Source organism: Polistes fuscatus, unplaced genomic scaffold (genome assembly GCF_010416935.1).
Source record: "Polistes fuscatus isolate 324 unplaced genomic scaffold, CU_Pfus_HIC Scaffold12, whole genome shotgun sequence".
Lineage (NCBI taxonomy): Eukaryota > Metazoa > Arthropoda > Insecta > Hymenoptera > Vespidae > Polistes > Polistes fuscatus.
In genome coordinates this window covers 1,544,788-1,616,876 of record NW_025113020.1, presented here as the reverse complement: position 1 = coordinate 1,616,876, position 72,089 = coordinate 1,544,788, and the positions used below count along the sequence as shown (strand labels likewise).

The 72,089-nt window shown below is 32.5% G+C and overlaps 3 protein-coding genes and 1 non-coding gene across 5 annotated transcripts; 2 read left to right on the top strand and 2 right to left on the bottom strand.

Annotated features, from left to right (window-relative positions):
* Positions 1-30,498: 30,498 nt before the first annotated feature.
* On the top strand, positions 30,499-30,718 carry LOC122513635. The gene has a single exon (XR_006302812.1). It is a non-coding gene; the product is annotated as a small nucleolar RNA U3 (small nucleolar RNA).
* Positions 30,719-35,770: 5,052 nt separating this feature from the next.
* Positions 35,771-36,436, bottom strand: LOC122513571. The gene is made up of 3 exons (XM_043629981.1): positions 36,155-36,436; positions 35,902-36,042; positions 35,771-35,818 (listed from the first exon to the last, which is right to left on the bottom strand). Exons 1-3 carry the CDS (start codon positions 36,434-36,436, stop codon positions 35,771-35,773), a joined length of 471 nt encoding a protein of 156 aa, XP_043485916.1.
* Positions 36,437-37,514: 1,078 nt separating this feature from the next.
* Positions 37,515-42,059, bottom strand: LOC122513570 (fatty acyl-CoA reductase wat-like). The gene is made up of 9 exons (XM_043629980.1): positions 41,890-42,059; positions 39,447-39,540; positions 39,115-39,360; positions 38,835-38,980; positions 38,457-38,759; positions 38,229-38,358; positions 38,065-38,168; positions 37,721-37,978; positions 37,515-37,638 (listed from the first exon to the last, which is right to left on the bottom strand). The coding sequence occupies exons 1-9, from the start codon at positions 42,057-42,059 to the stop codon at positions 37,533-37,535; spliced, it is 1,557 nt and encodes a 518-aa protein (XP_043485915.1). The 3' UTR covers positions 37,515-37,532.
* A 13,131-nt stretch (positions 42,060-55,190) lies between these two features.
* Positions 55,191-57,822, top strand: LOC122526688 (fatty acid synthase-like). 2 transcript variants are annotated; one of them, XM_043650231.1, is made up of 4 exons: positions 55,191-56,520; positions 56,601-56,843; positions 56,931-57,338; positions 57,526-57,822. In XM_043650231.1, exons 1-4 carry the CDS (start codon positions 56,410-56,412, stop codon positions 57,610-57,612), a joined length of 849 nt encoding a protein of 282 aa, XP_043506166.1. In that variant the 5' UTR covers positions 55,191-56,409; the 3' UTR covers positions 57,613-57,822. The 2 variants fall into 2 exon arrangements, with proteins under 2 accessions (XP_043506166.1, XP_043506165.1); XM_043650230.1 differs by having other exon boundaries at positions 56,601-57,338.
* Positions 57,823-72,089: the final 14,267 nt, after the last annotated feature.

Here is a 72,089-nt window from a genome sequence, read left to right as displayed (position 1 = left end):
TAGTGCAGGCGCCAACGTGCACGAACCTGCATAAGACGTTTACATTAATAAATTTTTTTTTCTATTTTCTCAGTTATATTTTATAATCATTTTATAGGAAATATAATTAAAAAAAAAATGCATTTGTATTATAAGCAGTGCGAGTTTATTTTTGGCTAACGATATAAATTTTATTAAGAAAAATTTATTAAGAAAAAAAAAAGCTGGTGTGTATACTTATGTACGCACGTAAGAAGTTATACTTCCTTGGCGTACCAAAATGAATATAGCATCAGAAACCTCGAAAATATCTTCAAAAAAATAAGTATAATGTTATTTATTTATACATGAAGAAGAAGAAGGGCTTAATTAAAATAAGAAATAAGATAAGAAATAAGAAATAAAAAAATTCATCAAATAATAAACTTTGAGGTAAATTTTCTTCTGCAGGTGCAATACGTAAATATTGTTTTTCATCCCACATTAATGTCTGTTGATACGCAGTAAGACTCTCTTCTAAAGGAATGTGCTCGCTGACATCATTTTGTTCAACTTTGTCGTGAATTTGATTATCATTAAAAAATGAATCATCAATTTTAATATCCTACATTCTATACAACGGTGACGGTATTAAAAATTGTAGCCAAACTTTAATTGTACACTTGTTAACAATGCCATGTAAGTAACTAGATCGGTGAATTTTCTTACGTTTAATATGTACATTTATACAATAATCGTTATCGATATTTCTTTGAAGAGATTTGACCATTGTACTAACTGAAATAGGCACGTTTATTACTTGACCATAAATGCCGTATTGATCATTCACATGTCACAGACGTCTGATTTGCATAAAAGGAATACGAAGCGAAATTAATCTTTCAGAAACTAAATCTAAAGGTGATAGATGCTGAGGTACATCTGGATATTTGAAGCCGTTATATGTTGATATTAAAGGAATATTCTTCTTGTTTAAAGCTTGTATGCATGTATTATAAAGTTTAGTATTTTTCATAGGTACATTAGGTATAAATTGACTTAGAATATCCTCATGTTCATTAGATGGCTCTTTTAAATCCTTTTTAAACCACAATCTGTCACATACTGAGCATGGATGTCCAAATGAATTGCCCAAGAATTTTATTTTAAATTCCTTATGAGCTCGTTTAAATTGATGATAATTGCTATATGGTAAAGAACGATCTAAATCCATATCAATTTGCTCGCCAGTGGAATGATTAATTACTAACTGGTCTGAAGAGTTAGAATAAGTAGAGGGTACATCTGATTGAGGTAATTCCTGATCCATGATTGTGTCTTGGTTTAACGAATTGCGTTCTTCATCCGGTACAATGTCTTGATTAGGCAATACATGTATAATCGAAGCGTCAGCTAAATATTGATTATTTCATGCTTGAGATCGTGAACTTTGCTCCATGTTTGTTAATGTAATGTTTTTTAATGTTATACGATGATGACACGGCATAAAAGAATTTTTCATATGCACACCAGCTGGCACAGTAATGTAGTTGTGATAGTCATCTTTTGCGGTAGACAAATCTTGAAAAAGTAAATGTAAAAAATAAAGACCCAATTCCCAAACGTACCAAAAGAAGTATAAGTTCAAAAATAATAATTAGCAGTACTATTCGTTATTGCTGTGAATTTTAATTTGTATAAATTTGTACCGGTAATCATAGGCTGAACCGATAGTTCAGAAGTCACTAGTAAATTCGATGTCGATGGGGCACATATAGTTCCATTCGCAGACAATTAGTTGTCTTTATGAAATAAATGTAAAATAAATGTCAAATAAAATAAATGTAAATAACTTCAAATAATTTCAGATAACTTCAAATAACTTCAAAACTTAAAGACCAAACAAAAAAAATAAATAATTAGCAATAATATTAGTTATTACTGGGACATTTAAATTATTTAAATTTGTACCGGTAATCACAGGCTTAGCCGATGGTTCACAAAGTAAATTAGAAGTTGACAGGGTACATAAAATTTCATTCTCAGGCAATTCATATCCTTTTTAAATCATTTTTCTTCGCAGCCAATAAACCCTACAACGTTTCGCATTAGCGTGCATTATGTTTTCCTTATTTTCCTCATTATTTTCCTTATTTTCTTCATTATTTTCCATATTTTCCTTATTTCTTTTCCTACGAAGACGATAATCTCTACATTTCTCTGCACTAGATTTAGGCATATTGAAAACTTAAACAGAAATTTAAATGTATACTGATCCTGGTCAATAAGAAAGCTGCAAGAGATTATAGTATAATAATAACTTCAAAATTAATATAATTAAAATAAATAAAATAACATAAATAAATTTTCAACAATAATTAATAACAAATAATTAAATTTAAACTATAGATAAATGTGAACGCTTAATCTTAATTTTTGTATTGTTGCTAAGGAGAATAGTTGAAAATCTATATACGTCCGATCGGCACTATTGTTTTATTAATTTAAATCGAAACGTTTCTAGCAACTTTCTGTACGATTTTCTGGCCAATCTTTAGTGAATCTGATAACTTAAGCCACACAACATTTACTTTTCCATCTTCATTGTATTCAATATGAAATAACTATAATTTTCCCGAATGCCAATATATACTCTACATTTGTAAATAAAATAAAATATAACTTCAATAAAAAATTCTATAAAATAAAGATATTAAATACAAATTAAATAAAAAACAATTATTAAAAAAATTTTTTAAATAAAATAACAAATAAAAAAAAAGAAAAACACTTGGTTAAATCAATACAAAGTATAATACTATATTGGCTCGTCAGGAAAAAGCCTTGTAGCATAAAAGCTCTGGTTGATAAATTAAATATAATAAGGAATTGCGGTTTTAACAAAAGATTAAACACGTATCTCACCTCTTGCTCGCTTCGTTTGTATACGGATTCAACAAAAAGGTTCGCCTCGTTTATGGAAGTTTAAGGAATACTTAAACTTTTCTTATTTCGCTTCTAGCTTAAATCGCTTTGTTCGTCTCTTTCTTTGTAAATTCTTCGCTGGTTAATCTGAAACCTGACGTCGTAGTGGAAGAATAGGACGAGTGTCTTTGTTTTGAGAGCCCAGCAGGTCGTGCTTAGCGACGGTTTGAAGAGTGAGGAGGGACGATAACAAAATTTCGGTATTTTCAATATTTTCGAAATGATTGAGTATTGTTACACAAATATCGATTTATTTTTTTGTTTTTTATTTTCTTTATGAAGTGATTCCTGGAACATTATATATTGTCATTTTATTGTTTAATTATAGTAAAGAAAATAACTAAGTGTAGTACCTTTCTATCGTTTCTATAATTCGTTATATAAAACGATAGCGAACGTTACAAAATTTCTCGATTAATCAAAATACGTATCAATGCTATTTTCGTTAAAGCTCACTTGCCTTTTCGATAGAGCTTAAAAAACAACGGAAAAGTATTTTTTAATTTATAGAGCACTTTTGAAATGTTAAACCCAAAACACACAATTTATGTTATATAATATTTTTACTATTTCTATTAATCTGATAATATCAGAAGATATTAATGTTCAGTATCAAATACATTTCTCATATAAGAGTCCTCTCTCTTTCTTTAATAAGCATACGTCATGCACGTATTTTATTTTTTGTTATTTACATCACACATTCCTAATTTTCTAGGAGTTACATAGAATCCACTTATTTCAGACACACACATTCTTTCTCAGCAGGCACGCCTTTTTTCTTTCATTCAATACTTGATATCCTAAACAAACATCCCTCCTGATACATTTCTGGCTTTCATACTTTGTCTTATCATCGGTCGCCTACGTCATACACTCCTTGTCGTTCGCTTCTTTTCCTAAACACGTATCCAACTAGCGACCACTAACCCTTAAATTTTTTTTACACACATAAATGTGCCCTTGTAACGTTACACTTAGCCTTTTTCTCACATAGTCTACACTAAGCATAGTTAGTTATCCATAAGCATTTATACAGTCCACACACATCAAGCATTCATATAATTGGACTGCAGTCGCCAAGACATAACAATAAAAAATCATTGTTGACTAAAGAACTGCCTTTAGTATTACTACAAAACCATCAACACCGTATTAATTTTCTGTCGTCGGGATTCCGTACAAGACGAGCGTATAATTCGACTTAAAAAATTTGTACGTTAGTTTGAAACGGATTCGCGTTAGCATAGATACATTGCGCGCGAACAACTAATATTTATTTTAGTTTTCATTGACACTATTATATTTTTAAAGTAATCGTCCAATTGTCACAGGAATACCATCAGAGGCAACATCGAATATTACTATTACAAAAGTAACTGAATAAAAGAATTGTGTACGATCGGAATTGATCGTGACCAAAATCGATATTCATAATACGCGCCCTAGTCGATAGGGAGTTACTAGACACTAGCGTCTATACCCCCACCACTCGACCCTCCAGTGCGTGCACCCTGCAGGGCCCATTACCAAAGACATTCGAGCTATTCCATCGCTGGACGCCTACGAGGATAATTGGAGACAACGAGCGAGAGCATTATTAGAAGGGCAAAGAATTCACATACTAGACAGAGGCGATAATTAACGGTGAGAGATATTATTTCTATTTCTTTCAACTGGATTGCCCATCCGGGTTAATCGTGACGAGAAGTAGATCACGGACATAGTCCGTGATCCATCGTCGCCCATTGTATTTGATACCAACCAGGGTTTTTATGCCGCAAGACTTTTCCCTGACGAGCCAATAAAGCATTGCACTTATTGGCTCAACGAAGTGTTTTATTTATTTTAATTCACCTTTTCTCTCTCCTCATAATTAGCTTAATCCAATCGCCGGAGGACTCCACGTTGGGGGAATTTTGGCATATACAAATTGAGTCGTCTCGATTTTTGAGAAATTTTTAATTTTTTTTTTAATTTATGATTTTTGAAGTTATACTTCTTTTTAATTTTTGATTTCTTAATAATTAAATCGTCTTTCATAGATATTTCGTGTACAAAATAGTTTCTTTGTCTCACGTTTGCCAAGCGTCCCACGACGGCCTTAGCGTTTTTTTATATTTCATACATAAACTATTTTCTTACATAATTTTAGATAAGTATGCGATTCTACACTTTTTATTCCATATACAAAAACTGTAACACATCCAAGAAAAAGACTCCACTACAGCATCGGATCTATGCATATAAATTTCATTTTCAATGGTTCACGATATAAAGATTTCTTTCAACTAATGTTTCCTCCGTAAAGAGTCTATGTGAATTATTATGCGAATAAAAAATGCAGCTGCAGTTACAAGGAATAATCAATACCAGAATCTGTTAAAAAAGGTAAACATTATATAATTCTCCTAAAAAATAATTATTTATAGCATTATTAAATTTATTCTTTCTTTATAGGTTTTCAATTATTTTACTGGAAGAGAAAGCGTATAACTTTCAACAACAATGAGAAGAAGCTGACAACACTTCAATCATGATAGATTTTGGAAGATACCGCCTTCTTTTTACGTATAATGGGAAAAAAACAAATCTATTAATATTCTATCAAAGAAAGTGAAGAAAGTATGCACCTTAGTTATTATAAATTTGAAAAACTAATAGCAAATACAATATATTAAGAAAATCTATACTTGTGCGTAATGATTCTCCAAGCGTCATACCAGGTATTGAAAGAGATATTATTGCTTATTAACTTGCAAAAAAATATTGTAGACTTGCATCAACTAATGTCTTCTTCATAGAGATTCCATTTAAATTTTTATGCCAATAGAATGCAGCTGCAGTTACAAGGAACAAGCAAGACATGTATCTGTTGAAAGGTAAAAATAAAAATTTTGCTTCTGAAAAAAAACCAATATTATAATTTTCTTGAAAAATATTTATTTATAGCAATAATAAACTTATTCTTTCTTCATAGGTTTTCAATTATTTTACTGGAAAAGAGAGCATATAACTTTCCACAACGATAAGAAAAAGCTGACAACAGTGCAATCATGAAAGATTTTGGAAGACACCGTCTTCTTTTTACCACACTGCAAAGAAACCATGTGCATTTATTTTCTATTGAAAAAATTGAAGAAGGAATGCATCCTAGTTATTACAAATTTAAAATATAAATAGGAAATGTATTATATTGGAAGATTCTTTAATTCGCAGAGGTTTCATGTGAATTATTATGCATATAGAATGCATCTACAGTGACAAAATATAATTTAAACAAGAATATATTAATAGGTAAAAATAGAAATATTGTTTAAGAAAAGAGAGAGAGAAACAAATATTATATTAATGTTAAAAATTATTTATTTAAAACATTGTAAAATTTATTTTTATTGCATTAACTTTCATTCTTTTTACAGGAAGAGATTGCGTAATCTTTATTTTATTATCAACAAGTGAAGTGAGTATACCCACCTCTCTGCGAATCCAGCTGGTACCAATGGAGAATGTTGTTAGTCGTATAGGCTGTGAAAAAAAATGATTGCACAAGCATACCAATCGACTGCGAATGAAATTTTATGTACTCCATCAACTTTGAATTTACTAATGACTTCTGCACTATCGCCTCAGCTTGTGATTATTGGTACAAAAATTGTTATGAATTTAGCGGATAGCAATTATCATCAATTTGATACTTTCCATTATCAAAGTCAGTGGGCTCACTCCGATGAACTGCTGATTGATTTAATTATACAAAAATCTCAAATTTTAATGTTGAGGAAAACTTAGTTATATGATTATGAGTCCTTTAGTATACCAAATTGCAATTGTTTAATTCAATACAAACGATTAAATGTTTGAGCTGGAGGTATTGCTATCTATCACAATGCGAATGATATAACTAGCATTGTGACCACTACCATTGACATGATTGTGAGGGTTCTGTAACATTTCAACCAACGACATTTCATCCGTGACTGTTCAACCGCGACATTTCAACTGACGACTTTTCAACCGGATGAAAATTCAACCGACGACTTTTCAACCGAGTGATAGTTCAACTGACGACTATTTAACCTTATGACTATTAGGATGGGATTGAGAATAATTACTTCTTTGGCAGTCGAACACAATAAATTGAAAAATTACTGACATTTTATTTTAATCTCGGTATTATCAATAATAACTGAAAAATTAATGGATAAAAAAATTATAATGACAATACAGCAGCAATATCATCATGAAGAAACTGTAACTTTTTAGCTAGATCATAATCAGTTACAATATTTTTAAGCCGTAAATCAACTTTCCACGTAAATCCACTTCTTTTTAGCAGCAACCGTCATCCTAGTATTCATTTGCACTAATAATAATAATTATATAAATTTAAATAACTAATAACTAATAATTCAGTAATGGACTGCTCACACTTCAGGACACTAATATACTTGGACAATGATGCATGATTAACACGAACTTTACCGTTAAATGAGTTGTGCCAACCCTCGAGTGAATTGTTTGTCCTCATTAGGTCTTGAAGTACAACATCATGACAATTCCATAGCCTAAACGAAAAATATAGTTTTAATCGTCGCTTACCGCTATGTGAAGGAACACCAATCCACGTAACTAAAGTAACTAACTAAAAAAAGGCTCCAAAACCACTTCATTTTCTTCATAATATTTACCCTGGACCAGTTCATCAAACGCAGCACATACATCTTGTTTAGGCATAAAAGCAATAGCCATTAACATCTGCACATTCAGAGCAAACCTAACATCGTTATTGTACTGTTTTTACAACCGTAAACTTTGCATTTGACGGCAAACGCACTGCGAAAAATGGAAAAAAACATCCGAATACATCAACACCGAGGAAACACAGTCCAAATGCATTAATAAATGCAGACTAAAAATCAACCATCATTCGTTTTACATTACCACCTGGTAAATGATCCTTCAACACAAATAAAACTTTGAAATACGTGTCTTCATTTTTATTTGGCATCAACACATATACTAAATAGAGAGATTTACCATTTACAAAGCCATGAACTGTGTATAACTGCTTGAAGATTGACGGAACCGAAGAAAAAGTTCCATCGCCAGCCCATTCCTGAGACTCAGCTAAAGCATTTTAATTCTCTTGAGTTGCGAAAATTAAAAAACGATTTCGGTTACCGCCGCTGTCGTGCAATAGCAATTTATGCCCTTTACCAGTAATAGTCAACTCTTAAGGAATAACAAAATCTTTGCGTGATTGGGGTTTTTCCACAGCTTTCACATTGACTTTACGAGCACGTTGAACATCACGAGTGAGAGAAGCCATTTTCGGCAGCCTAGCTAATATAGGCGATGACACAGTAGCAAGTGCTGACCCAATAACAGCTCCAGGATTGCCATCAGATTTATCAGCACGTTTTTTTAGTTTATTTAATACGACTCTAGCTCCTATGGATGATGCATCGGCGGAATAATTGTGTTCAGAAGCATCATTGAGTACATTGCCTAAAATCGCATAAAAATATAAATACAACTAATGTAAATAAAAAATAATAACTGTGAATATATTATATTTTACCATTAAGATTTTCAGTATCAGTATGTACTATTGCAGGACAAAGTAGCGTTGAGTGATATGAAACACACCTCCATGTAATATTGTCTTTGTTTAAAGTTTTCTTGTTATATAAATAACCTTTATTTCCATGCACAACATTTATTTCCATGGCATTATTTCCATGCACAACAATTGGAGGGGCATATATAAGTATAGGGGAGGGAGGATAAGTTACTAAGGATTTTAAGTGAAGATTTTAATGTTATTTTCAACTCAGAAAATTCTGATGTACTCATCAACTTTTTACGTGAAGATTTAAATCTTTCAATAAATAATGACTAAGCAGTCTCTACAACATAATATGGTGGTACTACAACTAATGCTGTATTTATACGAAATTTAGGTAATGTTTCTACTAGACAATTTGTATCATATTTTAGCTACATTAAGCCTCTTATAACTCACATGCCTATTGTATCACAACCGAATTTCAAAGATTCAGCATCCATGCTTTCAATTTTCTGTGGCAAAGCAGCTTCCAAAGTAAGCGGACCGAGGTTCAGTAAAAACTTACGAGAGACCTCAATAAAGAATTTTTGAAAAAATCATGCGACCAATAATTAGATGCAAATAATTAGATACACTACGATAAGTTTATGCAACAACTATTGTTTTACGTTTATGTGATCTTTTTGTCATTATTTTATATGAATGTATTTCTTCTTCTTCTTCTTCATTTTTTGGTTTAGGCAAATTGCCTGTTTCGTAACGATGTTTTTCTGCCTATTGCACTGTTAAATTGTCGCACCATCGTTTTCGTGGGCGTCCCGTGCTTCTGCGGCCAACCGGTGACTTATCCCGTGCAATTCTGATAATTCTTCCGTTGTCCATTCTGTTGATATGTTCGTTCCATTCTTTTTTTCTTTTTAGTATCCATTTGTTAATGTTCTCCACTTTGCATGTTCTTCTTATATCTTCACTTCTCTCTCGATCCAGTAGTGTTTTTCCAGCTATTCTGCGAAGAACTCTCATTTCGGTTGTCTCTAGTAACTGTTTCGTTTTCGCCGTGTTTGGTAGAGTTTCTGCGGTATGTGACATAATAGGTCTTAACATTGCCTTGTAGATTCTTGCTTTGGTCTCTATGTCCATGTTTTTGTTTCGCCATATTGTGTCATTCAAACAACCCGCTATTCTGGATGCCTTTATTGTCTGTTATCTTACCTCTGCTTCAACATCACCATATCCTGAGATTTCTATTCCTAGGTACTTAAATCTCATTTCCTGCTGGATAACCTTCCCTTCAATTTCCAGTTTGCACCTTAACGGTGTCTTTGATGTTGTCAAACATTTGGTTTTCTGGGCCGATATTTTCATATTGAATGATTTGGCTATGCAGTTAAATCGGTGTAGTAGACCATTCTCATTTTCGGCCACTAATACAGCGTCATCAGCATAGCATAGGATGGTTATTTCTTCGTTGCCCATTTTATATCCTTTTAGCAGTCTTACGTTTCTTATTATTTCGTCCATAATGATGTTAAAAAGCAGGGGACTTAGGGAATCCCCTTGTCGGATACCACGACCTGCATCAATCGGTTCAGTCAAGGCACCATTTATCTTTGCTTGGATCTTATTGTTTCTATAGATGTCCTCTATGGTCTTGATAAGATTATTCGGAATTTGCCGGTTATAGAGGAGGTGTATAACATCCTTTAACTGCACTCGGTCGAATGCCTTTTCCAGATCAATGAAACACACATATGCTGGTCTGTTGTATTCAATTGAATTTTCTGTTATCTGTCTTATGATGAAAACCGCGTCTGTGCACGATCTGCCTGATCTGAATACCTGTTGTTCGTCTTCTAGATTCGTTAAGCTGTAAATTTTATTCGTTATAACCTTTGTTGTTAGTTTCAATGAAGTGTTTAAAAGATTTATTCCCCTGTAGTTTGTAGGCAGTTTTTTGTCTCCTTTTTTAAACATAACTATGGTTGTACTAGTTCGCCATTCATCAGGTATTCTGTGTTGGTATAGTATTTTTTGTATTAGGAATGTTAACTGTTGTGTGAGACGTTGGCCACCATATTTTAGTAGTTCGTTTTGAATGCCATCTTGCCCTGGGCTCTTCCTATTATTTAGTTTTCGAATAGCTGTTTCTACATCACTGGACTCAATTTGTATGTCGTTTTTAGTTACTATTTCTGGCGTATTTAGTTCCGCTTGAGGTTCTTCTGATTTATAGAGTTCTGTTAAGTAGTTAATCCAGGTTTCTCTTGTGATCTGATTTGTTTCGATCATTTCGTTGACCTCCTTTCTTTGATTTCTAATAAATCGCCAGATTTGTTTTTGGAGTCCATAGAAGTCACTCTCCATTCTCTTCGAAAAAATCTCCCAATGGTGTTGTTTTGTTTGCCTTACTAATGTCGCTGTTTGATTCCGGATTCGTCTATACATTTCGTATGATTCAGGTGTTCGTAATGTTCTATAGTTAAGGTATGCTATTTTCTTTTTTTTCCATATTTCCTTAATCTCTGGGCGGAACCAAGGAGTTTTGATCATTCTAGCCCGGTTTTTTACATTTCGTGTTCCCAGGGCTTCATATGCAGCTTCTAAAATGTTAGTGTTTAGTTTCTTCCAGGCCGTGTTTGTATTATCTTCTTCTTTTATTGGGTTTATTTCGATTTTATCCTTCAACCTGTTCTCATATAGTTGTTTGGTTGGTAAGTTCCATAGTGACTCGATGTTTATTTTCGATTCTTGATTTGCTTGGGCAAGATTTCTTTGGGGTTTAAACTTCATTCTTATTTTTGCTAATAGCAGGCTATGATCGCTTCCTACATTCGCGGAATTTAACGTCCTGATATCTAATATTTGGCTTGGTTGGACGTATCTGTTGGTAACAATATAATCAATTGTAGACCTGAAGCCTCTGGTGTTGCTGTATGTAAATTTATAGTGTTCCTTATGATTGTAAAATGTATTATTAATCCTTAGCTCGCTAAATGTGCATAACTGTGTCATTAGTTTTCCATTATCATTTAACACGTTTTCGTTGAACCTTTGTTTTATTCCAGGTATTATTTCATTTCCGATGCGAGCGTTAAAATCTCCAAGGATTATCATTTGTTGGTTTCTTGGTAATGATCCGACTATATTTTGTAGTTGGTCGTAGAAGGCTTCTCTTTCTTCTTTCGGTTTATTATCTTCGGGTGCATAAATTGACACTATATTTAATTTTTGGTCTTCCGCTTTCATTTTTACCACCAATATTCGTGAAGATATGTAGTTACACTCTTGTACGTTGTTTTTGTATTTCTTAGATACTGCGATGGCTACCCCTTCCTTTGCTCTGACTTGTTTTTCTACCCCACTATAGATTACTAAATAGTCATCGTATTGCAATTGACCTTTGCCTTTCTTTTTGGTTTCTTGTAAGGCGCATATATCAATTTTATTATATTTCAGTTCTTTTAGGGTTTCTTGATCTTTATTATTGAATGATTTGATGTTCTAGTTAGCCAGACGTATAATGTGTTTTTTTTTCCAATTCGTTGTCCTTTTCGTTGTCCTTTTCCTTGCATGGGTCGTCATCTGTAGATCAGTCCTATTCCGAGGCAGAGTATCGTTTCTATGAGCAATTTTTTTTTTTTTTACGTTGGGTAGGGAGCTAGCCTGATCCAACAACCTTCCTCCTTTTCCCGGGCTTAGGACCGGCAACATGATCGCTGATCTGCGATCATGCAGGCGGAGTTATGAATGTATTTGTAACGAAATATTTCATTATTTTGACATACGACGAAAGAATGTTTAATAATAAAAAAAAATTAATAATAAATTCAGAAAACGAGAAACGCTTAACTAAAAATAACTTGCACGTAAAACATTGACCACGTTGTAGAAGAGGTTACACGTATAATGTATTATTATTATTATATACAGATTGCGGTCTAAACACGAGCACCGAACCTTTGACCTCACAATTGCCTGGACTAAATATACTTACTCCAATCGTAATGGTGAAGAACCTTTCTAATTGGTTTTTTGATTTTTTATTCGGTCGTACAACGAATTTTTGATAAAATAAATAAAAGTACAAAAAGAACAAACGAAGAGGAAAATACAATAAAGAATAATCAAAGCATTAAAATGTGAAAGCGAAAATTAATTAAACGAATACTTCACCTTTTGATTTGTAGAATTCGTAAAAAAAATTAAGCAGCTTGATTTCTTCTACGGCAGCTTCCGTATTCCGCTTTCGCTTTTGGTTAATTTCTCCAAAAATATGTATTTTAATTTGCATGGAAGTTTTCAATCTTACAGATTTATTATATTTTTAATTTATTTCAATAAAATAAATCTGTTGATATTTGAACCGTGTTAACGCTAAATATGAATTTAAAAATTTTCATTATCTTTACGTTTTTATTATTACTACAATCGACTCTATGTAAGTGTAAATAGTTCATCGTGTTAAATACAAGCGACGAAAGTGCTAATAAATGGAATCATTTTATTCGCGGAACAATTAATATGCGGATATAGAAGTAATATTATGTTTGTATACGTGCGTATGGCTTCCACTCTAGGGACGAAGCCTTTATGTACAAACACGAACGACTTAGCGGACTATGTGAAATTTGTATAGGGTATTTGCTCGGTGCTAGTAATTGGAATTGCCACGAGGAAACTTTGATTCTCGAATATTATTGTCAAAAAGTATTGCGATTTTCATATTTACGATATAAATTTCATAATACAATTACATATCACCGGTACACACACACACAACACACACAAATATGTAAATATAAAAGTATATTCTTCGTTATCGGAATAAATATTATATGAGTTAAAACAATCCGTTGATTCATTTAATTGTAAGTATTAATGTTATACGTGCATGATTTATTAACTCTTTAATCTAACTACAATTTATTTCCATTCAAACAGTAACCGATCAAATGATCGATTTTTTAATAATATTTATATTTTTTTTATAATCCAATGCAAATAATAAATTATATTTAGCTTATATATTAAATAATATAATTTATAGGTAATAGAGTTATATAATATTTGTAGCTGTAATTGCAAATGAAAGTTAATTATAGAAAAACCATAACATGCAATGTAGAATTTTAATCTCAAATTGAAAAATCGACCATTAAACCGGTTCTGATATACGTTCAATGATAAAAATCGATGTTGGTTAGGTTTCGAACTTGCTAATGAATTTTTTAAGAACTACTAAGCTCTATTGAAATATTGTGTTTTTAAGCAACCGGACGAGATTTGTCGATATAAATTAAAAGGGGTATAAAAAATTCAAAGACATTTCGAGAGATATGATAATGATGAAAAAATACATATATCAGAAACCAATAAAATATGTCCTTAATCACGGCAAATGATATTTACTCATGATTAAAACGAGCAAGGTGTGTTATAATGTAATGTAAAACTTATAAAGTATCAGATGTAATCGAGCCACAATAAATTATGTTCAATTAATTCCGCTTCTCTTTGCTGATGATGATGCCGCGTGACGAGTGCTGTATGCTGTGAAAATGTCCTTATTAACTCTACTGTTTTTTAGAACAGTCTTTATCCAGCGACTAAGTGTCTGAGACGTAACCGCCCTGTGCGGCTTTTTCCAAAATATGAACAGCTTATTTTCTCGACTTCTCAACTCATCAGTTTTGATCAAGTATTGCTTAATAGCACTAACTACACAGACGGAAGAATCATCTCTGAAGATCGGCAAAATCAAGGATGGTTGTTTTTTATTATGCTTTGATGACTTTAACTGTGCCGGAATCTCTATCACTAGATCGCTAACTTCATGTACCGATTCGATCCTCCTTCTCCCCACTTGATCCACGCACTCGAGAAACCAGCTGAGAAGGGACTCTCGAGTTTTTTTGACATAACGCCAACGTTTGCCTTACTAACCGGCTTCAGTTCGTTTGAAGAACGTTCAATTAGCTTGGCTGTTTTCAGCGATTCTCCCAAATGCTTCCCAAAAAACCATTAATCTATGCCTGTGGAGTTTAATGTCTCTTTTAGTGCCGGATTGATGTTCGCTGTGATTATTAAACGCCTTGTTAGCGATTCATCACGTTGTAAATTCACTAAAATCCACGCCATATCACTAAGCACGCCAACCATCCTAGGAGTATCAGGAAATTTCTCTCTCAGGAGATCAGAAACTAAAGAATTCAGAGCAGACAAAAATGCACAAACTTTCTGCTGTTTTTTCCACGAGCCTCTTGTCTTTGTATAGAATCGGTTCCAAAAGAGATGCCTTAATCTCAGCATTCATTTTGAGGCCCCAATATCAAACAATTCTCTGGGGTTGGATACTTACTCAAAAGTCTTTACCGCTCCTCTTTTGGAAAACCCTCTTTTAGAATTTCTTTCCAGCGTAAGCATAAAACATTATGGATTGCTGGAGCTGTTCTCTTCTCCGCATCCAACCGCTTACCCAATGCTTCTAGCATTTTTTCATCCAGCACCATTTCCTCCGATACTATAGGAGCTGCTTCTAGTTGTGTACTGACACATGCCTGAACACTTGTAGTTGCTGCCGATTCAATATTATCCTCCTCAGCAGATTGCAGTTAACCTTAACTGTCTCTTAGTTGATTTGTTTTTGGACCAATATCATTCAGTTCTTGAAGAAGTCAGTTCAGCTGACGTTTCGGTGCATCAAAATCACTTCCCGACGGTGACAACGACGACGACGAGTATTTCCTGCCTATATGCGGAATAATTTATTAACAACATTATGACTCTTTTTTTACAATACTTGATTGTCAACCGCTTATTTATTTATCTAAATAACTAAGAATAGTCCTTGAGATATCCATCTGGTGAAACTTGTTCACTCGCCAGTAAAATAATGAGAAAGAAAAACTTCTCTTTTTATTTATGATGAATTTCGTTATTTCTCAATGTCAAACTTTATATTGATTTTCCCACAATTTGCGTTTTAAAAGTCGATGGATACTGTCACTTAAAATCTACTGAACGGATCGATTTGAATTTTTGCACATTTTTCCTACACATATTTAGTAACGCTGTTGAGTATTTTTTGTTTTCTTATTTAAAGTATTTTTTATAGAGGCTCAAATGCTGGTTTCTTGGTCGAAAATCGGGTTTTTGACTTTAGAATGAAACCAAAAATCCAAAAAGGAAATACAAATTTTTTTCTCGGCAGGACTATATAAATAATCTTATAAACAAACAGAATAGCTTGGGTTTTTTTGTTTTCAATCATCTAGTTTTGAGCTCTGATGTCCACCGCAAAACGCGTTTTTTCCGCGGTGCCTGACAAAAGTTGCTGAAAACTAAAAACATTATATTTTTTCGAAAAACTTATCGAAAAACAATCTGAGCAAATAAATAACCTCATCTCATTATTAACAGTTATCGTAAGTAAATTGTCAAGTATCGTCAAATAATGAAGATTCTACGTATCGCGGTTTGGAATGCCAACGGTTTAATGCAACGAAAAGTTGAGTTGGAAGCTTTCTTGAAACATCAGGATATTCAAATAATGCTGGTATCTGAGACACACTTTACTGACAAAACTTATTTCAAAATTTTTGGCTTTAAGGTTTACTGCACGAATCATCCAAGTGGAAAAGCACATGGAGGTACAGCGATTATAATTTAATCTAGTCTGAAACATTACGAACTTGCACCCTACAAACAAGATTATCTTCAGGCAACAAATGTAATGATTTACGACTGGCATAGCCCACTAACTATCTCGGCAGTCTACTGCCCTCCTAAAAACAATATCCAAAAAGCAGAATTCGATCATTTCTTGGAAAGTCTTGGCACTAAATACATGGCAGGAGGCGATTTTAATGCTAAAAATAACCATTGGGCCAGTAAAATTGTAAACCCAAGGGGGAGAATTCTCTTAAAAAGTGTATATAAGGCAACGTTTATTAGTTCTGGAGAACCTACGTATTAGCCAACAGATGTCAATAAAATTCCAGATTTGCTCGATTTTTGCATAATTAAAAATATATCTCCTAGATATATACGGGTATGCTCTTCACCTGACCTTTCTTCTGACCATTCTCCAATCATAGCAACAATAATCACAACAATTGTTGAGAATAGCCCTCCAAGCTCTATATGCAATAAATTTACAAACTGGGATCATTTTCGGGAGACATTTAGTACTGCTGCTACAGCTGTAACACCATTGGTAACGACCGACGATGTAGACGTTGCGATAAATTACCTAACAAATAATATAATAAATGCAGCTCGAGCTTCTACACCTAGTCCTAAGAGCAAGAATAACCACGAGTACCCTGAATACATTATAAGAAAAATCCAAGAAAAACGAAAGCTGAGAAGAATCTGGCGAAATAGCAGATTACCGGATGACAAACAGTAATTAAATAAAGCAACGAGGATTCTAAGAAAAAATCTCACGAACTTTAAAAATGAAGGCCTACAGACCTTCCTAACAAAATTAAATCCCACAGCTAACAGTAACTATAAACTTTGGAAAGCCACAAGGCGATTCACACGTCCAATACAAGACATTTCGCCGATTCGACAACCACAAGGTGGATGGGCCAGAAGACCGATAGATAAAGCGAATCTCTTTGCCCTTCATCTGGCTGAAGTATTCAAATCTTCCCCATCTTCTGCATCTAACGAGGAAGAAGAGATCAAGAGTTTTCTATGCTCGCCTTTTTAACTGTCACTACAAATCAGAGCTTTTACCTTGACAGAGGTCAAAGAGGCAATCGCAGCTTACATGAATCCAAGAAAGGCACAAGGCCTTGATCTAATCAGCGGGAAGATGATTAAAAATTTGCCGAAGAAAAGAATCGCATCAATAGTTTCCATATTTAATGCCATTATACGTCTAGGATACTTTTCTACCATCTGGAAAACAGCTGTGATAACGCTTATTCATAAACCAGGGAAAGCAGCAAGTGAAGTTACGTCATACCGACCAATTAGTCTTTTATTCGCTCTGTCTAAGCTATTTGAAAAAATGCTAATTATTCGCCTCCACGCTGAGCTGGACTCTAAAGTACTCCCTGATCATCAGTTCGGATTTCAAAAGCACCATGCAACAATTGAGAAAATTCAGCACATAACTAGAAAGATATCACAAGATCTAGAACGGAAAAAATACTGTTCAGCGGTATTCCTGGACATTAGGCAAGCCTTCGACAAAGTGTGGCACACGGGACGCTTTACAAACTAAAAAAAATTCTATCATATCCTTTCTATCTGATTCTCAAGTCCTATCTCACAAACAGGAAATTTATAGTCAAATATCAGAACCATCTCACCACAGCCTATCCTATCTTATCCGGTGTTCCGCAAGGCAGTGTACTCGGGCCTTTACTGTACGCAATCTACACAGCAGATTTACCAACCTCTGAAGAGATAACTACAGCTACATTTGCGGACGATAATGCTCTGTTAGCATCTGACTGCAATCCTCAAAATGCGACTGATATCTTACAACGTCACCTACATATTCTAGAAAGATGGTGCCAAAAGTGGCACATCAATATAAACAAAAGTAAATCGGCGCATGTAACATTTACACTGCGTAAGCGCAAATGTCCTCCAGTGGCCATTAATGGGGCAGAAATACCAATGAAAGATTCGACTAAATACTTGGGAATGATACTGGATAAAAGATTGACGTGGTAACAACATATCCAATCAAAAACAAACTACTTGAAGGGAAAAGTAAGAGATATGTATTGGCTAATTGGGAGAAAATCTAAGTTAAGTCTCGAGAGCAAGCTTGCTATCTATAAAGCAATCCTAAAACCGGTATGGACCTATGGAATCAAACTTTGGGGTACTGCTGGTAACTCAAATATAGAAATCTTACAGAGATTCCAATCAAAAATCCTGCGTTGCATCTGCAATGCCCCCTGGTACATAAGCAATAAAAGAATCCATAAAGATCTAAGGATGCCCACAGTAAAAGAAGAAGTTGCAAACTTCATCGAACGCTACAACATTCGTTTATCTAAACACTCGAATCCACTAGCAAATAATTTTCTGGAAATCTCGAATCTAACTCGTAGGTTGAAAAGATTCTACCCTTCGGATCTTGCAATAAGATTCACTTAACATCTAACGATGTTAATTAGTAAAAGTTACATATATTTACGCTCATCATTGTAATGTTTTCCATACTTACAGTTCAAGTCAATGTATCACGTCATCTTATATTACTCATAATTCTCGCTGAGAATTGATTGTAAATTCATATAATTATAATAAAAGAAAAAAGTATTTGGACTATTTGTATCGAAACACATCTCTTCGATTTGATCACAAAGATCTCATTCAGTTTAAGTGTTGAATATGGCTTAAGCTTGACTCGATCCAGTGCCATCAGAAAGAAACGGAGCTTCTAGAATTCTTGAAGTATGTGTTCCAGAAATATGTATCGCCAGTCGTTCTGCTTTCAATGTACCCTGTTCTGTAGGAAGCTTCTTACCATCCCAGTGAATACAAGAGATTCGTCATCTTCTTTCTTCTTCTTTATCGTATCAACATTTTCTTCACGTTTATTCTCATTTATTTATTGAAGTTATTTAATTTTATATAAATATATATATATATATATTTATAGCGTGACCAGGTAAAAAGGAGGAGGACTGAAAATATGAGTAGATAAGCTACTAATTATTCTTTTCTATTAAGTTAACTAAATAACTTCAAAGAAAAAAAGAAAAATATTTTCAATCGATCGATATATTATATATATAAGAAAGAATAAAAAGAATAACTTCAAAAATATAAAAATATAGATATCAGTCCACATTAAATGTAAGAGAGATATATCGAATTACTTTATGCGTCAACGGCCATGGCGCGGTTACAGCATTAGTTCTCGCTCGATTATTTAAGTAAAGCAGCGCTGAGTACGATTAGTATTTGGATGGGTGACCCGCTTGACAAAAACAGGGGAAGAAGAAGAGAAGACAACTTCATGCCGTAAACTTGAAATCGCTTTGCCGCGCGTCGTTAAATACCGACAAACTTCATGGTGTCGTTTTCCCAAACGCTCGGAACCAAATCACTCCCCATTACATTTTCCCCAACGCGTCAAATAAGTATAATTCAAAAATAAACAAATGTTGAATATTAAAACAAATTTGTGTTGTTTTATATTTAATTTTGTCTTTTCAGAAAATTTATCTTGATTATCGAATTTATTGCATTATTATGATATGTGTTACCAATGTTTGACTTAACAAATCCTATTAAAAGAGGATTAGAAAGACTTAGATCTTAACTATAAACAAGATCTATTGCCTTTAATTCTTCGAGACCCATTGATATGATTGCTGTACCATCAGCCTCGATGTAATTTACGTCGCTTGGATTTAGACCACAGTGTTTTAGTATCTGTTTCATAATTTAAGCCTGAGATTCAGCTGTGGAAATAGACAAGTGTTTCTTGGAATTGCTTCAGTGTACATAACACAAAGATTAATGACCTCGGCATAAATTCGCTTTGCATTTTTTGCTCTTTGAAGGAAAATTGTTCCTATCAAGTCGCTTTTCGAGAATCTTGACGCTTTCTTATAAAAAGACCTATTTACCCCGTCTGCTGACAGCAAACCTAAATAATGGAATGCACAAAAAAAAATTATTTATAAATTTCGTAAAAATTCGACTTGATGTTCTGAGACATTTACTTATTATGGAAATGAAATAATATTAGAAAAATTGCCTTTTTGTTTGTACATGCAAGAACAGGATGAAATTATACTTAGTATAATCTTATTTTACCTAAATCATGCAGTTAGTCAGATACTTGGGGAAGTAAGCTTATTATACCACCACTAACGATCGCATAATCGCAATCTCCAGCTTTTATAGCTTCGTTCGATTTTTGAATTGCAAGTGAACCTGATGTGTTGGTTGAATCGATGGTGCAGCTTGAGCCAGTTGAACCCATACAATACGAGATCCGGTTTGATAGCAAATTATGCTTCTTCATAGCAATTATTGGTTTCCTCTTTCTCTCCTCCATGTGCCTCTCATTCCTTTCATTCTTCTGTAATATGTATCTTAAATAAGTATCTTATCTCCTCCACTTCCTCTACTTCTTTGTCTCCCCACTTCCACATTCTATCTTTTCTTTTCTTTTTTCGAATATCAGAATTTTTGTTTTCGCTTCACTCAATATCATCTTCTTACTTTCCAGATATTTTCTAAACCTCCTTAGCATACCTTACAGCTCTTCTTCTCTATCTGCTACCAAGACAATATCATCAGCATACGATAAACTTCACACCTTCTCGTTTTCAACTCTACATCCTCCTACTTGCCCTTTTCTCATCTCCTCTTCTAAGCCCGCTATATATATACTAAAATGAGTTAGGCTTAACGGACATCTCTGCCTTACTCCCTTTTCCGTCAAAAATTCCTCCGCTGCTTTCTCTCCTACTTTGATTACATTTATTGTTTCTCTGTAAATGTCCATAATCCTCCTACTTAGCTTAAACCCCACCCCCATCTCCCTCAACCTTTCCTTTAATATTTCTCTGTCCACCCTGTCAAACGCCTCTCTAAGGTCAACAAAACATGCAAATACTTTTCCTTTCGGCCTACTTAGTTTTTCATCTACGATATGTTTAATTGTATAAATCGCTTTTATTACTCCACTCTTCACTCTAAATCCAAACTGGCTTTCTGCTAATTTACCCTCTACTTTCTTCTTCAACATTTCATTTATCATACAAGCGTATATTATATAAGCTGTGCACGTTAATGTGACTCTTCTATTATTTTCTATATTATCTTTATCTCCTTTTTTGTAAATCGTGCACATTGTCCCTCTTCTCCATTGCTCAGGTATCTCCCCCTCTTTCCATATTTTCCTCAATAACTCCCACAGAGCTGTCTCTACCTCCTTTTGCATATATTCACACTTCATTCTCTAACTTATCCTCACCTGGTGCCCTTTATCACAATATTATTCTATTTCTTCTCTCTCTCACCTTTTTTCTTATCCCATTCCAGTCTGCATATTGTCTGCTCTAGTGTCTTCTATTCCTCCATTTATTGTTGTATTTCTTTTATCTTCAATTTCCTATCCTCTTTCTATTCCTCTTCCCTTTTTTCTAATATGCTAATCAAACTTTCTAATTACCTTTCCATTCAACCCAACTTCTCATTCATCTCTCTAATATACTGGTTCTCCTTCCCAAAACATAACCTTGACTACTCAATATCTTTTGCGCCTGTATTGCTCCTTCTTTTCATATTTCCGCTCGCTTTACCATTCATTTTATTATTTCTCAGTGACCAGTTAGAAATCTACCTTACCGATTTTTCCACCAACTCTTTATCCTCTATCCTAACCACACTTTATCACGCTTTCTCTCACTTTACAATATTACTACCACTTTACACTCTCTTACTCTTTACAGACCCCTTAAATTTCTTACTTTACATTACCCATTCTTATCTATTCCAGTTGCTTTTTCTCTTTATCCCTTTACTTTTCCACTTATCACTCTTTTTTTTGGGATCTTTCTTCTACGCGTCCTCTCTCTCTCTCGTGTACCCACCGGAAGGCTCTTTTATATATTATAGATATTTTAGAAATACTTTTTGAACAAAATTAATGCAGGATCAAAGAATTTAAGTATTACAGGAAATTAACATTGTATAAAATAAAAAAGAATTTAATCACAAGTTAAATGTTTTTATTTAACATTTTAATAAACATTTTTTTTAAAGCATTTTAAGGATCATAAATCCCAGGAAATAGCAATACTTGAGAAAATATTTCCTGTTTGGAGTATAAAAAGCATAAGAAACTTTAACGAAAATATAATTAGTTTTTTTAAGAAAACTAATTGATTGTTTTTTATATAAGAAAAAACTATTCGTATGTCATCTACAGTGTAAACGATTCGATATACCTAATACTTTTTAATTTAATAACATGTTTTACTTGATTGATTAAAAAATTTTTTCTAGATATTAAAAATCCGTTGTACAGACGTTTTTTTTTCTAATTCCATACTTGTTTACAATTTGTCATTATACATTTCTTAAATTATTATATAAGTGACAAAGGTAGCACGGGGACTGTTTCTCTAATGAGAAAGCGTCGCTATTGTCGTTTATTTCAATTAGTTATATTTTTTACTAGGTCTCCTTGTTGGATTCTTTCGAGCCTTCTAGGAATATTTTGTTTTTACTTATCGTTGGTTAGCGGGTTTATGTGCGTATTCAGTCTTTTTTTGTATCTGCAGGTTTACTTGTTTATTTCTTCTTTTATGGTGAGAATATTTAAGTCCTTCTTTATCTCTTCATTACGGACGTACAATGAAGCACCCACGATTTTGAATTAGAATAGATATATACTTCGATATAATATAGTTGTTTTAGAAATACTTTTAGAACATTATTTATGCAAGATCAAAGAATTTAATATTACAAAATATTCTTCTTTAAATCGTTTGTAAATACGGACGTGTTTATCTACCGCTCCTGAGAATATATTTACATAATAAATACGTTGAGGTACAGTGTAACGTACTTTAGTTTGACATAGCAGATACAAGGGTGAAGCGACCAGTGTCCTAACGAAGTAACATTGCTTCATGCGGGCAACCGCGTGTTTTATCTTATGACAAAAAGATTTGACCATGAAAACTATCAACATCCAACAAAACAAACAATCCTCTAACTTTGCTCATACAGAAATTAGAATAATCAATATAGATAATAGAAACTCGTGTATGGAAAGTGAGATGAAAAAAGATTTGGAAGATTCGTAAAACTTGATTCCCGCTAAATGAACCAAATTACAGGGTTCAAAAACACGCCAAATAGGTGAACCAAAAAATTATAATAATATCTCCTCCGCGCCACTACAAACAAAATGGCTTCAAGAAATACCCGTTAGCAACTCTTACAATCTACTAGACAAGCCAACAGAACAACAAAATACTATAGAAAAATTGAACGGAAAAAAAGGTGTAAAACCATCACCAATATACGTTGATGCAGAGATCATCGACGCTCTGCTCGAGTTACTGGTTGAAACAGCTGGACAATATAACTATGTAATAAAACAACTTAAAGACAACCAAGGGAAAGTACAAAATACTACATCAGATACGTTCAGAAATGTAGAAAATGCTCTAAAAACTAAAAACGCGGGATACCACACGTATCAAGAAAAAAACGAGAAGAGCTATAAAATCGCAATTCGAGAACTTCATTCCAAGTCTAATACAGGTAAAATAAAAAATGAATTAGAAAACTTTTTTTTTTTTTATTATAATTATATGAATTTACAATCAATTTTTAGCGAGTGTTTGGGAATAAGCGTTCCCAACGGACGGCGCCATCCGACAGTTGTTACGCTAGGAAAACACGCTTCGTTCCCCAGCGCCTTTTGACGCCTCGCCGTAACGCCGGCTTCTACGGCAGCCGTTACTTGGCAGCCATTATAGTAGAATTTCTCTAACGGTTACGACGTGATCACCAGAAAGGAATGTCAGTTTGTCCATTGTCGATCTCGTTCCGTTTTTATAACCACTTAAGTGATTAATAGAATCATTTAAAGCCTACTCAGGGATTAATATAATCCCGAACGTCTATTAAACTGCCTCGCGTACGGTAACACGTGACGACCACCTGGTCGTAACGGAATTATTCAAAATTTCAAAAATTTTTGCATATTGTAAAATGCTCGGCGTTCATCTCATTTTTCTTTTATTTCCTCAACAGTGAGAATTATGAGTAGTTTAAGATGAAGTGATTCGCTTTATCTATTGGTCTTCTAGACCATCCACCAGTTGTCGATTTAGCAGTATGTCTTGTATTGGACGTGTGAATCGCCTGGTTGCTTTCCAAAGTTAATAGTTACTGTTAGCTACAAGATTTAAATTTGGTAGAAAAAGGTCTTTAGTCCTTCATTTTTAAAGTTCTTGAGATTTTTCCTTATAATCCTCGTTGCTTTATTTAATTTCTGTTTGTCATCCGGTAATCTGCTATTTTGCCAGATTCTTCTCAGCTTTCGTTTTTCTTGGATTTTTCTTATAATGTATTCAGGGTACTCGTGGTTATTCTTGCTCTTAGGACTAGGTGTAGAAGCTCGAGCTGCATTTATTATATTGTTTGTTAGGTAATTTATTGCAACGTCTACATCGTCGGTCGTTACCGATGGTGTTGCGGCTGTACTAGCAATACTAAATGTCTCCCGAAAATGATCCCAGTTTGTAAATTTATTGCATATAGAGCTTGGAGGGCTATTCTCAACAATTGTTGTGATTATTGTTGCTATGATTAGAGAATGGTCAGAAGAAAGGTCAGGTGAAGAGCATACCTGTATATATCTAGGAGATATATTTTTAAGTATGCAAAAATCGAGCAAATCTGGAATTTTGTTGACATCAGTTGGCCAATACGTAGGTTCTCCAGAACTAATAAACGTTGCCTTATATACACTTTTTAAGAGAATTCTCCCCCTTGGGTTTACAATTTTACTGGCCCAATGGTTATTTTTAGCATTAAAATCGCCTCCTGCCATGTATTTAGTGCCAAGACTTTCCAAGAAATGATCGAATTTTGCTTTTTGGATATTGTTTTTAAGAGGACAGTAGACTGCCGAGATAGTTAGTGGGCTATGCCAGTCGTAAATCATTACATTTTTTGCCTGAAGATAATCTTGTTTGTAGGGTGCAAGTTCGTAATGTTTCAGACTAGATTAAATTATAATCGCTGTACCTCCATGTGCTCTTCCACTTGGATGATTCGTGCAGTAAACCTTAAAGCCAAAAATTTTGAAATAAGTTTTGTCAGTAAAGTGTGTCTCAGATACCAGCATTATTTGAATATCATGATGTTTCAAGAAAGCTTCCAACTCAACTTTTCGTTGCATTAGACCGTTGGCATTCCAAGCCGCGATACGTAGAGTCTTCATTTTTTGACGATACTTGACAATTTACTTACGATAACTGTTAATAATGAGATGAGGTTATTTATTTGCTCAGATTGTTTTTCGATAAGTTTTTCCAATTTCCTCAGACTTTCGGAAGATCCTGTATAATTGCTTGTATTTTTGTTGCTAGATGTCTCCAGGTTTGAATTATTTTATTATTATTATTATTTTATTATTATGACGGGTAATTATTTCCCTTTGTTGCCTGAGCATAAGACACTAGTGGATTATTTTAATGTTGGTTTTTTCCAACCTGGTCGGCTTGTAGGTTGGTCTGAATATTATGATTTTCCCTGAGCATTGTTTTAGGAAACGTTTTCTTAAGTTGCTCTTGATAACGAGGACATTCCTTGTAGGTCGTAGTATGGAGGCCGCTACATAGAATACAGGTTGGTAAAGTCTCTATGGATATTTTGCAATCAGCTGTTGCGTGTTGACCTGTACATTTGACACACTGGTATGTGCGATTGCAATACCTCTGAGTTTGACCGTACCTTTGGTACCTTTTGCATTGAAATATTTCTCTCTTTTTTAGGGGTGGTTCAATTTTGACTATTGTATTGTTTAGTTTGTTTATGTTATATACTGTGTTGTTATTTGGTTTCTGTTTCAGGTCAATATAGAACATTGATAGCGGGTTATGTGTTACCCTGTGTCTTATATTGATTTTGTTTACATCTTCATGTCCAAGCTTTTGAAATTCGTCCTTTAGGGCATTCAAATCAACGGATTGATGAATGCTGCGCAAGATAACTCGAAACGACCGTTCCTGTTTTAATCGATATGTATGAAAATTAGCGTTCGATGACTTCAAAATTCACAATTCTCACAATCCTTCTATAAGACTTCGGATCAGCCGGCATGCCACGAACCTGATTATTGCTAATCTTAAAAATGTAGCCTTTTTCATGCACAACTTTTTCTAAACAATTCTTTAGCGATTGAATATCAATAACGTCATCTATATATATCGGAAGAGGAGGAGGAGGCGCTTTTCGTGAGTTTCCATTTACTGGAGCCGGTGCATCTACTTTCGTGAACTCACTCAGGATTAAGTACCTATTTGCTGTTAGTAAAACTCCTTCTATTTCATGATTTTTATTAAAGTTATCATCCTCTGCTCTTGGTCTTTTCCTGCTATTAGGAGTAGTCGGACGACTGGATCCAGTAGCTATTTGTCCAGGCCGGTGGCCTGAATGTTTTCATATCCTGGTCAAGAATATGCGAAAGGTTTATATCCATTGACGTTTCTGTGTCAAAAGATTTCAAGTTTAACGGCTTTCTAACGACCTTATTCTAACTATTGAACGTATATAGTCAGTAGGACAGCCGCTACCTTTATTTTTGATCGAACTGGCTACTCAGAATAATAACAAGAACATAAACGAGATTAATACCAATATTTAAAGTCGAATTACCTAGAAATAAAAGAGAAATACCACATTGCACACGATGCCAAGATTATAAACATACAAAAAAATACTACAACTGAGATCTTGCCTGTTTTAAATGTGCACTAAAACATTTAACAACACTTGGTCCTCAAGAGGGCTAAATCGAAAAAGTCATATGTATAAACTGCAACGATAACCACCCAGCGAATTATAAAGTATGTCAGACGAGATAACTACTACAACAAAATTTGATTCTAATGCTAAGAAAAAAAAGTATGGGAAAAACCTTTTCTAGACGATGCTTACAAGAAAATTCACTACAATAAACAAAACGTAAATGCCAACAGGGATAAAATACCAATATTTGAACACATTGAATCAAGAAGAAGCTACTCCGAAGTAACCAAACGAGCACGTACAAATACAAATGAATTAAACAGTGAGGAGGCATCGGACATTAAAGAACTACTAAAACAATCTATTAAAAATACAGAAATCATTACAACAACGATAATAGAGCAAAATTCTCATTTAAAACAACAAACGCAACAAATCCCCACAATGCTACAACTATTAACAAAAACGCTACTTAATAACAAATAATGTATACACAAATAAAAATAGCGGTTTGGAACAACAACGGATTACAACAACGAATTGAAGACACCAAAACATTCATATACACGCATGATATAGATATTCTACTCGTATCTGAAACTCATCTCACAGACAAAAACTATATAAATATTCCATACTACACAATGTATGACAGAAAACATCCTTCAGGTAAAGCGCATGGTGGAACTGCCATAATTATTAAGAACGAGATAAAACATCATCTACACAGTAAAACAGACAACAATTACCTTCAAGCCACCGCAATTACATTAAAAACACAGGGTAATTCAATTAAACTATCGGCTATCTATGCACCGCCAAAATTTAAAATTACAATCGACCAATGGAACAACTTTTTCAAGGAACTAGGTAATAAATTTATAGCAGCTGGCGACTTTAACGCCAAACATCCATATTGGGGATCGAAAACAGAGGTCCAGTGTTATTAAAAAATATTAACCCTTTGCACTCGAGGCCTTTTTCGCTTGCGCGAACCAGCAACTCGAGACGAATTCGGCCAAATTAAGTAGACCTTTTACAGGTACTTTAAAAACATTTATAAGCAAACAAGCGTATAGAAATAATAAAATATCATCAGTTTATTCATTTATATGTCGAAAAAAACAAACTTTGATAAATACTACACTCTTTAATTAGTTTTGGTGTGATGTTTAGTGAAACAATAGCCAAGATGCATTCTTGGTTTATCAGGACACGTATCACAGTAATACGAAATTTCCCGTTTACCTCCAGTCGTGTTACGGTCAGAGCAAACCTTGCAGTCCCGTTTTGTGCTTTTTTGCTAAGTCGCTTAATTTAAGATTTCAAATAAATCGGACGCTGCAGCAGCGCAGCTCGAATTCACACATGAAATCAGCCGGGCGCCGTATCGGCGCCGCTCGAGTGCAAAGGGTTTACTCATCACCTTATCAGATTCTTTCCATTATTATTTTAACATTATTTAATATTTTATTCTTATGGATTACATATATACTTAAGGATACACAGAACATGTACTTAGATTATCTACTTGGCCATCTTATCTTCTTACTTCCGTTAAGAGTCTTCTCTACAGATATCGCTTCTACCGTTACGTACGCATGCCTTCATATACACTCTACTTATATGACTTAATACCTAGTATAAGTAGCATGAAAATTACTATTATCCTAACAGTAAATCCTTATAGACCGATATCGCTCTTATCATTACTATCTAAATTGCTGGAAAAAATAATATAAAATAAAAAGAATAATTTCGGACAAAAACCTGATTCCTGACCATCAATTTAAATTCTGCAACAAACACTCTACCGTTGAACAAGTATACAGACTTACTAATACGATAATCACAGCTTTAGAAAATAAAGAGTACTGTTCCGCCGTCTTCATAGATGTAGAAAAAGCTTTCGATAAAGTGTGGCATCACGAATTATAACAAATAATCAATAAACACTTTCCACACTCGTATTACAAACTCCTAAAATCTTACCTTTCTGAAAGAACAATTTACGTAAAAATAAAAGATACTCATTCGAACATCAAACTAATCAAAGCTGGGGTTTCGCAGGGAAGTATCTGCGGATCTGTTCTTTACACCCTCTATACGGCAGACATACCAATAAACGCAAACTGTACAGTCTTAACATTTGCAGACGACACGGCAATACTTACCATAAACAAAGACCCACAACAAGCAATTCAATCGTTACAAAACCAAATCAACTCTCTCGAAGAATGGCTACGTAATAGGAAGATCGAGGTAAACTCTACCAAGAGTAAATATATTACGTTTACATTGAGGAAAAACAAAATACCGAAACTACAATTATATAATACAGAAATTCCACAAGTAACAACGGTCAAGAATTTAGGGCTACACCTAGACTCCAAACTAACATGGAAAAAGCATATAAATGACAAAATCGAACAAATTTGTTTAAAAAAGAGACAAATGGCTTGGCAAACTGGCAACAAATCGAAACTTAGTATAGAAAACAAACTGATAATTTACAAAACAATAATAAAACCAATCTGGACATATGGATTACCGCTATGGGGTATAGCAGCGAAAAGCCACATTGCCAATTTAGAGGCTCAACAATCCATAACTAAACGCGAAATCGTGAATGCTCCATGGTACGTCCGTAACGAAGAGATAAGAAAAGACTTAAATATTCCCACAATAGAAGAAGAGATAAGCAAGTCAACCTGCAGATACAAAAGAAGAATTGATACGCACATAAACCCGGTAGCCAAAGATAACTACAACCAATATATCCGTAGAAAGCTCAAAAGAATCCACCCAGAAGACCTAGTAAAAACTAAATCTGAATGAAATAAACGACAATAGCGACACTATCTCATTAAAGAAACCGTCCACGTGCTACCTTTTTTTCACTTATATAACAATTTACCAAATGTCAATGGACAAATTGTAAAGTTGTATGGAGTTAATATAAAAATAAACAAAAAAATATTACAGAAAATTAACAATCTATAACATTTGAAAGAATTTAATTACCAGTTAAATTTTTTATTTAACGTTTTAATTAATATTTTTTCTAAGCATTATATGAATAATTAATCTCACGAAAAAGCAATATATGAAAAAATACTTCCAGCTGCTAGTATTGTACGCAGAAGAAACTTTAACAGAAATTAAGTTAGATAGGAAGAACAATGACGCAGTATTAATATCCAGTACACCTATGAGATTTTCAAAGAATAAGGATAACAACCTGTTTATAGAAAAGTAAAAAGATTTATAATATAATTATATCTATGGTGCGTGTGCAAAGCGATTTGAAATTTACAGCATAAAGTTAGTTGCCCTAAAGCTATCTTGTTTTAATGTTAACTTGTACCATATATAAGAAAAAATCAGTTACTTCTTTGACTTGTCACCAGAGAGCGAATACCATTTGCCGTTTCTCACAAGTAAAATGCTTTATTTGATCTCTATATATGATTCGATCAGAAATAAAATTTTAGATCGTACTTCATGGGATCATCTTTGTAGTATATATTTAAAACTGCTTTTTATAAAGCTGAGTCGATGTAACTACGATGACAGCTGTAGCTCTCTTTTTTGAGCGGAGAAGGACGAATTCGGAATTTTGGTTTTAACATCAAGATTTTGGTCACTGATGATCGTTTACTCCTATTACTTAATAAAGAGAGCTAAAGGAAGTAGAGCTATCCGAGTAGATATTAAAGGAACATTTAAAATTAACTTTATATTTAATTATATCATTTTCTTCACAACGATTTTCAAAGCGAAAACTTTTTTAGAAACGTTGTGATTGAAAACTTTACGAAACGAGAAAGTGGCACAGAAAAGAGAGCAAACATTCAAACCTATAAAAACTATAAAAACACTATAAAATATTACAGGAAATTCGCAATATATCTTCAACTGATTACTTGTGCTGTAAATTCAATGATATTATACTAATTAGTAATTCGAAAAATATTTTCCTTCCCGATTTCAGGATTAAGTTAGCGATTTATTTAATGAAATTTTCTGATGAAGAGGATTGCATCTTATCAAGCAATAACGTACAGAAATACCGTTGTTAGATGTTACAACGGTAAAATTATTTTTACATATTTTATGTTATATTCTTTTCTTACTGTTATAAAAACAATAGTATTATTTAAAAATTTATCAGTATCGATATTTACTTAAATTATAATTTTTTACTATTGGTTGTGTTAAAGTTACGGTGATCTACATGACAGTCAACCTGTTAAAGAAAGAAGTGGCAATTTTTACAAATAATCATTAATTAAATTAGAAATCATAGCTTATATGAAAAAATTTAGTGTAATTTTGAACAGGTTATATGCCTCTACTTTTCCTTTATGGAAATATTAAATTTTATTTACACATTTTTTAATTCTGAATATCAAAGTTTTAATAATCTCTAATTATGAATGGCGACGTTTAAATATTATTTATTAAAATAATTTAATTAAATATTATTTAAGAATAATAAATGATAGGAATGTTAAGTAGTCAAGAGGTCTTGATATATAAAGAAAACGTGAAAACGTGAAATCACTGTAAAGTTTTGCAGTTTGCTACATACTATATCTGACTCATTTTTTTATACAAGCTCTTTTCTCCTACGCTGTATATCATATATATGTTATAGGGAAAGTTTGACCTGCCAAAATTGTGAGTTTTTCTTTGACGTTGTCCACAATGCCAGGCATTTTTAATCAACGTAGGAAACAAAAAAATTGTTATCATATCTGGCTACTACACAATTAATTAGACTATTACAGAATTTAATTTATTTATTTATTTATAACCTTTTTTCTGATTGTTCCTAATTTAGACTCTAATAACTGTACTTTTAATTTTATTATAATTGTGCAAAATCAATTCAAAAGAATTGAAGTTAAATGTAATAAAAATTTAGGACACTTTGTAGCTTTTGATCTTATAATACTTATGTATTTATTCTGCTATGTGGCAGAATCGTCATAAGACCTAATGTAAAATAACAATTATTTTAAATTGGAATAACATTTAAACGACTATAGAAACAATTTTAAGTTTTTACAATAGCTTATGCAGTTAGATAGAGATATTCTTCTCAGTTAATATTTGCTTCGTCACGTTTTACTATACCTTTTTAACAACTATAAATGCTTATACGAATGCTATACATATTTAATTAAACAAATATTAAATAAAATTAAAAAGTTTAATCTTAGGTTTTCTGGCTATAGTTTTTTAAGATCTTTGAACAAATGTAAAAGTTTTTAAAAAATATACATTGCACCATTAACGAAATACAGATAGCAAATCTTTTGCAAGAACGCATTAGTAGGATTTCGAAAAAAATTTTTATATTTATTTACATTTCATTAGCGTGACGAGTTAAAACGCAGTTTCCTTAACGTAATATCGTCGAAGAAAATCCTTGACGTGAAAAATTTTTTTTCTTGATTTTCTTTTTAGTGTCTCCGTTTTTATTTTTGGTATTCTAAAGTATGTTTAATTTACTTTATACTTTTTAAAATTTTTAATAGAGTATGTTATATTAATTTTATAGGGAATATTATAAACATAGTTGCACCTGGATTATAAAGCGTGAAAAGTTCTTGAAATTATACTTCTTTTAGCGCGTTTGAGAAAAGATGATGAAAATAAATTTTTACGATGCTTGATCACCAATCATTAAATCTACATCTTGAAGTTTGTCGAAATTTACGATGGGCGGGCACATCGATTTCAAAATAACGGCATAAGGTAAATCGATAATTCTCCCTTAAATTTAGTTTGGACTGATAGGTATCTATATTCTGATATTTTAATATACACATCACGTGTTTTATATCGATACAAATAAAAATTATTTATGTATTTTGAAGTTATTTAATTATTGCATACGATGGTGATTGATATGAAATAACTGTGAATATATTAAAAAATGTTTTCAAAAACATTTATTATTCATGAATATTGGTAATAAAAGTATTTTTTGAAGTTAACTAAGGTATTAATAATAATATATTAGTTTTAATTCCTTTTATTTCTTCTCTATAGTGATCATCAATTAAAGTTGAAAATGAATAACCTGGATAACATACTGTTGGATTTTGAATACCTTAACCATAGGATGAATATTTTCTGATTTAAATGTAAGAATACCGATGAATTACAATCGTACTCTTTATCTTAATATTATAAAAGACAATTGTAAGTAGAATAGCAATATTATGTTCAGTTAACATACTTTACTGAGTTAAATATCTTTATTATATTATTTTTTAATTCAATTTATGGTACTCTCTGCTTCTGTATTTATATTTGTTATATTTCATACATAAACTACTTTCTTAAATAGTTTTATCTAAGAGTATGGGGCTGTAAGAAAAAGACTTCGTTCCAGCATCGGATCTATGCATATAAATTTCATTTTCCAATGGGTTAACAATATAAAGATTTCTTTTAACTAATGTTTTATTCGTAGAGATCCCATGCGAATTATAATGCGAATAGAATTCAACCACTGTAACAAGGAATAAGCAAGACATAAATTTGTTAAAAGGTAAAAAAAATAATATTTCTTCTGATAGAAACAAATATTGTGATTCTCTTGAAAAATATTTAGTCAAAGCATTAGAGAACTTATTCTATCTCCATAGATGATCAATCATTTTACTAGTAGAAAGAGCGCATTATTTTTACCAATGATAAGAAGAAGCTGATGGTATTGAAATCATTAAAGATTTTTGAAGACACAGTCTTCTTTTTATTTATATAAGGAAGAAACCATGTGCATTAATTTTCTATCAATAGAATTGAAAAAAGAATGCATCTTAGTGTTACTTATAAATTATTTTTCAAACAATTTCTTTTTAAACTATAATCTCTTGCAGATTCTGTGTTAGTCTAAAAGCTGCTAGTATCAGGGAAGTAAAACAAGGTGTTATAATTCACAGAGTTAGTGGGTCCCAGTCACCAGGACACAGTGTAGCCTCAGGTAGCGGATAGATGAATGGCCTATTTTTCTCGGATAGGGATAGAGATTAGCTGCGAACAAAGTGAATAAGCAGTCACGGACAGCCGATTGGAAAAGGCACTCCTGGTCCGGTGTTGGGCGTAGGTCTGATAAGCTCACACTGTAAAACGACTTTATCTGGTAACAACCAAGCATCGCCATGGTTTCTGCTAGGGTCAAATTTTCCGGAGGTAAACTAGTCCCCTGTTCAGATCTTCGGGTGGGGACTACCCTAGGGAATTCATGTCGAGTTAAGTCCAAGAAAAAAGAAATCTCAAAGTGGGTACGTAGAACGTACGAAATATGTACAGATCCAGTGCGTTGCAATTGATGGTCGGCAAGAACGATAATTACGGAGCAGATGTTGTCTCGCTGCAAGAAACTAGATAGTCCGGGGAAGACTTGCTTAACACTTTACCGACCGGTAGCGGTTCGAACATACTATGCCCTTTTCACCGCCCACTCAGCCGCAGATCGTCCGAGACACCGGCTCGGTTTCGGCCTAGACTGACGCGCGGGAATATATGCGCTTTTCTTAAGCTCTGGTAAAATTGTACGCTTCGTGTTATTGTAGGGTAACCAAATTTAATAAAATCTTTTACTTTAATCATATTAGTGTTAAACAATATTTATTTTATCTATTACAATCGTTTTCAGTTTATTATTTAAATAAAATATACCATAATCCATATAACAATATTTGTCGAATAAAGAAGTTGTTTAATATTTTTTTAAACTATGATATCGCTCGAAACAATCACCTTTGTGTAGTGGGACGTTGCAGTATTTACAAGCGAAACCTGTTCTGCTTAGTTTTTTTTTACTTGCACAAACTCTGCATTGTCGTAGGGGTTTTTTTAGATCGACCGCTGGTCACTATATTTACCAGTTTATGCTTTCCGAAATTTGCCAGTCTTCCGGGATAATCAAATTGGGATGTGGTTCTTGTGGGTTCGGAATTAGGTAGACCCTTATCTTGCTCTTCAGTTTCGCAGTCTTTTATCAATGAAAGTGCCGCTTTGTGCAGAAAATTTTTATATGTAATCTTCTGTCCGTTCAGAGTTGTATATACTTTAAAGGAATTAAAAAGTGCACAGTTGATGAAGAATATTACGACACGTTTCGTCCATTTTTTTGTTTTCCTAGAAATGGAGTAATAGGACAGATCTGCGCGATCTACGCCCTTCATATATTTATTATAATCTATTATTGAAATAGTCTTCTGTATGGGGCAATCTGATGTCCTGCTTCTGTTTTTAGATTCCGCCATTTGTGCAGAATGTATTGTCGAGATCATGTGTACGTTCCTTTTGCCATTATTCCATACTTGTAATAAAATATGGCCATTTCTAAGAAATTGATGTTGGCCTCTTGAAAGTTTGGCAGTTTAAAGTATTTGAGGAAGACCACTATTCTTTCGAATCGTCCCGCACACTCGCAATTTATTTTTTTAAAAAATTGTAGCCATGTTGACACTATTATAGTAATTATCTTGATATACATGGTGCTATATGTTCTTATACGGTCTAATGACCGATAATACAGTCTTTTCTAATTTTTTTCCATCAGCGGCCTACACACAAGAGTTGGATACGTATCCTGTACGAGCTTCACACAGCACTCTGATCAATATTCCGTATTTTGTGATTTTTGCGGGATTATATGTTTCGATTGACAGTCTATCTCTCCACGGAATTAAACATCCATCTAGAGACAATTGTTGATCTCGTTTATATACGTTGTTAAATTTTTCCTTGAAATAATCGATGACAGGCTGGACCTTCACCAGCCTATGCGAATTGGGAGAAATATCGTTATTGTTACAAAAATGCCAGCTTTGCATTATTTGTAAAAATCTGTTTCTGCTCATAACCTTCGAGAAGAACGGCGTTTCTATAGATGGGTCTGTAGACCAATAATCGTAGAGAACGTCCTTCCTTACTTGTCCCATGAGAGCGATCAGGCCCAAAAATTTCTTCATTTCAGTCACCCTGACGTCTTTCCATTTTTTTCGCTTTTGATGTAATTCTATATTTTTCCACAATTTGATAATGATACCTATTAGACTCCCTCACGAAGTGCTCAATCAGGTAACTTCCAATGAATAAATTCACAATATCTATTACGCTTTCAGAGGAACTTGGCATAATTTTTACGCCAGAGCTGCCTTCGAAAGGTTCCAAAATTATATGTTTGTCGTTCGTTGACCATGTACCATTGTTGTCTTCAACGTTATCATTTATGCCCACGTCTTCTGAATCACTGTATATTAGCGGTACAGGACGTCGCTTTCGAATCGCTATACTACTGCTATCACTTTCGTCATCAGTACTACTTGCTGAACGGCAGTCAAGACAATCTGACAGGTCGTCGAGATAAAACTCACCGACACTATCCTTTTCATTCATTTTTAATGGCTAAAGCTTAGAGAAAAGCACCAATTATCTGAATAAAGAATGCGAAATGCTTACTGCTTGCTACTTGTCAGTCTAGTCTAACCAAATCTAACAGAAAGATCGAAAGTCGATTAATCGACAACCGGTTGGTAAGCGCTGTGGAGCAAAAGTCGAATAATCGATTGCCGGTCGGTATGTGCTGAGAACAAAACGTTGATTAATCGATGGCCGGTCGGTAAAGTGTTAACACAGGGGTTTAAATGCTTCACCATGGAGGGTCGGGGACCCATAGTTTTGGCGTCGGATTTATGATTAGTAGAAAAATCTTATCAACGGTTAGAAAAATTGAATTTATTAACGATAAAGTAGGACCGCTCGTTGTGCAGGGTTGGTGGTACAAGATTGCAATAATCAATTTGCAAGCGCCGACGAAAGACAAAGAAGATGAAATTAAAAATGGGTTCTACGAGGAACTCGAACACCCCGTGGATCAATTGCTGAAAGAGTACATGAAAGTAGTCTTAGGAGATATTAAAAAGTTGATTAAAATATTTATTATTCTTTAACATCTCTCCTCTTTTGTTTCCTACGTATGATTGCTAAATCACATTCTATATCCTAATCCCTATCAAATACATCGGTTCTTACAATAATTTCACTGAAATTAAAATATTAACATTATTTATTATAACTTCTCTGTGCCTTATAATTTTCGTGAATCGATAATATTTCGCTCGAGATATGTGAAGATTTTCTGTTAAATCTGAATATGTACTATTTTATCAATTCTCATTTTATCAAGTATATATTTTAAACGTACTAAATTTTTCCATGCATACATATCGAAAATTGTTTTATTTTACTTATAATCAACAAATTATAATTAAACTTAGAAGATAGTTGACACAACAATTCCAACTTCTACATACTTCTAGATAATTTTAATAACATAATATATTTTCCTGCAAGAATGCGAGGTCAGAATGACTACTTGTAAAAAAATTTTTAAGGTATAGGGAAATATACTCACGCTATGATAAAAAGTAATATATTTCAACTAAAAAAAAAATATTAAGAAGATCACTTTTTTGTTGTTTGGCAAAGATTATCAGAGAGAAAATACAGTACAAAAAAGTGAATATATTAAGGAATAGATGATCCAAAAGATCAAGGCATAAAACATCCATTTTATCGTATAATAAGCGATTTTCAACCTGGAAAAAAAATAAATCAAAAAATGATTAAATAAATAGGAAAACAAAATATTTTATAAAAACAAGATTATCAAACATTTACTTTCTGTAATAAATTTTTGATTCTTCTAACGTCTCCATCGGGTCTTTCCCTAAATATACTCGTATTCCGCGAATGTAAATTTCAAAATAATACTGCCAATCAATATCAGCAGCATTGAAGAAGAAGTTATGTTTATCGACGAGTGATAGTTTGTCCCATAATTTTAAAACGTTATCGTTACTGAATTCCCATTCATTAAGTGTAAAAAAATTTAATACATGTTTAAACTTTTCTATTTTTCTGAAGATGTTAAGCAATCTGAAAAATATACAATTATTTGATAATGTGCTTCTCTACTGATGATTAATAAATCGCTTGTAAATTTAAATGTCGTCATATATTACATTGGCTTTCTTCCGCTGAGATAAGCTAACGAGTCCACTATAATAGCTGGTATCCAGTGCAAAAAAATTGTCAAAAGAAAATAGACAAAATAGTTCTGTTTCATCTGTAACGAGTAATAAAATAATATTTGTTTCGAAGGAAATTTCATACCACTTTTTTTTACATTATTTTCTAAAGTAGCCCAATTTATTGGTCTTTGAACAGAGGAAACAACATTATAAATCGGAATCTCTTTGTCCGCTGGTAAATCATTATTTTTTCCATTTGAAGGACTAATACTCTTTAGTATGGACCTACAATAAAAGATTTTTTTTATTCGCTTTAAATGTTATTTTAAGAAATAAACTAACAATTCATTTTAGTGATTATTTAAAAAAGAAAAAAAAGTGACCTTTCCTGTGCAACGTCCCATGCTGCCGCAATAATGTTATTAACAACATAGTCAGCAGGAATTATGTCGCAAATAAGCCTATCATTGCAATTTAACGTGCGTAAAACACCTCTCGCACAACCAACAGCAATTCCTGTTACTCCATAAAAATTATTGATCCAACCGGTAATTGGTTCCTTTTCCGTTGAAGTAACAATTGATGGCCTAACGATGCAAGATGGAATTTTATTGGAATATTGCCGTACAGTATCTTCACAGATTGCCTTCGAATATGCGTAAGTATTGGGCCAATTACCAAGTAGCCTGTAAGATAAGCGAATATGCTAAACTACTTAAGTTAGCTCTAAGCAAAATGCAATATTCTTATTTTTTTATTACTTTGGGGTAATTAAATCTAATTCGTCTTCGCTCAAAATCTCTGTCAATTCGATTATGTCTTCCGTCTTCATAGGCGGCATGTAGAATTTTTCTTCAATTTTTTTATGTATGCAATATGAATATGCCGTTGATATATAGACAAAGGCCTAAAGAAAAAATTAATTATAAAACTAGAACAACATATTTTTTATTAAATAAAATGTCTAAATAAATAAATTTCTTCAGAAATTATATTTTAAAGTACATGATTATATATAGATCGTTAATTAGAAAAAAGTACCTCTAAACTTTTCATCTCCTGGGCAAGCATGAGCAGATCCCTTGTTCCTCTAATATTCGTATTAACTATAAAACGAATATTATCCATAAAACGCACGGATGCTGCGCCGTGGAAAATCAAATTGGTATCTTGAATACGTTTACGATCTTCCTCCGACAAACCTAAATTCAGTTGATTCATGTCTCCTTCTATGAGAATAATCTTTTTTTCGACATCTTTCTGCTCTTTCTTCAATCTGTCGAAAATCTAAAAATTTAAATATACACCATAATATCGGTGATTTGTTTCATAAGTATAGTAATAATAAGTAGAATGTTTGTAACTTTACTCACAACATCATTGAAATACTCTTTGAATCGAGTATTCGGATCTTGCTGTTTCTTTGCTCTTATTAGCAAATAAACCGTTTTTATGTCTGGACAACATCTAACAAAAATAGCAATAGATTTATACAAAAAGTTCTTACAAGGGGAACATACACCCCAATACTCACGGATTTTAACGAGCTTTGGTATATTAGTAGTATACTTTTAGGGTGTTATTGTGGTAAAGGGTTTTTTCAAAATGCCTAGTCAATTTTGAGAAAAAAGTTTTAAAGTTTTGATTTTTGTTGTATATATGTTTATATTATCTTAATTTCAAGAGTCTATGAAGTGACGTGCTAGCGTCAGTAGTAGCGTTCTTGCTTCTCGTGCCGGTAGTTAGTGTTCGATCCTTCGTGGGGGAAGTTTTTTTAATAATCTTTTTGTATTTGTTTTCAAATTTCTTTTACATATTTCTTAATTTTTAAATATATACAGGAAAGAGAAAATTATTTATTACAAAAAAATTAGAAACAAAAAATTTTTTCACATCTCGAACAATTAATAAAAGATGACTTATTACATAAACAACGATTTTTTAAAAGATCTGTTAGAAAATACACCTGATTAACGTTTAAAAATATTTCTCTTTCATTTGGTTTTAATAATTTCGAAGCGTACTATGCATATCGAATCGTTTTATGAAAAATTTTTGATGACAATTGATGATGGACTATTGAATGCTTTTACGATAACTATCACTCTGGAATCTGCGTTTAATAAATATTAATAAATGTACAATAAATGTTAAAACTCATAGATATAAAAAAATTATGTATGAAATTGTTAATTATTAGAATATATACGATTGTTATATTTGTTAGTATATTTAGGATTTATCTATTTTTATATACCTGTTAAAAAATAAAATATTAATAAGTAATCAATTTTCCTTTATTTTATTCGCAAGATGTTAAAAAATTTATTATTTCTAATTTTTTTGTAATAAATAATTTTCTTTTCCTGAATGTATTTAAGATTAAGAAATATAACAAAAAAATTTGAAAAAAGATACAGAAAAATTATTTAAAAAAAACTTTTCCATGAAGGATCGAAAACTAACTAGCAGAACGAGAAGCAAAAACGCTACTACTGACGCTAGCGCACCACTTGATAGACTGTTGAAATAAAGATAATACAAATATATATACAACAAAAATCAAAACTATTAAAACCTTTTTTCTCAAAATTGGCTAGGCATTTTTAAAAAATCCTTTCCCACGATAACACCCTAAAAGAATACTACTAATATACCAAAGCTCGTTAAAATCTGTAGGTATCCTAGTGTAAGGTCCCCTTGTTAGTGGAAAATAAAGTGTTAATAAAATAAAACATCTGTATATAATTTTAAATATAGAAGGGGAGAGAGAAATCGACAAAGGGAGAAAAGAAAGAATATTTACTAAGGACCAAAAAAAAGGACGAGGAAAATGCAGAAGGACTTATTAAATGTACGAATAAATTAGATAAAGATGATGAGACGTATACATAAAAAAGATATGCGTACTTTGTGTGATCTAAAAATTGATTTGATTTAAAATTTTCTTTTATCTAGCTGCAATCTCATGATTATAATTGTTAAAAATCTCTTAAAATTCCGAGTGATAGCTACTATTGTAATGATAAGGTCTGCAAAATTTCCAATTTTTTCAAAAATTACTTTAACCAGTAAAAAGATTGATTTTTTAATGGATAAAATTCCATACTATTTAAAGAGAAACTTAAAATCTTGAAACTCGAAGAATATCTTTGATTTTATACTTCTTTTAGCGAGATTAGGAAAAAATGATGAGAGTGAATTTTTACAATGCGTGCGCACCGACCTAATGTTTAAAAGTATAAAGTTTGTCGTAAGTAGTTAGTAGAATAACAATATTCTGTTCAGTTAAAATACTTTACCATACATAAGTAAAATCACTAGTTTATTTTTTATTTCCAACCATATAAACCTCTTGGAACATTATAATTTAAAATTACTTAAAATAATTACAAGTTTAGTATATAAATGTAAAGAAATATTCTTTAATTAATTTACTGCGTTAGTCAAAATCGTCGGTACATACAACTGACATACAAGTCAGCTGTTGTAAAAGAGAGGAGGAATAGATAAGAGTTGCGAGATCAGTCGCGAGCGTTTACTTGAGCAGTAGGGACGATACGGTTTATAACGAACACTAAATGTCGTTTCTTCTCGTTACAGGTAAAAAATGTAAATATTAGTCACATAAGTTTGAAAATAAAAGTTAAAATCTTCTCGTTACAGAAACACAATTTTGTTTTTAACAGTATTCGACCTACACCATAAATAGTCTTATATAAATAGTATCTAAATTTATTTAAAACTTATGATTGAATGCTTATGATGAATGTGTAAGTTTAATCGAGAACGAAAACAAATATTAAACATTGTTACCTCAAAAGCTTTTCCATTATAAGCCTTCCTAAAAATCCTAAGCCTCCTGTTATGAAAATTTTTTTTCCAGAATAAAATGTAGCTATTTCACTTCGTTTATTATAAAAATTCGGTTCTTCCACCATAGAAAACAGTTCCTCTTGATACGTTTTACCGCTCAGTGACTCCATTTTTTGGATTCTTTTATAATAAATATAAATATTACACACAAACAACGAAAGAAGTTTGGATAAATAAATTTGATAAATAAATTCTAAGCAAATTTCAAAAATAAATAAATATAAATAAGTGATGGAAGTAGATGCATTTGATAATGATTAAGATTATAATTTTTACTTTTTCAGATTCCTGAACTATTTAGTTTGAATTAATTTACAAATAATCTATTTTATTAAAAAGCATATAAAAATGAAATAATCTATTTCATCTGCTCTCCTATCTTATTTACATTAAAGTTTTGCTTTTTTTGATTTTAAGACAGAAAAGATATAAAAGGTTGAAAAGTAAAAATCTTACCTATTTACCTCAAAATCTTTTAACGCAAAGAATATAACAATTTTCTGATTTTATGATATTAAAAAAATACTTCTAATAATTTGCAATCTTTTGAAGAACTGAGTATGTTTGTGAGTGATTTAAAACAATTGTAGGAAACTAAGTATTATAAACGTACTCCCGATAAAAACTCTTTAGATATTATTCGATGTAACTTTATTCGACTGCGGTTATATATCAACTGGCTAATATCCGTTAAATAATCACTGGATCTACATATGTATTATTTCGTATTTATAGGATGTGCGGAATGAATATTTTTAATATGCATACAATACAATAAGAAATCACGTTGTATCGTGAGAATGTCTTTTGTTAAAACTATGATTTATTCAAATAATCTAAATTCAAGAGAATATAGAAATTATTTACCGTAAAGAGAAAATCAATATAAACGGCGCGCAGTAGTACAATATTGAAAAAATGCTGTAATATTATGACAATATAGTTTAATTTTTTTTAAATTAGTAAATGAAAGTATTTTGAGAAGGTGATTAAGAATTTAATATTATTTTTTTGAAACACAAGATAAGAAATATAAAACCAGGATTGTTAGAGTCTTCAAAATAATAACATTACTTTTTATTAAATTACTTAACAACATTATTATTTAGGTAAATTACAACAAAATTGCTTAGTTAGTAGCTCTCGCCGTTAGCCGTTTGTGAATTGGGATTATCATTTAGACATAATAATAATCTTTCATTTATATTAATAACTTTTATTCAGAAAATTATTCATAGCCACTAAAAAGTCAATCTGAGATAAAAAAAAAAACTAGTCCTTCTGTAGAATGAAAATAAAAAAAAAGCTATTTATATGAGCCATATCGCGATCAATACATCGATTGGTACGAACGTGTTTATATTTTGTTCTTAATCTCTTATCCTAATGTCTATACACATTCAATAGTTGGAATAAGGTCGTTAGACAGCAGTTAAATTTAAAATCTTTTGACTCGGTCACGTCAATGGATATAAGCCTTTCGCATATCCTTGACAAGGATATGAAAACATTCAGGCCACCGCCGTGGCAAATAGCTACTGGATCCAGTCGTCCGACTACTCCTAATAGCAGGAAAAGATCAAGAGCAGAGGATGATAACATCAATAAAAATCATGAAATGGAAGGAGTTGTACTAACAGCAATAGTTACTCAATCCTAAGTGATTGCACGGAAGTAGATGCACCGGCTCCAGTAAATGGATAGTCACCAAAAGCGCCTCCTCCTCCTCCTCCTCAAATATATATATATAAATGACGTTATTGATATTCAATCGCTGAAGAAATGTATAAAAGAAGTCGTGCATGAAAAAAGCTACCCTCTTAAGATTAGCAATAATCAGGTTTGTGTCCTGCCGGCTGATCCGGAGTCTTATAGAAGGATTGTGAGAATTTTGAAGTCATCGAACGTCAATTTTCACACATATCAATTAAAACAGGAACGAGCGTTTCGGGTTGTCTTGCGCAACATTCATCATTCCATTGATTTGAATGCCCTAAAGGACGAACTTCAAAAGCTTGGGCATAAAGTTGTAAACATAAACAACATAAGACACAGGGTAACACGTAACCCGCTATCAATGTTCTATATTGATTTGAAACAGAAATCAAATATTAACACGGTATATAACATAAACAAACTTAACAATACAATAGTCAAAATAGAACCACTCCTAAAAAAGAAAGAAATAGTTCAATGCAAAAAGTGCCAAAGGTACGGTCACCCTCAGAAGTATTGCAATCGCACATACCAGTGTGCCAAATGTGCAGATCAACACGCAACGGCTGATTGCAAAAAATCCATAGATACTTTACCAACCTATATTCTATGTAGCGGCCTACATACTGCGAACTACAAGGGATGTCCACGCTATCAAGAACAGCTTAAGAAAACATTCCCGAAACCAAGGCTCAGGGAAAATCATAATATTCAGACCAACCTACAAGCCGACCAGGTGGGGAAAAACCAACATTACACAAAACCAATGGTGTCTTATGCTCAGGCAACGAAGGGAAATAATCACCTGTCAAATAATCCAAACCTGGAGACATCCAATAACGAAAATACAAGCAATTGTACAGAATCTTCCGAAAGTCTGAGGAAATTGGAAAAACTTATCGAAAAACAATCTGAGCAAATAAATAACCTCATCTCATTATTACCAGATATCGTAAGTAAATTGTCAAGTATCGTCAAATAATGAAGACTCTACGTATCACGGTTTGGAATGCCAACGGTCTAATGCAACGAAAAGTTGAGTTGGAAGCTTTCTTGAAACATCAGGATATTCAAATAATGCTGGTATCTGAGACACACTTTACTGACAAAATTTATTTCAAAATTTTTGGCTTTAAGGTTTACTGCACGAATCATCCAAGTGGAAAAGCACATGGAGGAACAGCGATTATAATTTAATCTAGTCTGAAACATTACGAACTTGCACTCTACAAACAAGATTATCTTCAGGCAACAAATGTAATGATTTACGACTAACATAGCCCACTAACTATCTCGGCAGTCTACTGCCCTCCTAAACACAATATTCAAAAAGCAGAAATCGATCATTTTTTGTAAAGTCTTGGCACTAAATACATGGCAGGAGGCGATTTTAATGCTAAAAATAACCATTGGGCCAGTAAAATTGTAAACCCAAGGGGGAGAATTCTCTTAAAAAGTGTATATAAGGCAACGTTTATTAGTTCTGGAGAACCTACGTATTGGCCAACTGATGTCAACAAAATTCCAAATTTGCTCGATTTTTGCATACTTAAAAATATATCTCCTAGATATATACAGGTATGCTCTTCATCTGACCTTTCTTCTGACCATTCTCCAATCATAGCAACAATAATCACAACAATTGTTGAGAATAGCCCTCCAAGCTCTATATGCAATAAATTTACAAACTGGGATCATTTTCGGGAGACATTTAGTACTGCTGCTACAGCTGTAACACCATTGGTAACGACCGACGATGTAGACGTTGCGATAAATTACCTAACAAATAATATAATAAATGCAGCTCGAGCTTCTACACCTAGTCCTAAGAGCAAGAATAACCACGAGTACCCTGAATACATTATAAGAAAAATCCAAGAAAAACGAAAGCTGAGAAGAATCTGGCGAAATAGCAGATTACCGGATGACAAACAGTATTTAAATAAAGCAACGAGGATTCTAAGAAAAAATCTCACGAACTTAAAAAATGAAGGCCCACAGACCTTCCTAACAAAATTAAATCCCACAGCTAACAGTAACTATTAACTTTGGAAAGCAACAAGGCGATTCACACGTCCAATACAAGACATTTCGCCGATTCGACAACCACAAGGTGGATGGGCCAGAAGACCGATAGATAAAGCGAATCTCTTTGCCCTTCATCTGGCTGAAGTATTCAAATCTTCCCCATCTTCTGCATCTAACGAGGAAGAAGAGATCAAGAGTTTTCTCTGCTCGCCTTTTTAACTGTCACCACAAATCAGAGCTTTTACCTTGACAGAGGTCAAAGAGGCAATCGCAGCTTACATGAATCCAAGAAAGGCACAAGGCCTTGATCTAATCAGCGGGAAGATGATTAAAAATTTGCCGAAAAAAAGAATCGCATCAATAGTTTCCATATTTAATGCCATTATACGTCTAGGATACTTTTCTACCATCTGGAAAACAGCTGTGATAACGCTTATTCATAAACCAGGGAAAGCAGCAAGTGAAGTTACGTCATACCGACCAATTAGTCTTTTATTCGCTCTGTCTAAGCTATTTAAAAAAATGCTAATTATTCGCCTCCACGCTGAGCTGGACTCTAAAGTACTCCCTGATCATCAGTTCGGATTTCAAAAGCACCATGCAACAATTGAGCAAATTCAGCACATAACTAGAAAGATATCACAAGATCTAGAACGGAAAAAATACTGTTCAGCGGTATTCCTGGACATTAGGCAAGCCTTCGACAAAGTGTGGCACACGGGACGCTTTACAAACTAAAAAAAATTCTATCATATCCTTTCTATCTGATTCTCAAGTCCTATCTCACAAACAGGAAATTTATAGTCAAATATCAGAACCATCTCACCACAGCCTATCCTATCTTATCCGGTGTTCCGCAAGGCAGTGTACTCGGGCCTTTACTGTACGCAATCTACACAGCAGATTTACCAACCTCTGACGAGATAACTACAGCTACATTTGCGGACGATAATGCTCTGTTAGCATCTGACTGCAATCCTCAAAATGCGACTGATATCTTACAACGTCACCTACATATTCTAGAAAGATGGTGCCAAAAGTGGCACATCAATATAAACGAAAGTAAATCGGCGCATGTAACATTTACACTGCGTAAGCGCACATGTCCTCCAGTGGCCATTAATGGGGCAGAAATACCAATGAAAGATTCGACTAAATACTTGGGAATGATACTGGATAAAAGATTGACGTGGTAACAACATATCCAATCAAAAACAAACTACTTGAAGGGAAAAGTAAGAGATATGTATTGGCTAATTGGGAGAAAATCTAAGTTAAGTCTCGAGAGCAAGCTTGGCAATCTATAAGGCAATCCTAAAACCGGTATGGACCTATGGAATCCAACTTTGGGGTACTGCTGGTAACTCAAATATAGAAATCTTACAGAGATTCCAATCAAAAATCCTGCGTTGCATCTGCAATGCCCCCTGGTACATAAGCAATGAAAGAATCCATAAAGATCTAAGGATGCCCACAGTAAAAGAAGAAGTTGCAAACTTCATCGAACGCTACAACATTCGTTTATCTAAACACCCGAATCCACTAGCAAATAATTTGCTTGAAATCTCGAATCTAACTCGTAGGTTAAAAAGAGTCTACCCTTCAGATCTTGCAATAAGATTCACTTAACATCTAACGACGTTAATTAGTATAAGTTACATATATTTACGCTCATCATTGTAATGTTTTCCATACTTACAGTTCATGTCAATGTATCACGTCATCTTATATTACTCATAATTCTCGCTGAGAATGTATTGTAAATTCATATAATTATAAAAAAAAAAAAAAAAAAAAAAAATTTATAATAACCGTTTCATTAATAAAAATTCATATATATATGCCATTTTTCGACCAAATTAAACCCACCCACGTCATTAAATAATAGGAGTAAACGATCATCAGATATCAAAAACTAGACGTTAAAACAAAAATTCTGAATCCGTCTTTCCCCCCCTCAAAAAAAAAGAGCTAAAGCTATAATCATAGTTACATCGATTCAACTAACAAAAAGCAGTTATGAATATATATTACAGAAATGATCCCATGAAGTAGGAACTAACCTTTTACTTCTGCTCGAGTAATATATAGAGAAAAATATTGCATTTTACTTGTGAAAAACGGCAATTGTATTCGTTCTTTAGTGACTAGTCAAAAAAGTAACTAATTTTTTACATATACGGTAAAAGTGAACAATAAACTAACAAAGCTATAAGGCGAAGAAATTCATACTAAAAATTTCAAATCGTTTTGCCAACGCACAATAGATACAGTTTTTTTAAAAACCATTTTAGTTTTCTAAAAACATGTAAATATCCTTACTCTTTGAAAATATAATAAGTGTCCTGAATATTTCTAATGCAACATATTTCTTATTAACTAATTTAATTTTTATCAATGTTACGTATGTGTGTAATATTAACAACCAGTAATATTTTTCCATATATCGTTATTTCGTGATATTAATAGTTCGTATAACGCTTTCAAAAGAATTTTAATTAAAATGATAAATAAAAAAATTTTACTTCTTATTGAAGTCCTAATTATGTTATATATTGATAGTTTTCCGTAACATTTAAATACTTTGATCCAGCATTAAGAGTGTTCAAAAACTATTTCCAAAAAACTATGTTATATTTGAAGTATATTGCTATTTACGTATGTTCGACGAATTTATTGTTTTTGGAAAAAATTTTCATATCTAGATAGTATTAAATGTTTTTGAATTTAATAGAATTTAGTATTTCGAATAGTTAAGCCTATGGAAAAAACAATTAGAAATCAAAGGTCATCTGACGCCGTGACAAAACGTATTTTTAATTCGAAGTACAATGAGAATGATTCATACGTAAGCACATTTAATATGCTGATTGAATCGCATAAATATATATTTAAACTGTGCGGTTAAATCAAGAGCATTTGTAATAAAAATGTCTCAATCTACAAAGAGTACCTGAGATGAAATAGTTTTATCTTTTTTTTTTTTAGTTTTTCCATTAACTAGTTATTATTTTCCCTCTTTCGTTATCTAATAAGTGTCCTGAACATTTCTAATGCAACATATTTCTTATTAACTAATTTAATTTTTATCAATGTTACGTATGTGTGTAATATTAACAACCAGTAATATTTTTCCATATATCGTTATTTCGTGATATTAATAGTTCGTATAACGCTTTCAAAAGAATTTTAATTGAAATGTTAAATAAAAAAATTGTACTTCTTATTGAAGTCCTAATTATGTTATATATTGATAGTTTTACGTAACATTTAAATACTTTGATCAAGCATTAGGAGTGTTCAAAAAGTATTTCCAAAAAACTATGTTATATTTGAAGTATATTGCTATTTACGTATGTTCGACGGATTTATTATTTTTGGATAAAATTTTCATATCAAGCTAGTAATATATGTTTAGGGTTTAAAAGAATTAAGTTTTTCTAATCGTTTACTCTATAGATCATACATAAATATCTTTTTTCTATAAAATGAATTAGAAATCGAAAGTCATCGGTAGTCCAGGGAAAGATTTCTTTTATACAATCATGCATTGACAACGCAGCATAATCCATAGTTAACACATTTAAATTGCAAAACTATTATTTTTTTATTTATTTTTACTTCGCCCCTTTCGGGTTTAGAGGACTTCTCTTACAATTTCCCTTCTACAATATCTTACAATACTTTGCCATTTACCATAAACATATATATATATCTATATATATAATCCTAAATAAACTATATTACCAGCATATCAACTTAATACTAACAAATTCAACTTATTAACTGACTTATAATAAAAGCAAAAAAAAATTATCTTAACGCTCTTCTCTCAAACCCTCTCCGCTTCCCTTCTCTTTCCTATCACTCGTTTTAATATTTCTGCCTCCTTCGCATCCTGACTTAGTATCTCTTCTATTCCAACCTCACTCCTCGTTACATAACATGTTCCCAGTATGTGCATGTAATCTTCCTCTCCTTCATTGCACAATCTACACCTCTTCTCCTCCTCCCCTTTCCAAAACTCTCTACTTTTGCATTCATTCCTGCATCTGAATCTTGCTATTATTTTCCTATCCCTCGTTGACATATCCTTTTTCAAATACTCTGGTTCTCCCTCTACTCTTATATACTTCTATATTGCATTATACCTTGAGTTATCTATCTTATCCCTTCTCTCTTCCTTGAATTTCCTTTCCATGTTCAATAATATCTTTTCTCTTACCTCTTCTTTGAACTCCATACCTCTCATATATCTTGATTCCTTTACTCTCTCTCTTCTTATTATTCCGACCCTCATCTTTGACTCCTTCCCTATTTTCTCTCTTTCTCTGTCTCTATCCCTTTCTCTTATACATTCCTTCACCAATTTTATATCTGAATCCCTTATCTTCTCTTCGAATTTTAACGCTCTTCTTAATGCTTTAATTCTCATTTTTTCATATTTACATTCCTCCTCCACTATATAATTTGGCGTATTACTATCTAACCCTAAAGTCCATTTCATATATCTTCTTTGTACACTTTCCAACCTCTCATCTTCCTCTCATCCCCATATTTCAGCTCCAAATAACGCTACACTCTCCACTAACGCTGCAAACAATTTCTTTCTTCTTCTATAACTTTTTTTAAATATCCTTTCTCCTATACTCCACTCATTCTTCATCACAATTATTGCTTTCCCTTCCTCTCCTCCATGTGCCTCTCATTCCTTCCATTCTTCTGAAATATGTATCCTAAATATCTTATTTCCTCCACTTCCTCTAATTCTCTATCACCCCACTTCCACAATCTATCCTTTCCTTTTCTTTTTTCAAATACCATAATTTTTGTTTTGGCTTCGCCTAATATCATCTTCTTCCTTTCCAGGTACTTCTTAAACCTTCCTAGCATACCTTTCAATTCTTCTTCTCTATCTGCTATCAATACAATATCGTCCGCATATGATACGCTCCACACCTTCTCGTTTCCAACTCTACATCCTCCTTCTTGCCCTTTTCTCATCTCCTCTTCTAAGTCCGCCATATACACATTAAAAAGAGTTGGACTTAGCGGGCATCCTTGTCTTACTCCCTTTTCCGTCAAAAATTCCTCCGCTTCTTCCTCTCCTACTTTGATTACATTTATTGTTTCTCTGTAAATGTCCATAATCCTTCTACTTAGCTTAAACCCCACCCCCATCTCCCTCAACCTTTCCTTTAATACTTCTCTGTCAACCCTGTCAAACGCCTCTCTAAGGTCAACAAAACATGCAAATACTTTTCCTTTCGGCCTACTTAGTTTTTTATCTACGATATGTTTATTTGTATAAGTCGCTTTTATTACTCCCCTCTTCTCTCTAAATCCAAACTGGCTCTCTGCTAATTTACCTTCTACTTTCTTCTTCAACATTTCATTTATCATACAAGCGTATATTTTATAAGCTTTGCACGTTAATGTTATTCTTCTATTATTTTCTATATTATCTTTATCTCCTTTTTTGTAAATCGTGCACATTGTCCCTCTTCTTCATTGCTCAGGTATCTCCCCCTCTTTCCATATTTTCCTCAATAACTCCCACAGAGCTGTCTCTACCTCCTTTTGCATATATATTCACACTTCATTTTCTAACTTATCCTCACCTGGTGCCCTTTATCACAATATTATTCTATTTCTTCTCTCTCTCACCTTTTTTCTTATCCCATTCCAGTCTGCATATTGTCTGCTCTAGTGTCTTCTATTCCTCCATTTATTGTTGTATTTCTTTTATCTTCAATTTCCTATCCTCTTTCTATTCCTCTTCCCTTTTTTCTAATATGCTAATCAAACTTTCTAATTACCTTTCCATTCAACCCAACTTCTCATTCATCTCTCTAATATACTGGTTCTCCTTCCCAAAACATAACCTTGACTACTCAATCTCTTTTGCGCCTGTATTGCTCCTTCTTTTCATATTTCCGCTCGCTTTACCATTCATTTTATTATTTCTCAGTGACCAGTTAGAAATCTACCTTACCGATTTTTCCACCAACTCTTTATCCTCTATCCTAACCACACTTTATCACGCTTTCTCTCACTTTACAATATTACTACCACTTTACACTCTCTTACTCTTTACAGACCCCTTAAATTTCTTACTTTACATTATCCTTCCTTCTCTATTCCAGTTGTTCTTCCTTTTACCCTTTAATCTTCCACTTATCACTCTTTCTCTGGGATCTTTCTTCCACACGACCACTGTTTCTCGCGCTCCTACCGGAAGTCCAATTGCAAAACTATTAGGCATAATTAACAATTTAAATTGGACTTATTCGACGGGCTATATAAACAGCGATTTCAATGAATAGCTTTATTTGTCATACGAATTTGTAGCTGATAGTTCGTCGTGTGTTGCTATATTTTGCAAATATGGAAGTAGAAGGCTTAGATGAAAATGCAGTGGTTATCTCTGGAATATCGGGAAAATTTCCAAAGAGTGATAATATCAATGATTTAACGGCAAATCTATTAAATGGAGAAGATTGCGTATCTGAAGATAATACAAGTTGGAAATTAAGTAAGAATATGTTCAATTTATTTTTATATAAAAATTAAGTGGAATAATGTGCGTTATTTTTGTTTCATTAAATTATTAGTTTTTAGGTCATTCGTCTAAAATATTATCGCGTTTAGGACGCATTTCTAATTTAACGAAATTCAATAACTTTTTTTTTGGAATTAGTGCAATTCAGGCAAAATTTCTATCGCCGGAAATAAGAATGGCAATGGAAGTTACGTTTGAAGCGATCATTGATGCCGGAATAAATCCTGTAGAGTTACGGAACAAGAAAACCAATAGTCCAGTCAACGAGGGCCGTTTCCTCCATGTCTCAGGAAAGAGGGTAAGAACTTGATATAAGGGTAAATAGACGACGCTGAATCGAATGGTGCTAATTTTTTTGCGGTAAGAGGTGCCGTTTTTGAGAAAAAGGGTAAAAAAGGATAAAAATTGGTAAAAAATGGCTTTATCTTAGAATCTAGGCATTTAATCGAAAAAAGTTTTAAACAAAAGTTGTAGAGAATTAAAATATACATAAAAAATGTTCTATGAGTTATCTTCGTATTTTCAAAAATAAGCAAATAAAATTGGATTGAAGATGGGAAAATAATTGTAAGAGTGGGGAAGCAAGTCCCGCCTCTCAGTCGGCTTTTACACGCGAGCAGGCTAGTGTGCGTGCGAGCGTCCGTGTGCACTAATACACAAACGAAGGATCTTCGGCAATCTTCGGGACTCTCGGTCTTGAATGAAAGTGCGAGTGAGAGAACAAACCAATATTTCTCTCTTTTTATTTATCATGCGATAACGAGTATTATTGTCCTTGGCCATCGATTGTTGAGCGTTCTGATATTTCTCTTTTTATATTTTTTCTTTCGGTAGCGAGAATTTTACGTCTTGGCCATCGAGCGTCGAGCGTTTTGTATACGAGTGCGAGTGAGAAAGAAAACCGATATTTCTCTCTTTCTATTTTTTCATTTGGTAGCCAGAATTTTACGTCTTGGACATCGTGCGTCGAGCGTTCTATATATCTATATATATCGGCGTATAAGCGCGGCATTTTTAAATCGAATCTTGATGCTTATGGCACGCCGTTTCTTTATTTATTGTCAAAATAATGAACTTCGAGTAAAAAAAAAAATAATTCATTTTAGCAGAAACTATTATTATTTAGTTGAGAGTAAAAATAATGAATTAATTTTGTGCCTCGCCATAAAATTAATTAGAATAATTAATTGATATAAATTCTTTGCCTCACAAAAATTTATTTGTATATCAAATTGAATACGTATTCTCTTTAAGACGAAATTTAAAATTTAAATATTTTTCCTATTAAATTATGTATTTTATAAAATCTTAAATTACTGACTTTTTGTCTCGTAAAAATTTATTAGTGTATCAAACTAAATACATATTTGAAAAAGAAGAATTTTGTATCCACACATAAAATTAATTCAAGATATATGAAAGGATATTCTAAAAACGTGGAATTTATTTTTTGTCTATACGTAATTTTAATTCATTTTTATTATATTATAAGAAAACAGTAATGCATTCTGATTCATCTTCGAAGTCTTCAGAATTGTACGAAATAAATTGAGCAATTATCAATTGGTGCGTTTGCGTAAGTAGTAACGTCTTCGCTTCTCGCGCTGGTTTATTAACGTTCGATTCTTCGTGGGGGAATTATTTTTTTTATAATGGTTACCAGTATGAAGAATCTTACAATATTATTAGCGGACTTTCTACATCGTGTTCCAATGGAACGCTTAAATGGAGCAGAGACTGGGGGTTATTACTAGAAGGATTAGTTCAGGTCCATATTATCAGCAGTAGGAATAAAAATATATTGGTAACGAGTAGGATACAAAAACTTGTTATCGACATGGAACAATTAACAGAAAAAATGGAAGGAAACAATGGTAAGCATTTGAAACCTAATATTAACTTACTTGTGGTTATTAAGATACAATATAGACCGAAAGTCCTAAAACTCTTCAAATTCTTTACCACATAAATAAAAATTGAAATAAATGTGTAGAATCTTAAGAGCATTTTTTAAAAATAAATAAATTTTAATTTTCTTTATTTATTAATAAAAAATAAAAAGTTAAAATTAATATTATTTATTAAATTATGCTTTGATAATACATTATTTACGACTGTTTCCTTAACAATAATAATCGGCAGCTAATTTTTAACGTTTATGTACTAACATTTACAATTAGGAAATATTACAATAGACAATTTGTTAAAACAAAAACGACTAGTATGCAAGAAGGCAATACGTATATTTTTTTCCAAACGACATAAAAATAGTTTTTACATAAAATATGCTCGTACACCAGACTTGTTATATAATTAAAAACATTTTTCTGATCACTTATTTAAATATCGTGTTTATAAATGTTTCGAAAAAATATAAAGTAATGTATCATAGTTTAACAAATTGTATGAACTATACTGATTTTTTTTCGTAACCTTACCAATGAAGTTTGAAAAACGGGCAAACGTCATTGCTTGCCCCGGAATTGCAATGAGTGGAATCCAATTTAAAGAAATAATATTTAAAAACAGGAATTTGAAAATTGTCACGGATGAACTTCGATTTATCCAGAATATCAATAAAACAAAGATGGATATCGACGACGTATTAAACGCAGTACTAGGATTAATTTCACAAAATATTAGCATGAACAGTGAAGAAAAGATATTGTTAACGAATGAGTCAAAAAGAATACTGAGAATATTTTGGATTTTCTCGAGAATATCATAAAAAGGACGAGGAAAAACTTCAACATAAAATTAATTGCTAGAGAGTTGCTTTATAAGACAACTCATGAGAATTTTATTTTAACGATCATAAATAATGCGCATTATACCGATGTAAGAAGACTTATTAGTACTCTCAATAAAGAATCATTTTTATTGACAATCATTGAAACAAAAGAGGAAGATAATGCGATTTCTGTATTAACATGTGTGGGATTAAACGTCGTCCTGAAAATAAAAATTGCTCTCTGTCGTACAGCTCTTCTTTTACATAAAGAAAGAAATTTAGAAAAAACTGTTGTCGTTAATAACCACGAAAACTGTTTAGATCGGTTAAAAATCTGCCTACAAGACTCAAAATATGACAATGTTATATTTGTGGTTAACACTATTATCGATAATGATATATTTAAGATACTTCGAGATATAAAAGGAGAACCGGGGTATAAAAAACTTCAAATTTTTGATTTACAAGATGCTAAGGCACCGAAATTCTCACTTCAAAATGAATTCTATGAATCACAAATAAAACTTAATCTTCGTGAAAATGAATTAGCCCCAAACGGGGTATGGGGCACTTACAGATAGATGTCATTGCGAGTAAAGTCTACTTTTTCTATGCGTTGGCAAGCAAAAATTAATAAGTCAGGCTCATTAGTATGGATGGAAAAATTACCATTGATTAAAGAGAAAAACAATAGAATTGTGAATATTAAATGTTCTGCATTTGACTTAGGTGTTTACGAATACTTGTTAAAAAATGATCTCAGCCTAGAATCACAGATATCTATTGTCGAATATTCAGAGACAGATGAAAAAGGTCGCAGAGTAATGGGACTAGTTGATAATTTCACTATAAGTAATGAAATTTCAGCCGATCCAGATTTTACTTGGATTATTCCAGACCATATGAGCTTCGAATATGCTTCAACAATTCTCCAAGCATATTTGGCAGCTTTCTGCATTTTGCATTCGGATACTTGGAGGTTTAAAAAAATTAAAACTGTGTTAGTACATTATGGTGCTAGCGACGTAGGACAGGCTCTCATAAATTTATCCTTATCTTATAATTTTTATGTTTACACTACTTACGAAACGGATGCAGAAAAACGAGTGATCGAGTCGTTGCGACCAAGTTTACCAAAGTCTAATATTATGAAAGTTGAAGACTATACAATTAATATTATGAATATTACGAAAGGCAAAGGTTTAGATTTTGTAGTTGCAAACTATTCCATCTTAGACGATATGGAAAGTTTTTTGGACATTGTTAAAAATATAAAACATTTGGTAATGATTTACGATTTTAAAGGGCCTAATTACAATCCATTACCACTATCTAATTTAATACGGTTCATAGTGTATATAGTTACTGTTTACAAGACCTTATTAAGTTACCACAAAAAAGAAAGAGAGAATTAGCGGAATTGATGAGAAAAGCTCTACAAACGGGTATAATAAAACCAATTATATCACGAAGAATTATGATTCAGGGAGCAACAAAAGAAAGAAAAATTAAGGCTTGTGAACGTTATGGAAAAGTTAATTAATTATATATAAACTTTATGAAATAATACGTTCGATTTGTTGACAATTATGATACGAATGTATTTTTTTACAGGTTTTGGTCAACTTGCAAGAAGAAACAAAATTCTCTAACTGCATTCCTCAACTTTTCTTTCATAGCGATAAATGCTACCTCGTTATCGACGGTTTTAATATCTTTGGAAAAGTACTGATCGAATGGATGATCGAACAAGGAGCTAGAAAATTTATCATTGTTTCTAATATGTCAAATCAAGATAGCGAAAACTTGGTCCTTAAATGGCGCGAAAATGGAGCAACGATCATTGTTCGACAAGAGGTTGATTTGAGCAAAGCCACAAGCTTTGACAAAATATTTAAAGAAGCTTTAACTATAGCTCAACTCGATGGTATATTCGATTTACAGAGAACGAAGATAGATTCGTCAATTTCTTCGTTAAAGTATTTTAAAGTTACCGAAATACTCGATAAATATAGCAGAAAGCACTGTCCATTACACGTAAAATTCTTCATTTTCTCCTCGCTCGACTTGGACGAAGATAGCTTAAGAGACACTAATGTGGAAAAATTATACAAAAAAAGAAAAGAATCTTCCCTTCATGGGTTATTTATATTATTGCCTAATTTTGTGGGAAATACACTAACTGAGACTAAATTTCAAAATTTATATAACACAAAAATGTCATGGTTCTTAAAACGACTAAATGCTATACTTCGCGCAGACTCTTCAGTAATTGCTGTTCGTCAAATATTAACAAATAATTCCCCAAATGACGACGAGAAAAATATCTTCGTTGGAGAGACCGACGACGAGGTAATTCATTTTATTTTTATGTCAATAATGACATTATCTATTTTTTGTTTCGATTAACTCTTTTACGATAGTGTATTATTATTATAATTATTATAATTATTACTGCGTTATTATAATTATGTATTACTATTATTATTATATGTATTATTATATCTCATTAATTTTGACTATGTTTAAAATTATTTAGCAACGAATTGATGAAGGGAATCCACAAGACGAGAAAATACGGCAATTCGAGCAATATCTCTATAACTATGATTACAAAGTTATGTAAAATTATACAAGAATTATGTAAGTTTCGTCAAGTATACGTTTACCTACTTTTAATCAGTCTTCTCGTTGTTTCCTCTTTATATACGCAAATTTTGTAACTTATTTTAGAAAAAGATAATAATGATATCGTACATAAAACGAAATATGAAATGAAATGTATTGAAATATAAAAAGTTAAAAGTGTACTTTAAAGATTAAACGAGTAAAATTACATTGTTTTCTCGACGTTTATTGCTCCTTTCGCCTCTTTTTGACTTAAGTTATTCACTTGTTTCATGAAACACATTTTCCACTAACGTATACGTATATACACATAGTTTTGTCCAAAAACACAAGAGTTTTCAGCGACTGATTACTCTCGAAATGCAGAAGGGACAATTCAATCATGCGTCATAATGACTTCCTTAAAAATTAATCTAAAACTATAGTTTATTATATCTATAATATAATATATATATTATATATTATTATATCTAAACTATAGGTTATTTGATCATTCTTAAGCTTTCTTGAAACTCTAATATTGTTTCGTCCAAAGACATTTTTTTTATCCGCTACACTTAATATTTTCCTCATCAAATAGTAACGTAATCAAAGCAAGGTTCATTATTAATACAGAAAAACCAAAAAAAAAAAACACGGATGTGTGTATTTATGTACGCGCGTAAGAAGTTATACTCCTATGATGTAACAAAACATAATAACAAATAATTATATTTAAAAAATTTTAAAAATACTCAGTATTCAATGTGAATATAAATAGTATAGAAAATTAAATGTTTTATTTAAGCAGATAGCAGACGTATTTAAAATGAAAAATACCCATATTAAAAATATAATTTTATAAATCGTTAAAAACACGCACGTGTTTGAAATTCTCCTATCTAAATACGCACTTGATTTAAATTAAATTTTTTCTTAGGTTATTAAAATTTTTCACATAGGTTTGGAAATCCGCCTAGTTTATACCTAGCTGGTCAAAAGCCCAGGCTATATATATATATAAAGAGGAGGATCCGAGCGTGAGGCTAGAAACCTACCCTCGGTAAAAAAAACAAAACGCTCTTAGAAGAAATAAAATTGTAGCCTCGTATAGGACGGAAAATAATGATGACGATATAGCAAGGAAAAAAAGGAATACGCAAGAAATGGAAAATAAAAACGTTTAGAATAGGATGCTGGAATGTAACTTCCATAGACAATAAACACCAGGAAGTACTAGGGGAAATAGAAAAACACAGACTAGATATCTGTGCTCTTCCCAAAACCAAAAGAAACATCAAATATGGAAAGTAGATCCTGTTCAATAGCAGAAAAAACAGAAATGAAAGAGCCACCTCAGGAGTGGGTCTACTGGTACACGAGAGATACGAAAATAACGTATTAGAGACCAAATATATCAGCGACAGGATACTACAGGTAACGCTACAGCTCAAAAGAAGCCACGGACACACATAACTAGTATATATGCTCCAGATGTTACCAAACCACAATAAGAGAAAGAGGATCATATGAACTGATGCAAGCGCATCTAGACAACATACCTAGGCAAGACGTGACTGTAATACTCGGAGACTTCAATGCAAGGATCCGTAATATGATAGTTAATGGGATAAAAAACTGTTTTAATGAGGATACCTCCAATGACAATAGGGACAGGTTAATTAACTTCTGTGCAATGAACAAACTACGCATTAACAACACATTCTACTCTCATAAACCGCAACACAAATTGTTCAATTAAAGGTCGGGGTGAATAACAGTTTTAACGAATATATATCATATATTTTAACAAAATATGGAAAATAGAACAAAATACAAGAAAAAACTACCTTTATATATATAGTCGTACTTAAGGCTTAAACACTTACTGACTTCAGGCTTATTATATTTATAATTCGTACTTAAGCTTATGCATCTATCTGTATATCTATGTATAACTGCGTATAACTCCCTCATTCTAGTCTGGTGTCCGTCTTTTATACCCCGCATATAATGAGAGGGGAAGGACTCTCTTTATCCTACAGGGCGTTTCTTATTAAATCACAGATTCCCTATTGGTCATCGATAGTTCTTTCTTTTAACGCCTGTAACGTCTTAGCGAGAGAGTATCTTCCACAGTTCTCGGAATTTTACCTGTTCAAACTTGCATTTGTTTACAAAAAGGGGAACAAGCATGTGACCCTTTCTTTTGAGGAGACCGATTATCTTAGAATTATTTCTATCGCCTGTAACCTGAGATTGAAAAAATATTACATATTTATTTTAGATTATCAACACCTTTAGAATTTTTTATCTCCATAGAATTACTATACAAATAGTTTTCTTCATGCGGTGGGCTGCTCGGTTCGGCGTAATGTGATACACTCCCACCATTGAGATGGCTAACACTTGGCTCATCTCAATCCTTTATTACTCTACATTACGCTACGGAAGATACAGAATAAAATTTAATCATAATTTAACCTATCTGGTTTTTTCGATACTCTTCCGCTCCTCGTCATACGGCAGTCGTTTATTCCGTCGCAATGTTCCGGAGAACTTAAAGAATTATTTTTCTCATAACAGTTTACAATAATCGCATCTATTTGAGACTCATTTGAGTCTGATTTTAACTCAAGTGGATAGACCCTTTGTATGGGTCGTATCACACTACCCGTCGCAATATTTAACTGAACGACCCTTACTTGGTCGTCTTTTCCGAAAATAAGTTTCTCCACGCGGGCTGGTGGCCAATCTATCCTTTTGTTATTTTCGTTTTCTATCAATACAATGTCTCCAACTTTTACGCTACGGTTTTCTCTTTTAATACCCTTACGATGTGTTAGCGCTCCGAGGTATTCAGTGCGAAACCGACGTCGAAGGCCTTCCTTAATTTTGGCTCTGTAACTATAGCGTTTCGAAAAGTCACATTTTTCAATTCTATCCAAGTCTAAAACACCGATTTCCTTTGTGTCTTGCAAAAACATAGACGGGGTCAGTAGTACGAGGTCTTGCTTATTTTCCGATAAAAAAGTTATTGGTCTACTATTAATTATAGCTTCGCAGTCGAATAGTACGGTCATCATTTCTTCGTAATTTAAAGAGGATCTGCGCAAAGTTCTTCGTAGTAGACGTCTCGGTAGCAATACCGCGGGGCAAACGAAGCCTAAGGGATCAAAAACGCGGTGTGCTAACGCGAGGATGTTTCGTTTCGTTACTTTGGCTTCGCGAATCGAATTTTTTATAATTCTTAATTTGTTGAGAGTAAGAACCACAATTAGATTCGTCTAAAAATAAGAGTAATTTATTCAAACATAATACATTAGATTAATAATTTTACAATATTTACACGTGGTCAACTGACCTAAAAATAAGAGAATCAACAATTAAAAGTTCATGCTCCCATTTCTCTATTAATCGATGCCAATCTTAATACGTTTTTAATTAAATTTAATTTACAAGATTTTCCTACTAAACTTCTAAAACGTTCTTGCCAGATTTAAAGACTGTCACTCCTGCAAGATTTAAACACCAACTGTCACTCCTGCTAGATTTAAACATCAACTGTCTCTCCCTTCCTATCCCTCTAATGTTTTTGTTTCTCCGATGTATAGCGCCACATCCAAACAGCTAATCACTTAATACACAGGTACATGTATACAAAGCTTACAAATATATATATATATTTATAGCGTGACCAGATAAAAAGGGGGAGGATTGAAAGTATTAGAAAATAAGCTACTAATTATTATTTTTTATTAAGATAACAAAAAAAAGAAAGGAAAAATATTTTAAATCGATCGATATATTATATATATAACAAAAAATAAAAAAAGAAAGAAAAAAATATCAAAATATAGATATCAGTCCACATTAAATATAGAGAAGATATATCGAATTATTTTATGCGTCAACGGCTACGGCGCGGTGACAGCATTAGTTCTCCCTCAATCATTTAAGTCAAGCAGCGCTGAGTACGATTAGTACTTGGATGGGTGACCCGCTTGAAAAAAAAAGGGGAAGAAAAAGAGAAGACAATTTCATGCCGTAAAATTGAAATCGCTTTGCCGCGCGTCCTAAATACCGACAAATTTTTTATGGTGTCGTTTTTACATACGCTCGGAAAAAAATCACTCCCATTACATTTTCCCCAACGCGCCAAAAGAAGTATAACTTCAAAAACGAAATATATTACTATATATACAATTTATACATATTGAAATTTAATAATTCCTGTCAATTATTTGATTTGCTTATGATGCAATTGGCATGTGAGTTACAAGAGAGCTTATTGTAGCTAAAATATGATATAAATTGTTTAGTAGAAGCGTTATCTAAGTGTCGTATAAATATAGCATCAATTGTAGTACTATTTCGGGTTGTAGAAACTGCTTGGTCATTATTTAGTGAAAAATTTAAATCTTCACGTAAAAATTTGATGAGAGTACATCAGAATTTTCTCAGTTGAAAATAACATTAAAATCTTCACTTAAAATCATTGGTAACTTGTCCTCCCTTTCCCTTTACTCATATATGCCCCTCCAATTGTTGTGAATGGAAATAATGCCTGTTTTAAAAAATGAAAAATTTCTTCAATTTTTTTATTTGGAGAAATATACTTTGATTTCAATAGAATTTCTTTATTATGTTCTGTTTTACACTCCTCTTTCTATACAAAATTCACCCACTGATGGCATCGCTGAACTTGAAAAGTCGGACTGCCTCACAGTCATGTCAATGGTAGTGGTCACAATGTTAGTTATATCATTCACATTGTGATAGATAGCAATTCTTCCAGCTCAAAAATTTGATCGTTTTAATTTAATTAAACAATTGCAATTTGGTATACTAAAGAACTCATAATATAATATAACTAAATTTCTCTCAACATTAAAATTTGAGATTTTTATATAATTGAATCAATCAGCAGTTCATCGGAGTAAGCCCGCTGTCTTTGATAATAGGAAAAGTATCAAATTGATGATAATTGCTATCCGCTAAATTCATACCAATTTTTGTACCAGTAATCACAAGGTGAGGCAATGGTGCAGAAGTAATTAGTAAATTCGAAGGTAATGGAGTACATAAAAATCATTCAAAGACGATTAGCATTCTTGTGCAATAATTTTTTTCGCAGCCTATACGACTAACAACGTTCTCCGTTGGTATGAGCTGGATTCGCTGAGATGTGGATATACTCACCTCACTTGTTGGTAATAAAATCAAGATTGCGCAATCTATTCCTGTGAAAAGAATGAAAGTTAATGCAATAAAAGTATATTTTACAATGTTTTAAATAAATAATTTTTAACATTAATATAATATTTGTTTCTCTCTCTCTTTTTAAACAATATTTCTATTTTTACCTATAAATAGATTCATGTTTAAATTATTTTTTGTTACTGTAGATGCATTCTATATGCATAGTAATTCACATGAAATCTCTGCGAATTAAAGAATCTTCCAATATAATATATTTCCTATTTATTTTTTTAATTTGTAATAACTAGGATGCATCCTTTCTTCAATTTTTTTGATAAAAAATAAATGTACATGGTTCCTTTGCAGTGCGGTAAAAAGAATACGGTATCCTCCAAAATCTTTCATGATTGCAGTGTTGTCAGCTTCTTCTTATCGTTGTGGAAAGTTATACGTACTCTCTTCCAGTAAAGTAATTGAAAACTTATGAAGAAAGAATAAGTTTATTATTGCTATAAATTAATATTTCTAAAGAAAATTATGATATTTGTTTTTGTCAGAAGCAAAATTTTTATTTTTACCTTTTAACAGATTCATGTCTTGCTTATTCCTTGTAACTACAGCTGCATTTTATTCGCATAAAAATTTAAATGGAATCTCTACGAAGAAGACATTATTTGATACAAGTCCACAATATTTTCTTGCAAGTTAATAAAGAATAATGTCTTTCAATATGGTGAATGACCGACACCTTGATCGGTACTCCAGCGGTTTTTCTTATCACTCAAATATGTCGTCACGAGTGAATGTTGAGAATTGTTTATTTGTTAGGAATGAGAATAAGAGAAATAAATTAAATATATTTTTGAGCCCAGCAAGTACTAAAAATACACTTTATTTGACTCGTCAGGGAAAAGCCTTTCACCATAAAAACCCTGGTTGAATTATACACACGATGAATCCTTATAACGATGATGAATGTTTACAGCTAGCTTGACTATCAACAGCTGTTGAAGAAAATGAGATGCGTATGCCAAAGGCAAAATAAATTCTGACCACGTGTAGGACTGCCTTTTTCCTTTGTCGCTCGTAGTACTTCGCTGATGTAATCGTAGCGTAAGAGTGTAGTTCTCTTCGACGTAATTCCTCGCAGGTCTTGTAGTAGAAAAAAACGAGGCGCGAGAAAACGCAGCCTTTATAGGAAAAGGATGCAATGCGCGGACCAATTGCCGAAAAGATAAATACCGTAGCTGTCGATGCATATGATTGGCCTAATAGGCCAGTCAAAAAGAACCAAACTTCCTTAATTTCACATAGCATTTCAAAAATTTGAATTCGACAACGCTGTATCGATTGGTGCTAATTTTTTTGCAATAGGATCCTAAGTTTTTGAGAAAAAGAGTAAAAAAGTGAAAAATGGCCTTATCTTAGAATCTAGGCATTTAATCGAAAAAAGTTTCAAACAAAAGTTGTAGAGAATTGAAAAATACATAAAAAATGTTTAAAGGTTTATCTTCGTATTTGCAAAAATAAGCAAGAAAGAGTGGTAAAAGTAATTGTGAGAGTGGGGAAGCAAGTCCCGCCTCACAGTCGGCTTTTACACGCGAGCGGGCTAGTGTGCGTGCGAGCGTCCGTGTGTACTAACATAAACGAAGGATCTTTGGCAATCTTCGGGTCTCTCGGCCTTGAATGCGAGTGCGAGTGAAAGAAGAAACCGATATTTCTCTCTTTCTTGATGCTTATGGCACGCCGTTTTTTTATTTATTGTTAAAAATAGTAAACTTTGATTAAAGGAAAAACAATAATATATTTTAATAGAAACTATTATTATCTAGTCGCGAGTAAAAATAATGAATTATTTTGTGTTTCGACATAAAATTAATTAGTATAATTAATTGATGTAAATTTTTTACCTCACAAAAATTTATTTTTATATCAAATTGAAGACGTATTCTTTTTAAGACGAAATGGAAAATTTAAGTATTTTTCTTATTAAATTATGTATTTTATAAAATTCTAACCCTTTGCGGTCAACGACATTTTCGGCCGGATGAAGTGGTAGGGATAGGTACAATAAAATTACCTTCTACATAAAATTTCTTATAAAAATGTTATATTTTGAGAGTTCATCTATATTTATACTATTAAGAATATAATTTTGTAATTCTAATTTCTGTATTTTACTTTCGCATGATAATTTAAAAAACATTGTCCAAGATGCATTCTTGGTTTGTCTGGACATGTATCGCAGTATAATGTTGTTTCGCGTCTTCCATCTGGTATGTTTCGGCTGGAACAAACTTTACAATCTCTTTTTGTGCCACTCAGCATTGCGTGGAGCTTTCCATTGAGCCGAATCTGATCCGAACTGGAGGTCGATGTTGTTGGTCTTCGCGTCTGCTGAAAATCTCCTTTCATCTGCTTCACTAATATTTTTCGGAATTGCAAGTGATTAAGTGGCTGCTCGTTTCTCTGCTTTTTAACCAGTTTGTATAAAATATAGGAATTAATTATGCAAACTTCCAATCCCCAAAAAAATAGCTTGCGCCACCATTTCAGTGTTTTACGCATAAAACGGTATATCGAGGCATAATGATATGACAGGTCAACGCCGCCCATAAATTTTATATAATTATATAATTATATTTAATACTCATTGCCGCATTGTAAAAATTGGTTAATAGCGTAACAATCCGTTTATCTTTCCAAGCTAGAATCACATTATTTTTTCTGCGGTAGGCTACTATCGATTTGCCTTTTGGAATATGTTTTTTCTTATAGCCCAGTCAACGCGGGCCAAAAACTGATTTTTGCAGCCCCTGCTTGATTCTTTAATATAAGGGTAAGTTGACGACGCTGAATCGAATAGTGCTAATTTTATTTAAATTTGATCCCGAGGTTTTGAGAAAAAGGGTAAAAAAGGGTAAAAAATGGCCTTATCTTAGAATCTAGGCATTTAATCGAAAAAAGTTTCAAACAAAAGTTGTAGAGAGCTGAAAAATACTAAAAAAATGTTTTATGAGTTATCTTCGTATTTTCAAAAATAAGCGCATAAAATTGGATTCAAGATGGGAAAATAATTGTAAGAGTGGGGAAGCAAGTCCCGCCTCTCAGTCGGCTTTTACACGCGAGCAGGCTAGTGTGCGTGCGAGCGTCCGTGTGCACTAATACACAAACGAAGGATCTTCGGCAATCTTCGGGACTCTCGGTCTTGAATGAAAGTGCGAGTGAGAGAACAAACCAATATTTCTCTCTTTTTATTTATCATGCGATAACGAGTATTATTGTCCTTGGCCATCGATTGTTCAGCGTTCTGATATTTCTCTTTTATATTTTTTCTTTCAGTAGCGAGAATTTTACGTCTTGGCCATCGAGCGTCGAGCCTTTTGTATACGAGTGCGAGTGAGAAAGAAAACCGATATTTCTCTCTTTCTATTTTTTCTTTCGGTAGCGAGAATTTTTCGTTTTGGCCATCGTGCGTCGAGCGTTTTGTATATCTATATATATCGACGTATAAGCGCGGCATTTTTAAATCGAATTTTGATGCTTATGGCACGCCGTTTTTTTATTTATTGTCAAAAATAATGAACCTTGAGTAAAAAAAAATAATTCATTTTAACAGAAACTATTATTATTTAGTTGAGAGTAAAAATAATGAATTAATTTTGTGTCTCGCCATAAAATTAATTAGAATAATTAATTGATATAAATTCTTTGCCTCACAAAAATTTATTTGTATATCAAATTGAATACGTATTCTCTTTAAGACGAAATTTCAAATTTAAATATTTTTCCTATTAAATTATGTATTTTATAAAATTTTAAATTACTGACTTTTTGTCTCGTAAAAATTTATTAGTTTATCAAATTAAATACATATTTGAAAAAGAAGAATTTTATAACCACACATAAAATTAATTCAAGATATATATGAAAGGATATTCTAAAAACGTGGAATTTATTTTTTGTCTATACGTAATTTTAATTCATTTTTATTATATTATAAGAAAACAGTAATGCATTCTGATTCATCTTCGAAGTCTTCAGAATTGTACGAAATAAATTGAGCAATTATCAATTGGTGCGTTTGCGTAAGTAGTAACGTCTTCGCTTCTCGCGCTGGTTTATTAACGTTCGATTCTTCGTGGGGGAATTATTTTTTTTATAAGTTTCCTAATAAAATTTATATCGTTAGTGCAAAATTTGAAAAAAATCTAAAGTGAGATAGGATAGAAAAACTTATCCTTAATAAGGAGACGATCAGTGAGTCTCACCTCAGATTTTTTTCAAATTTTGCACTAACGATATAAATTTTATTAGGAAATCAACATTATTACGCGAGTAATAAAATTACGAATTGTAAATAAAATAATATCCAATAAATAACAAAAATTAATTTTAACGTGCCGGAACGATACATTTTTTAGGATGATATTTACAGGATGAATTTGTAATTTAAGTAATAAACTTCCTTTATTTGTGCAGGATGTAAAAAAATTCATTGCTTTTAATTTTTTTGTAATAATTTTAATTTTTTTCTATATATAATTAGAAATTAGGAAATGTAAAAATAATTTATGTAACCTAAGGATAGAAAAACTTATAAAAAAAATAATTCCCCCGCGAAGAATCGAACGTTAACACCCAGCGCGAGAAGCGAAGACGTTACTACTTACGCTAACGCACCACTTGATAATTGTTCAATTTTTTTCGTACAATTCTTAAGACCTCGAAGATGAATCAGAATGCATTACTGTTTTCTTATAACATAATAAAAATGAATTAAAATTATGTATGAACAAAAAATAAATTCCACGTTTTTAGAATATCCTTTCATATATATCTTGAATTAATTTATGTGTGGTTATAAAATTCTTCTTTTTCAAATATGTATTTAATTTGATAAACTAATAAATTTTTACGAGACAAAAAGTCAGTAATTTAAAATTTTATAAAATACATAATTTAATAGGAAAAATATTTAAATTTTAAATTTCGTCTTAAAGAGAATACGTATTCAATTTGATATACAAATAAATTTTTGTGAGGCAAAGAATTTATATCAATTAATTATTCTAATTAATTTTATGGCGAGACAAAAAATTAATTCATTATTTTTACTCTCCACTAAATAATAATAGTTTCTGCTAAAATGAATTATTTTTTTTTTTACTCAAGGTTCATTATTTTTGACAATAAATAAAGAAACGGCGTGCCATAAGCATCAAGATTCGATTTAAAAATGCCGCGCTTATACGCCGATATATATAGATATACAAAACGCTCGACGCACGATGGCCAAAACGAAAAATTCTCGCTACCGAAAGAAAAAATAGAAAGAGAGAAAAAATATAAAAAGAGAAATATCAGAACGCTGAACAATCGATGGCCAAGGACAATAATACTCGTTATCGCATGATAAATAAAAAGAGAGAAGTATTGGTTTGTTCTCTCACTTGCACTTTCATTCAAGACCGAGAGTCCCGAAGATTGCCGAAGATCCTTCGTTTGTGTATTAGTGCACACGGACGCTCGCACGCATACTAGCTCGCTCGCGTGTAAAACGCGACGGAGGGATAAGCTTGCTTTCTCCCACTCTTACAATTTTTTTCCCATCTTCAACCTAGTTTTATGCGCTTATTTTTGAAAATACGAAGATAACTCATAGAACATTTTTTTAGTATTTTTCAATTCTCTACAACTTTTGTTTAAAACTTTTTTCGATTAAATGCTTAGATTCTAAGATAAGGCCATTTTTTACCCTTTTTTACCCTTTTTCTCAAAACCTCGGGATCAAATTTAAATAAAATTAGCACCATTCAATTCAGCGTCGCCAACTTACCCTTATATCAAAGAATCAAGCAGGGGCTGCAAAAATCAGTTTTTGGCCCGCGTTGACTGGGCTATTAATTGCGTTTGGCAACTCCTTTCTATTGGGCAAGATTGTCCCAGTCAAATGACACTTCAGTTTCAGCAATTCATTTGCCAAAATGTAGCTCGTATAATACCGATCCGTGAACATGTGATGTCCCTGCGTACCAGGAACTTTATTCACGAGCATTGTATATAAATGTAACGGAATTCTTGTTGATACTGGAAGGTCCAGTCTGATCAATGTTTGTGTTTTTAGGCTGCTATAATACGCAAGAATTCCGCAAATATATCCCGTAACTGAATCTGCCAGTGTATAAATGTGAATGCCCCATTTGGTCGGTTTCTTCGGGTTATATGTAATGAATGAAACCCGCCCTTTGAATTTTACGACAGATTCATCGACGCAAATTTCTTTGCCTGGTATAAAATAGTCCAAAAGTTAACAGTATTAAGTATTAAGATGGCCGGTTATATAGAGTAAGAGTATGTGCATTGTAATCCAAAGATATAGATGTAGGAATTATTTTTAGTAAACCCTACTTTTATTATCTTATTTTACAATTGCTCGTTACACTCTTATAATTCTTCATACAAAACTCTGATATATAATTTTTAAGACTGAAGATTTTTTACTCTTAAACTCTTTACTCTTAAACTCTTTACTCTTAAATTCTTTATTCTTAAACTCTTTACTCTTAAACTCTTAATAAAAACTCTTAAACTCTGATACAAAACTCTGATACAAAACTCTTAAGACTCTGTTACAAAACTCTTAAAACTCTGATACTAAACTCTTAAACTCTGATACAAAACTTTGATACAAAACTCTTAAACTCTGATACAAAACTCTGATACAAAACTCTTAAGACTCTGTGTCTCTCTGCCCATTCTCTCACCTTATATGCTATTTCCCTATTGTCTTCCCCGCATCCACGCTAAGCACATGCACACACACATACTCTCTCATTCCCTTCATACTACAATAGTAAACGATATTTCTTACAACTTCGCTTGATCGTTCTCGAATATTCATATTCTACAAAAACTAGAACTATAGATGTAATCAATTATAATAAAGTATTAAATAATGATATAAAAATACTAGACAGAATCCTATAAGTGGATGGTTAAATATATTTGGCACATTAAACCTCTCATTTCTTAACAGGTTCTGAATTTAAAAATCCATAAGGAAGATGAAATTATTCAAAGATAAATAATGAATTTTTCGTCACAAAATCACTAATGTTTTTATCTATCATTGAAGTTATTGCACTATAGGCCACTGTGTAACGTTTACAAGCTTTTTCAACGACTATTGTCACATTACGCCGAACCGAGCAGCCCACCGCATGAGATAAAACTATTTGTATAGTAATTCTATGGGGATAAAGAATTCTAAAGGTGTAGATAATCTAAAAATAAATATGTAATATTTTTTCAATCTCAGGTTACAGGCGATAGAAATAATTCTAAGATATTCGGTCTCCTCAAAAGAAAGGGTCTGATGCTTGTTCCCCCTTTTGTAAACAAATGCAAGTTTGAACGGGTAAAATTCCGAGAACTGTGGAAGATACTCTCTCGCTAAGACGTTACAGGCGTTAAAAGAAAGAACTATCGATGACCAATAGGGAATCTGTGATTTAATAAGAAACGCCCTGTAGGATAAAGAGAGTCCTTCCCCTCCCACTATATGCGGGGTATAAAAGACGGACACCAGACGAGAGTTATAGTTATACAGAGACTTTTACGCAGATATACACAGAGTGATATACAGATAGATGCATAAGCTTAAGTACGAATTATAATAAGCCTGAAGTCAGTAAGTGTTTAAGTCTTAAGTGCGACTATATATATATAAAGGTAGTTTTTTCTTGTATTTTGTTCTATTTTCCATATTTTGTTAAAATATATAGATCTATATTTGTTAAAACTGTGATTTCACCCCGACCTTTAATTGAACAATTGTGCTATTAATTTTCTCTACAGTTTTTAATTTTTCTTCTCGTGAAACTGTTTTATCGAAAAAAGCCAATCCAACAAGCTGCTCATGTACATACTATAAATGCCTGCATAATTTATCCAATGCTGCATTTGCTACGTCAGGATGAATGTCTCTATATTGTATGAGATTTTTCACTAATTCCAAATCTGAATTGGGTGCTTTTATCGCATTTGGAGCCGTAAGCCATATTTTAACATAGAATAATACGATAAGAACACATATCTTACGTAAAACATTCACTTCTTTGATTGAAATTTTGAACTGTCTGCGAAACATATAAATTTTTAAACAGTAGAGAGCTTTTGAAAGCCATCTTGCATGATGACAAGCACCAGGAGCTTTAAATTTAACTTCATGACTTTCTCTGCCATCCAAAAATATACGACTCAGCATCAAAAACTCTTTGTAGTCATCTCGTGGATGATGATTCTAATTAGATAAAAGAATAAATAATTTAAAATTAATACAGAGTAAATAAATTGATCATTTGAAAAACCGTAAAATTATCCCTGTTTTAAGGAAGGTATTGAATTAATGGAATCGAAAGTATGAAAGTAAACAATTATTTATAAGCAAACCTTTAACTGATCTTCAATAAAATCCAGTATATCTTGTTTTTTATCGTTCAAAATATCTGCTATAAGTTCGTCATTGATACCAATTTCAAACGCTGATGTATCAATCTTTGTCCAATGATTTCGAAATCTTTTGAAAATTTGTACAGATGGATCATTCGTAACTGGCCAAGCTACTTCTACCACATTTCTCAACATTAATTCCGATGTATGATGGCGACAAGCTAGATACAACAAATCACAACCAATCATTTTTTCAAATATAGCACAAGCGCCATTTACATCACCTGGAAAGTTTATTTTTATTATTAAATTTAAATTTTACAATGAAATCTAAAATTGAATTTATCAAATTGTTCATTTATAAAAGCTTTTGTTATCATAAGTCTTTGTTGTTTTAATTCGCTGGACACATTTGAAATATTACATCAATTTAAAAAAAAAACTTAGCTCAGCTTTGTAAATCATTTTGGAAGACTTGACTCAACTATTAACTTTTTTGAAATTAAAGTATAATTTGTTTATTAGAATAGAAAGCACAAAGTAGAAAAAAGATTTTTACAATGGTTAGAACTATATTCTTGGGTTAAGACAAATTACAAAAATATTAATCAATAAAATTACTTAGACAAAATAAAAATTCACCAGTATTTGAACTAGTTCTATCGAAACACATCGCTTTGATTTGATCACAAAGATCTCATTCAGTTAAAGTATTGAATATGGCTGAAGCTTCACTCGATCCAGTACCATCAGAAAGAAACGGAGCTTCTAGAATCCTTGACGTATGTGTTCCAGAAATATGTATCGCCAGTCGTTCTGCTTTCAATGTACCCTGTTCTG

Bases quoted from the DNA above. Each gene is read 5' to 3' on its own strand.
- LOC122513571 (XM_043629981.1), bottom strand. From the start codon at position 36,436: ATGAATGAAAAGGATAGTGTCGGTGAGTTTTATCTCGACGACCTGTCA. The intron at 36,043-36,154 runs GTAATAGATATT...TTACATCAAAAG, and splicing joins TGCCAAGTTCCTCTGAAAGC to CGAAAAAAATGGAAAGACGT. The intron at 35,819-35,901 runs GTTATGAGCAGA...CAATTCGCATAG, and splicing joins AAACGCCGTTCTTCTCGAAG to GCTGGTGAAGGTCCAGCCTG.
- LOC122513570 (XM_043629980.1), bottom strand. From the start codon at position 42,059: ATGGAGTCACTGAGCGGTAAAACGTATCAAGAGGAACTGTTTTCTATG. The intron at 38,981-39,114 runs GTACTTTTTTCT...TTTTTTCTTTAG, and splicing joins AGGAGATGAAAAGTTTAGAG to GCCTTTGTCTATATATCAAC. The intron at 38,760-38,834 runs GTAATAAAAAAA...CTTATCTTACAG, and splicing joins TTAGATTTAATTACCCCAAA to GCTACTTGGTAATTGGCCCA.
- LOC122526688 (XM_043650230.1), top strand. From the start codon at position 56,410: ATGAGAAAAGCTCTACAAACGGGTATAATAAAACCAATTATATCACGA. The intron at 56,521-56,600 runs GTTAATTAATTA...ATTTTTTTACAG, and splicing joins CTTGTGAACGTTATGGAAAA to GTTTTGGTCAACTTGCAAGA. The intron at 57,339-57,525 runs GTAATTCATTTT...AAAATTATTTAG, and splicing joins TTGGAGAGACCGACGACGAG to CAACGAATTGATGAAGGGAA.